The sequence below is a fragment of the Mastacembelus armatus genome, chromosome 2 (assembly GCF_900324485.2).
Source record: "Mastacembelus armatus chromosome 2, fMasArm1.2, whole genome shotgun sequence".
Taxonomy (NCBI): Eukaryota; Metazoa; Chordata; class Actinopteri; order Synbranchiformes; family Mastacembelidae; genus Mastacembelus; species Mastacembelus armatus.
The window spans coordinates 8,819,314-8,891,024 of NC_046634.1; the positions used below are offsets into that span (position 1 = coordinate 8,819,314).

General features: G+C 41.8%; 3 protein-coding genes across 6 annotated transcripts; all 3 read right to left on the reverse strand.

The window, feature by feature from the left end:
- Positions 1–895: 895 nt before the first annotated feature.
- LOC113127457 (inactive dipeptidyl peptidase 10-like) lies at positions 896–24,295 on the reverse strand. Its single transcript, XM_026302055.1, has 26 exons — positions 24,256–24,295; positions 23,770–23,865; positions 16,457–16,551; positions 14,788–14,862; positions 13,390–13,442; positions 13,174–13,255; positions 12,490–12,610; positions 11,840–11,994; positions 11,546–11,643; positions 11,337–11,460; positions 10,409–10,447; positions 10,101–10,208; positions 9,869–9,960; positions 9,746–9,793; positions 9,527–9,645; positions 9,266–9,313; positions 8,073–8,171; positions 7,760–7,829; positions 6,447–6,585; positions 6,236–6,288; positions 5,003–5,057; positions 4,688–4,787; positions 4,095–4,153; positions 2,212–2,284; positions 1,881–1,954; positions 896–1,609 (listed from the first exon to the last, which is right to left on the reverse strand). Exons 1-26 carry the CDS (start codon positions 24,278–24,280, stop codon positions 1,478–1,480), a joined length of 2,232 nt encoding a protein of 743 aa, XP_026157840.1. The 5' UTR covers positions 24,281–24,295; the 3' UTR covers positions 896–1,477.
- Positions 24,296–35,830: 11,535 nt separating this feature from the next.
- On the reverse strand, positions 35,831–62,717 carry LOC113127452 (plakophilin-4-like). The gene is made up of 21 exons (XM_026302048.1): positions 62,589–62,717; positions 53,779–53,891; positions 52,826–52,860; positions 52,054–52,161; positions 50,779–50,933; positions 48,695–49,160; positions 45,274–45,444; positions 44,243–44,444; positions 43,507–43,639; positions 41,904–42,117; positions 40,603–40,786; positions 39,280–39,397; positions 38,633–38,827; positions 38,366–38,539; positions 38,138–38,288; positions 37,427–37,619; positions 37,173–37,257; positions 36,872–36,989; positions 36,607–36,738; positions 36,415–36,488; positions 35,831–36,088 (listed from the first exon to the last, which is right to left on the reverse strand). Exons 1-21 carry the CDS (start codon positions 62,715–62,717, stop codon positions 35,831–35,833), a joined length of 3,408 nt encoding a protein of 1,135 aa, XP_026157833.1.
- Positions 62,718–64,694: 1,977 nt separating this feature from the next.
- On the reverse strand, positions 64,695–71,469 carry c2h7orf57 (chromosome 2 C7orf57 homolog). Of its 4 annotated transcripts, none has more exons than XM_026302069.1 (9): positions 71,348–71,469; positions 70,841–70,864; positions 70,679–70,739; positions 70,183–70,356; positions 69,369–69,456; positions 68,755–68,884; positions 67,965–68,029; positions 67,623–67,723; positions 64,695–66,959 (listed from the first exon to the last, which is right to left on the reverse strand). In XM_026302069.1, exons 3-9 carry the CDS (start codon positions 70,719–70,721, stop codon positions 66,901–66,903), a joined length of 660 nt encoding a protein of 219 aa, XP_026157854.1. In that variant the 5' UTR covers positions 70,722–70,739; positions 70,841–70,864; positions 71,348–71,469; the 3' UTR covers positions 64,695–66,900. The 4 variants fall into 4 exon arrangements, with proteins under 4 accessions (XP_026157854.1, XP_026157855.1, XP_026157856.1 ...); XM_026302070.1 differs by having other exon boundaries at positions 71,422–71,461; XM_026302071.1 differs by having other exon boundaries at positions 71,405–71,439.
- Positions 71,470–71,711: the final 242 nt, after the last annotated feature.

Here is a 71,711-nt window from a genome sequence, read left to right on the forward strand (position 1 = left end):
CCCAGACAAACCAGATTGGTGTCATTTGCATCAAAAGAAAAACTTTCAATATTCACACAAAGAGATTTTAATTGATAAAAAATCCTTTCCCCACTGACAAGCAGTTACAGCCCATCAGTGAAATATCTGCTATTTGCAACACTAAGGCCAGTGTGTTGTCCATGGCAGAGTAACACATGGAACTAACAGAGGCAGTCTGGTCTCACAATGCTTTGTTAAGTAAAATGTACCATGCTACACTCAAGACAAGAAACATTTTCTGGCACAGTAAAGATTACACACTTTCAGCAGCTCTTCTTTACCTATTTTTCCAATTAGCTTCTAACCTGAAGCACTAGGGTCCTGCATGAACACTGTCTGTCTGTCAGAGTTAAAACACTTTTGGTTATTATTTCTCACACTAATCACTTTACAAATCCACAGACTAGTGAGAAATACAACAACAACCTTTCTTAAAGCAGCAGCACACACGTGGTCTACATGTTGAAATATCCTTGTGGTTTGGTCCATATCAAGATAAACAGAAAGGTCTATCTGACCACAACAACATATATACAGATTCAACATATGGAAAATGCTATTGCACAACACTATTAATTTAACAGGTGAACTACAGCCCTGCAGCCTCGTTGCAGCTCTGAGAAATTGAAAAAATGTCGGCCTCTCCTGGTGATACACCGATCCCACTGCCTTGCAGAGCAGTATATTAAATTCATATTCTCAACACGGTGGGACCCTTTGCCCTTAATAAACAGCTGAATCTGTCAGCCTTCTTGCAATTTATGGTATTTGCTGCAGTACCATCTATTCTGATTCCCTGTCATTTTCAATACATGTGTATTTATATTTATATTACTGGGAAAAACTTCAGATTTTAAACAGATTCAGATTTTTTTTTGGGTTACAATGCTAACTAAGACGAGAATTAATTAACTAACCCACCTTTAACACGGTATACAGACGAAACAATGACACATGTAAATGCTACTGTTGCACAGTTCTTTCCTGGTCGAGGGACAATATCGGTCATGTTTGCTGTCATATGAATCTCTCCTTCACTAAATTTTGTGGAGACAAGCTAAAAGCAGTGTGGTTTCCCAGTTCTTTTAAAAAAGAAAAACCTTCTCCCCCAAACCTCCTTCATATTTTGTACGCCTTAAATATGGTGCAGCATTTCCTCTGTCCTGTCCTGTCATGACTGACCTCTACCACACTGCTCGCTGTCTCGTGCCCCTCTCCAGCTGAAAGTTACGTCACAATACTTGCTATTAGAGCCGAGTGTGTTAACTTACTTCTACTGAGCAATAGAAAGTACTCGGATATGTTAAGAAGAAGCTTATTTTGCCCATCAAACACTGTTACAGGTATAAACCACAAACACACACACACACACCCTCAGTCTACCAGGGGCACATACGCTCAAAAACACACAGACAAACTGACACACGTTTGTTTATATGGTCCATTAAAAACAATCTCACTCGTCATCCCGCTGCTGGTCCAGTAATGATGACACTTCCAGCAAACATCCTCTAAAATATCCAATTAGGGAGTGAGTCAGCTGAATCTGGCTGCGTCTTGACAGGAAGTGTCCCTCATCAGGATAGATCTGTCCCAAAGCACACCAGAGACACATCAGTAAAGAGGAAACAAAACAACCAAAACGCAACAGCTGGAAAATGTACTTTCTGGCACATTTTGTTGTTTTAAGAAAAGATTATCATCACATTTTTCTCTGATTAACAGACACACACACACACACACACACACACACACACAGATATTTCCGAGAGAGGCTGTATTGAAACACGAAATGTGTTTGTGTCCAGCTGTGGGTGAAGTCGCCCTTTAAGAAGGACTAAGGAGAGTATAGTGTTTACCTGCATAGTGTAGTTGGCTCCAATCTTTATCAAGTGTTTGATGAGCTCTGCTGTGTGCTGGAAGTGGATATTAGCTGAAGAGAAAAACACCACATGTAAATAAATGTCATGGGGGGTTAATTTCACTGCTGGATAAAAGCTCAGGCTCCTCAGCCCGGTCAAGTCTTAAGGCTGAGCAGCACAGAGGCTATTACCAAGAGCACACAACCACTGGCTGATAAGACTCACATCGCATTTTCTTTTAAACAGACACTGGGGTTACTGCGAAAATCACAGCTTATTAAACGGTTTGCAATGAAAGCTGTTGGGAAAACTGCGTAGATGTGCGTACCGTCAGCAGTTCCATGAGCTAAAAACAGAGCTCCTCCCTGCAGACCTTTCATGTCGGACAAAACCTTTGAGGCCTGCACACACAGATAAAGACACATTATTTAAAGAAATTATTCACATCACAAATGCTAATCTGGATTTTTCTGCAGCTGGAGAGTCAGTTTATAAACCTCAAAACAGGCCTAAGAAGGTATTAAAGTCTTCTGTTTAATTAATTCACAGAACTGAATGAATGAACTGCTGACTGGGATAATTAACCATCAAATATAAGATGCCAGAAACATGTTTGTTTATTCATATACAAAACAAACAAACAAAAAAAACCCCAATGATTTGAATTGTCATTATTTTTGATTGATTGATTTTTCTGTTGACTGCGCTGATTCAGGCCCATTTGCATATACTGGCAATCATCATGTTTGTATGCAAAAGGAAAAATACCATCAAGCTCACTTAAGCGGTGTATTATATTTCTTTCTGAAACAAAAAGAGTTATCGCTCAGGGGAGTGTAGCTGTTATATTAGACAGTCTCTAGATCTGTCACTCCTATCATTCTGATTTTCCCAACCGGAGGAGGTTTTGTGGCCACAGTGAGTTGCCATATATCAAAACCCTCCCATTTTATATCCCATTACTTTCTCTGTGTCTGTGTCCCAGAGGACCCAGTGACTGATGATGTCCTGCTGATAATTGTCTGATCAGATTGTGCCACATTTTCCTTCTTGGGTGTCACTGAAAGCCGACATCCCTTCGTTCTGTGACAGCCTCAGAAATATTGTCCTCTGGCCCAGTTGCAGGTAACCCACTTAGCAGCAAAAACATACCGACTGCAACCTTCACTTAGAGGACAATTGTATAATTTTATACTTTTTAGCCTGCACCCCTGGCATTGTCCTGTTTTCACGTTTGTGTGATTTTTCTTGTCCTCATTTGTGTAAAGGACATGATTTGGATTTGGAGCGCTGATGCTTTATTTTTTAACAGAGGGGCTTTGTTTTGTTCATTTCATTACAACATCTGTAGCCTCCTTCAGAAAGCCGCATGACCTCCATCAACACAAAAAGAGATTTGTGAAGAAAACACATTTTTAAAGGAAGCATAAGTGAGATGCTGAGTCTGAACATTTGCAGTGTTGTATTTTAGCTTAAAAGCTGCAGCCTCTGAGATGTGCCTCCATTAAAATCAGTGAATGTCTGGAAGCAAAATTGATTTCACAGCTCAATTTTTAAAACGTTACTGATTTAGTGGTTTATGCTGCACTGACAGGAGAGTGGCCTCACATTTCCAAGCTGGCTCCACAGTCAGACATTGGTAAAGACGTCTATAACTAAGTAATAACAATAACTAAGTCCATTAAGGATACAGATGGAGAAATCTGAAGTAGATGCCCTTTTTACTCCACCGGCAGCTGTAGTTAGTCTCTCTACAAATTAAGATCTTTGTACACGGGCGAGAAAATAGTGTGAAGAAAACTAGGTTTTTAAATTTAATTAGGATGACAGCAGATAACAAGGGTGCAAGGGACTGACATCACTGTTGTGACTGAGATCAGACAATAATTCAACTGGGTGACAATCTGGCTGCTTTGGTGAAAGAAATGTGTGTATCTACAGACAATCCACTGACTGTATTAATGTCTGTAATGGTGTATTATTAATTGTATTGTCAGCCTATTTAATATCAAAGGTCAGAGTAGATTTGTTAAGATCCAATAATCTGGTGTGATTTTTGAAACACAGAGGATTTTAAGCTTTTGACTGAGAAACTATTTTGTTCTTTTGATTGGTTTATCAACTGACTGAATCTACACTGAATTTTTTGCACTTGGCTGTTGGATCAAAACATAAAACCCCAGCAACAGATGGCTGGACTGGTAAGCTCACTTGGTATCTGTTCTCCTCAGTCGAAGGCAAGCCAAAGTATCTCTCTGAAAATGCAGAGGCTGCAAGTGAGAAAGAGCAGAAAACAAAGAGCTTATTTAAGCGGCGTAAGAAAAAAGACCTGGAGCTTTGCAAAAAAGAAATCGAAGGATTCTTCTTTAAACTCTTCATTTCTAACAGAAACGCAGAGAATTTGCAAATGTGTCCTACACAGTGTGCACGGTGTGGTCAAAATACTGAAAACCCACCGTACATTTTACTGGATAGACAAGAACCGGAAGGTCTACAGACATACTTCAGTGTATTAAACCATAATCACATCCAGCAGTAGCTCCTCAGCTGTACAGTAGCTGTAACACTGGGTCAGTGCTCGCAGAAATGAATAAAACTTTTCATCCTGAAATCCAATAAGCCTGAATTCACCAAAAGCAGAAGCTAAGGAAAATTAAAGTCACATTACCCAGGCAGTGTATATGAAAAAGATCATGTAGGATAAATGTGAATAAGGAAATAACGAGAGCGGCTTTGCAGCAGCAGAAGTAATAAATATTTCTGTGTGTATTAAAGAAGTTCAGGGTGATTTTCATTCGACTCACCGTACATGGTCCAGTCAATGACAGGAGCCTGAGCTGCAGCACATCTGATCAGCCTCTCTGTCGACTTCAGCATCATCAGTGTGAGGAAGCCGCCATAGTCCTGACGGAGAAGAGACGTGAAACCTGTTTCGTCTGAATTCTGAAACATTTGCTCACATTTATTTACCAGATATTAAAGAACAGAGTATAGATACTTCCTGGAAAATAACAATGGCCCCAGCACAAACAGAGTTTTCTCACTATCATTATATGTTGTTTCAGAAACTATCTAATCAGGGGGGAGGGTCTGATGAATTCACAGGCTGACAGACAAACCTCTCCAAAGACCCCGACACGAGTGTGATCAATGAACGGCAGCTTCATCAGGTATCTGAAAAACACAGGAGAAAACACCTTAACTCTGGACTTTGTATTTCAAAGGATCAGAGGAAGTTACACTTTCACGTTTTCATACAATCACCTGCATTTCACACGCTCGGCTGACGCTCTAATCCAAAGCAAATGAGAAGCTTCAATTCACAGTGACCACAGGTAAAAGGTCAAAGCCCAAATCTGCAGGGATTTACTGAGAATACTCCTGTGGTGCCTCCAATGATCGTGTGTGTGTGTGTGTGAGAGAGAGAGGGGGTTGCTGGGAAAAACCTTAAGAAAAGCTTACTTTTGAAGCAGGGCGTTCTGCACCATCTGTTTCACAATGACTGTGTTTTATATGCAAAAACAGTAAATGACATGTGTCTTTTGCAGCTAAACTGCTGTGATGCCAACCCAGTGCAGACAGTCTGTTCGCTGGGAGAGAGAAGATGATTGTAAGTCTCAGGTAAAACCTGGTCTCCTTGAACGAACCTAACAATCAGGTAGACCTGTCTCTTCTGTCTGTGTTGACTAAATTCATTCCCAACACTCTCTACAACTTGGCAAACTCCAAAGGCAGAGACTGTCTCTATTTGAAACAGATCTTCTGTTTTAATTTTTTTATTCTAAAAAAATGTGTGATGGGTTTTAAATGACATGAAATGCGTTTCAGAGGTTACATCTTTTTAGCAGCTATGACCCACCAGCCCAGAGAAAACCTCCAGATAGCACCAGCAGCATTAGTCCAATCCTTATTCTAATTACTCCAGATTAGCTCCTACACAAACAATATCAGCTTTAAGGCTGAAACTAAGAATTCTTCATTTTTTCTATGAAATAAAACATTGGACATTACCAGACACCAAGTTGACATCTCCAGATGTGTTGTTTTGTCATCAGTCAACAGCATGTATTTAGTTTAAGAAAATAAAACTGGCAAAGCTGCAATTATTCCTAAAGACTCCAGGTTCTCGGTGTTTCAAGCTTTTTATCCTTGCGTCATGTTGCACGGTGCATTGATAGAACCCTCCTTTAAACACGACTCTGTCTGGGCTGCACCGTTTCTCCTCAAAACAATTCAAATGCAACATCTGTGAAACTCCAAGCCGCTTCACAGACAGTCACAGATCTTAGTGCAGACCAGACAGAAAGTAAGTCCCTTAACTAAATTATTCACAGATGTGTTTCTGTACGTACTCCAGAGCAGCTATCTGGTCTTCTGCATCCACTGTGCCGAGCCTCTGGTGGACCTGATGCAAAACCCTGTGAAGGGGCAAAGATATGAGAGGCCATGGGGACAGACGCTATTTATAGTGAGCTAAACATTAAACACTGGTCACCTCACTATCTGTGTTGGTTCATATAAAACAAAAAAATCAATCCAAAAAAAGTTGAATATACTTCTGACTGGACAGTACCTTTGACCTCGGAGCCCAGACCCTCTTCCATCGAGTCGCGCCACAATGACCTGCTCCGATCCCACCAGCACCCAGTCCCAGTCCAACCTGAACTCTTCTGTCACCGCCTGATCTCCTGGAGAACTGCCGCTGTCAGCAAAGAACCAAAATCAAACATGTACTAACACATGGTTTTATTTGTGTTTCCTCACCTCAATTTCTCCAAATGTTCTACCCCCTTTGCTCTAAATCAAATGTTTTTTTATGTGAAGCACTTTGGAACCATTTTTAAAAAAAAAAAAAACTCTAAAAATGAAGTTTGATTTAAACAATAAAAAGCGACTGTCTGCATACAGTGAGGCTAAGCACTGATGGGATGTTTTCGCTTAATGGTTGGGTGAAAGCTTTTTACTCCTGGCTCAGGGAATACTGCCAGAGAAGCTGCTGGAGGCATTTTAAAATTCCTGCTCTGTATTACAGTACTGAACATATTATATGGACAGTAATCTGCTGTGTAACAGCTTCCACTGCTCTGGTTTCAGGCTTTCCACCTGATGTTGGAACCTGGCTGCCAGGATTTGCTCCCCTTCAGCCAAAGGAGCTTTACTGTGGTCCAAAACTGCAGATAAAACCGGGCGCACAGTCCGTCCCAAAGGTGTTGGACATGGTTGAGATCAGGGTCTGTGCAGGCCAGTCAAGTTTTTCCACACCTAAATGGGAAAACCAATTCTTGGCTGAGCTTGTGGAGCTGGCTCTCCTTAAGGAGGCTTTGTCATGTTGAAACAGGAAAGGGACAAACACAAACTGCTGCCACAAAGTCTGGAGCACAAATCTGCTCCTTAAACACTTCCCCTCACTGGATCCACAACAAACCATGAAAAACAGCTCAAGAATACAAACAGGGTTGGTCACAGACATTTGGCTTTGAATGTATTTTGAGAACTAAGAATAATATATTCTGACCTTTGCAATAAATTAACTCGAAGCAAAAATAGGGTATACAGGTTCTACTGTGTACTTTAATAAAAAATACCACGGTGCTAATATGCTAATTCTGTCATGGTCCTGGATTGCGTGACACTAGTGAAACTAATATGTATGCAAAGGGAGTCACAGAACATTAAAACAATTTGACATTTTATGCTAAACCTAGCAGACTTTACTTTCCTTCATTAGTACTGCTGAGTTGTAAAACGTATCTGACAGCCTGCAGGTAGAGGAGTGAAGTGTTTCACTTTCAGATGTCTGCAGTGAATTTGAAGCTCGGTGCTGCAGTAAGGCTAAGTGAGAAAAATGTTAATGTAATCAAATAGAATAGGCTTACACAACAAGGAGAAGGCCATAGAGGTAGGACTCAGAGAAGTCAGGAGGATAGATGAGCTTCAGAGGCAGCTCTGTGAGAGATCAGGCACAAACATTAGCAGGAGGGAAGGTGACAGAGAGAGAGAGAGAGAGAGAGTGGGGAAGAAAGGAACTCAGGACTGCAGCCAAGCAGACAGAGGACGGACATACACAAACTATAAGACAGGTGCAAACACACACACACACACACACACACACACAAAGATACATATAATTTGCTCTCTAACTTGCTTATTTTGCAAAATCCACACAGTAAAACAGCTGATAATTCGTACCAAAGTTGTCATTAGTGATCATCCGTAATTCAGTCTGGATCGTCTTTCTAGTCTCCAGCGCAGAGCGCAGAGCTAGGTTGTTCTCCAAGATGAAATACGCTGTGAAATAAGAGATAACATTAATAGAAGAAAGTCTGCAAAATGTACAGTGGCTACAAAACATTTGGTTATTCATTTTATTAAGCTTTGTTTTATTGTTTCTTGCAGTAGAATAAAACAATTACCTATTAGCCTTAAAACCAGGTAAAATCAACAGACAGGACTTCTTTGCATTATATTCTGTCCTCCATCAGTCCAATTCAGGAACACTCGTTTTCTACTGTACATTGCTTTCTCAATTAATCAATTAGCCGTTTGGTATAGGAAACGCTTGTGTTGTGAGGCTTTTACTGTGACACATTCACTCGCAAACTGGTGAAAAGACATGCAGGTGCATTTACATGTTGGTGAAGCTGTGACTGAACTCCTCTGGTGTCTATTGATGTAAACACGTCATATACTGCAGGATTCAATTAGCATGTGCACATATTGACTCTACTGTCTTCTTTTTTTTTTTTTTTTAGAGAAATCTTTAACATAAGCTTCTCCATAGAATATACAGTAGTTGTAAATTTAACACAAAGTATTTTAAAATTCAATTTAATTCATTTTTAAAAATTCACGTGGTCACAGAAGCGAAGGTGAACCAGCAGGTCATGCAGAAATAACGACAATATAGACAGAAGTTCACATTAAATATTCATTCTGCAGTTCACCCATGGTAGAGCATCTTTATTTTATTATCTCTCCTGCATATGTACTATTAACAGTACTTTTTAATATCTTAGGTTCTTGCTCCATCAAGTTGTCGCTCAGAAATATTCAGCATGTCAGTAAATGTGACATATAACCAGTATATAAGCAAAACATGCTAATTTTACTTCTTTTCAGGTATTTTCCAGTTTCTATACAGTTAGAAAGTCAGGACTGTGCACAGGAGCTCTCTTATGGAGATGAATAGTGGCCATTTATAATAATAAATGCATCTTGAGTCTGGCATGGTATGAAATCCAACAGCTGCTCGTGTTTTCATACAAATGAGATTTGATTTAATTGCAGCAAAATAGTTTCCATTTCAAAGCAGATGTGAGTAAATGTGAACGTTATATCGACACAAAATGAATTTACACGTTAAATATAACAAGAATACTCACAGTCCACGTCATCGAAACTAAGAAGCAGCACAGCTGGAACTCCGGGACCTTCAACGGAAGAAAATATCAAGTCAAAGGGGGATTCTGACAAATTTCCTGCATAATGATAAACAAAAGGAGACATCTGAGGATGGTAACTTGGGTATTTTAGGCTGTTCTTTCAAACGAATAGAACAAATTCTAAACCATATCCAACAAAATAATCTGCAGATGCATCAATAATGAACATAACTTAAGTGGAGCCCACTGAGTTGCCCTGACCTTTGCAGTGCAGGATGGCGTGCTGTGCATCAGGACTGATGTCGGCGTCGAAAAACGTGCACTCCTCCTTTAGTCCGCAGGTGAGACATCGTCGTGGAAACAGGCCGAGGGCTGACACGCTGTCGGAGCAAAGAGACGACACATTTACTGAGCACACAAAAAAAAAAAAGACTTAGGTAGAAGAAGAAATAAACACTTAAACTGGCTGATGTATTTCACCTGAATAAATGTCTCTGCTGTGCAGACTCCTCTGTGCTTAGGAAGTATCTGTGGAGAAAAACTAAAGTAGGACACAGCCTCACTCATATAACATTTCACATGCAAAACAAAACTAAAACTTACATGAGCTGATTGTTTTCGTCATAAGCTACGATTCTTGTCACCTCCCAGTCTCCTGACGTCAGGTGGCGAACCTCATCCTGGTCACTACGTAACTGAAGGACAGTTTCCGTTTAGGACACGCAAACAAATACACCACGAGTCTATGGTAGATTTTGATTTAGGATATATTTTAACAGCATGAAAAGAAAGATTCTGAGTGAGGATGAGAAAGACAGAGTGTTTTTGGAGTCACCTTTTTGGTGAACATCGCGATGTGGTGAAAATCTCCCTGACCTCCTTGTTTCACAGGCAGAGTGAGGAAAAACCTGCTCCTGTCCTTGGAGAACAGCGGCACCTGTCTCTGCAGAGCACAGCAGACTTCACAGGTGACATACTTTCTACATGAATGGGTTTGGGTGTATTCTACTCCAGGAGTGGCTCATGTATTGCTTTTAGAATATAAAGTATAGTGTTTATTGGTGAGAACGTTTTATGTCACACTCATATTAGAAAGTGTGTTAGCAGAGGTCAGTGCATTATTAATATACGAGTCAGGTTTACCTGTCTGGAGAGCCAGGTTTCTGAAGACTCCTCATGTCTCTGAATGAAAGGGAAGACGTTTTAATCCACTTCGCAACATGTTGATAGACATTAATAATGAACAGCAAATGAAATGTGAAAGTAAGCTGCAGAGATTTTAGAGAAGTGCTGTACTTCCATCTGATTTGTGTTGTTCGTAACAGGCGATGACAGCTGTAGTACTGCTTTTGTCTTGATGTAAGCTGGAACTCTGCTAAAACACACAGCACTGCGCAGAGGTTTTAGGCATCTCAGATGTTAAGGTTCTCACACATCACACGATGCTATCAGGCAGGCGTCTGATCGGTTCTAAATTGACTCTCCAGCATGACAACAAGTCCAAACACAGAGGAACAAGGAGGAAGAGGAACTGTCTAAAGCCACTGAAGAACTGTGGCAAATTCTCCAAGATGCCTGGAAACACATTCCTGCCAAAAGCTTGAAAAAATGTCTGCAAACATACCGAGGAGAACTGGTGCTGTTTCAAAGGGTCGTCACAGATGATATATCGATTTGATTTAGCTTTTTCCTGTTTACTGCACTTTGAGTGAGGTTTACTGATAATACTAACTGTTCAAGGCTTTGTTTTTGGGGAGCACCCTCCCTTTGCCTACAGCTCTTCCACAGTACTTTAGGCTGGGTGTTCTGGGTAAACCTGCAGAGGCTCAGAGAGGAGCTAAAGCACTCACCTAGCAAATCGCAACTGTGCATGATGTGGATTTGCATATCAAGCAAGGCTGGCTTTAAAACTAAGACAAAAACAAACACAAACCGACTCCACATGAATAAAAAGGCAACACGCAGGCCCAGCACACCACAAGTTTCAGGACTTTTCTCTAATCACAGCTGAGGCTGCAGACGAACTCTAAAGCTTTCACCCCAAACCTGCTCATAAATCAGAAACGCTCACCCGAAGACAGACTCCTATGGTGACCTCACACACTGTCAGCAGTGAAGCATTCTGGGGCCTGTTGAGCCACCGCACAGCGAGGTGAGTATTACTGATCCACTTCACCATGGTAATGTAGAAATCCCTGCAGAGAAGATGTGGACAGGACCATCAGCACTACAGTATTGTGTTGATGTTTATTTATGTGTGTGTGTGTGTGTGTGTCTTACCTGAGTCTGAGCTGATCTGGAGGCTCCAGTTCCTGAGTGTGGGTCGCTCCGAACAGGTTGACCACAGACAACTTGACGGTCGGGTTTGTTTGACCAGGCTGAAGGAGTAAACCAGAGGCGTCAGACATGTTTATGGTACTAGGGGGTTGATCTGGCTGTAAACCTGACAGAACAAATGGTCTAAAGAGCATTGCGATGATTTACCAAATACAAATGTTATAAATATAAACCGATAAGATGACTTGAGGCCTTTATTTCCCACAATCCAACAGCCTCTGGAGACCCCTGACTCACCATAGGATATGGGTACTGTATTCCTCGGGGGTAGGCGCTGCCAGTAAACTGGGGCAGGGCCATGTTGGGCACCAGGGTGTCGTTGATAGCGAGGAAAGCCAGTCGCTCTCCGTCAGGTGACCACCAGTGAGCCAAGTGTGAACGCAGAATCTCTTCTGACAAGAAACACAGAAAGATGAGACCCATTTCTGTCTGAATACTACAGCCAGAGTCAGGACCGCCTTCGTGATAAGGTCCGTTATTTTATTTTTATCTCTTTTATTAATTCTAACACATGTGCTTTCATGTTCCTCATCTTTAGTCTGATTATGCTTCTTTGTAGATGATATGATCATATGTCAATTCTGGTCAAAAACTGATTAAAAAACAGACAATTTAAGAGGGAAAGTTGCTGAAATTTGTAAGATTGTAAGAGGACAACATCTGTATTCAGGTCTTTCCTTCACTGTAAAAACATCAGCCAAAACATCCAATTTACAAACACAAATCCTTCAGTAAAGTTTCCCATCTAGCCCGTCTATTCTTACAGTGAGCTGCCCTAAATCTGGACAGTCAAGGGTTGGTGCTGATTGTGTGTTACCAGTACCCACCCTCATACAACCAGTCAGTAAGGTACCCACCCTCATACAACCAGTCAGTAAGGTACCCACCCTCATACAACCAGTCGGCAAGCCCGTTGAAGATGACTCCCTCCATCCCAGAGGAGGTGATCCTCAGGGAGTTACTCCTCACATCTGACTGGTAGTAGATGTTATTCTCAAAGATGTAGATCTAAAGAAAAGTACAGAGGGTGAAGGTGCTGATTGCATGATCCCTTATTCTCTTTCAGGCTTTTCATTGGTCATGTTTCTTGCTGTTTCTGTCTTTGAGGGTTTTTTTTCTTGCTGTCAGTTTGTGCTTGTCCATTCAATGTTTTTTTCCTTTTTGATTTCCTCTTTGATGTTTGTTGTTTTTTTCATTTTAAAGTCCCTGGTTTATCTGCCACCACAGCAAACATGTGTGTTTACTCTTCTCCATCCATCAGTGTTTTAATATTTGCATTTGCAAATACAAACAGGATCAGTCCTGGATGCTCACCAATATCCTGAGACTGCCTGAACTCATTTTTCTCCCAATGAGCATTTCTCCTTTTTTTGGATTTATTTTTCCCATGTTTGTTCTCAGTGGTTATTAGTCACACTTATTAGTCACACAACAGCCATTTAAAAACATTCATGTCACAGCAGCCCGTCATTGGAGTGAATCCCCCCCAAAGCAGCAAGACAGTATGAATTTCTAAAAAACCTGTGAAGGGAAAAAGAAGCAACAGAGCGATGGGACACACTCGGTCGTACCAGCTGTTGTCCTTGTTTCCCCCACGCTGCATGTTGGAGCACTGCGTTCTGAACCTCCGGAGGGTTTAACTCCCAGACCTCCCTGATGCACGCACACAAACACACACATATAGATTAACCATCATCATCTGTTCCTGAATGCCGCTGTGCATCAGAGAGCATCGCTGCATGTAAAAGCGTGAAGGAAAAACAGGCAGCTAAGGCAAACTTGCTTACCTTGTGTAGATGTTGTAAATGATGTAAGATGCCGTGTATGAATATCTGTACATCTGGAATGAGAGTTCAAACCGTCATGAAAAGCAAATATAGATCCATCAGAGCAATATCAGGCTCTCTAACTAAAAAATATAAAAGAATCAAAGTCAGTGCAGCAGCTGAACAACTAACAGGACAGAAACTGGACTGTTATATTTTACTCAAAACCCCTTTACATCCAGTTTCCTCTTCTTACTGGCCCCAGAAACGGCTTTAAAGTCAGAAGAGTCATCGTATTGTACACTGTCTGACAACATCATATTTATTCTGTATCAACCCGCTCCAGTGCTCTATGAAATCTATATGATGTTTACACTGAATTAAATATTTAAAGCCAGGACCCCTGTGTTGTTAGCTGCACCATCCCTTCAAATTGACTTTTTCTCTGCTTGCTTAGTATTTGTAGAAAAACTCCATTTGAATTTCAATTCTGGCCTAAACTCAGAGAAACTTGCTCCGTAGCTCCGACCTATTTTCCTCACGGGCAGATGGACTGTGCTACATGCATCCTGCACAGCTCATTTCCCTTCATGCATGGGCAGGGAACTAACTGAAGCAAATTCAATTAAGAACAACTAAAACTCGCAGTCAATGATGTTACTTGTAATGAAAAAGATGTTATGTTGCCCTGGCAACAAATACAACTGGAGTGCAACCAATTATGCTTTAATATGCAAAAAAGAAGTGGGTTTAAAACCACAGCTTTTCAGCTGCTTCAGGATTTCTAAACCTGAGCCAGGATCCATGTGTTTGCAGACAAATCCTAAAATCAATGTAAAAACCTTGAGTGTGAGGAGGAAAGAATACTAACAAAAACACAACTTATACTGCATATACAACAACATACACTGGGAAATGAAAGGTAAAAACGCAGAGACGAAGGCTAACAAAACAGAAACACCACAAATACACCCACACCTGTTTCAGTGCAGGTGGTGCAATTTGTTTTTAGAAAGAAACACTGTCTGTTTATCGGCAGCACAGTGCAATCAAAGCGCTTGTGCTTCCCCCATCAGCTGCTGCATGATTGGTTCAGCCTCCGACCGAAATTATCCAAAGCATCAAAGTTAATCTCTTTAATTCAAGTCAATTCCAATGTTGTTGCTTTAAAGAAAGAAAAGTAGCAAAGTACTTTTAGCAAACAAATGCACAAACAACTAGATAGAAACACCACAAACTTGAAGGTGCAGGGCCAAAGCCTGTGACAGCACCCTTGGGCCCCAGAGCACAGTGTAAATGATACCGGCTGGTGTGTGGAAGAGCTTGTATGGGCGGGAGACGGACAACGCTCAGAAAGACACAGACATGTGTTTTGATTTATCACAAAGAGCTGAGGATGCATTTGAATCTGAAACTCACCGGTTTGACATCGTAAGCAAAGAGCACATACTTCAGATCTGCAGAGAGGGAGTACTTCGCCACCTTGAACGCCACCTGACACAGAAGAGAAAAACCATTTGACTTTTCTGACCACAACAAGGTAAACCGACAACTACTCATGAACAAAAACAACAGAAACTGATACTGCAGGTGGGAGGCAACACAGCAACACAAAAATAAATAGAAAACAATAAAGAGGTAAATGGTTAGTAGATAAAACTGAAAAATTAAATACACAAGTGAGCAAACAGGTAGACAAATATTTAATAGCTAAATAGATATAACCATCATATTTTTTTTCCTCTGATCATGAAAATACTAAAATAAAAATCTAATAATGGAGCAAATCTATGTTTTCTTCTATTCAGAAAACATGGGTAAAAAATGATTGCTCCTTCTATGTCAGCTAACATTGCAGTAATTCTTGCTTTCATCTCATGACAATGAAAAATAATGCAGCTGGCAAAAACTAATCTAGCAGCTAAAGGGCGCAAAACCACAAGGGAGCCACAGCAGGGTCTGACATTTCTGGGAAAGGACGTATTGGGCAGAAGTTTCAGACCATATTTAAAAAACACATATCTGGAGTCTTTTTCAGCTGTGAATTAGTCAGACCTGAAAAAGATTTTCATTTATTTGTTTTTGGTTTTTTTTGTGTGTGTCTTCTGTCCATATTTGATGTTATATTTTCTATGTGTGGAGCTCACTGCTGGAAACAGTGCAGGGTGAAGTTCGGATGCTGCAGCTGCTGTTTTTTTGTAATTTTGACTAATCAATGCTCTGAGGTCCTGACCTCTGCCTTTTGACTTCACTCATATAGTTTGACAAACCTTAAATCCTCATAAATCCCCTTGTGCAACCATCCAAACTAAAACTACAACACTGTGCAACATTAATGTTTAGAGACATGAAGAAAGCAGAGAGTAGCATCAAAGGAACATGTTTGTCTGAAAATAAGCTTCACTAAGAAAGCGAGAAAATGGTTTAGGATTGTTTACGCTTCATGGTGGTTATGGAATAGCAGCCTACAGCAGGATTATAATGATGCAATTACAACTAAACAGCTAAATAAAAACATCCTGGTCGGATAATCAGATTACAAATGCTGACATAACTCACATTCTTTAATACTCCTATTAATATCATTTGCTTTTAGAGGTAAAGTGATCCAGAAGGAGTTTAAAAGCAAATCTGACTATTCAGTAATTTGACTGCCTTACATAACAGGCGAGCACTAATCACAAATGATATTTCAAACGAGCCAAAGACTCTCTTCCAGGTGAGTTAAGGTCAGGTGAGCAGATTTAGAGGCATTAAAGCCCCAGCTCGCTCACAGTGCAGCAGCTGAGTACACAAGCCCTTCAGCAGCATGTTATCATATTGTGATCCTGCAGGTAGCGGTGATGAGGTGCCGCCGGCAGCGCTGACATGCTTCCTGCCGTCTCTGGGGATCTGATGCTTTTTTAGGAATAATGTTGAGAACCAGGCAGCAGAAAGGTTAGGAAGCCTCACCCCACATATAAACCAGAAGTGCTGAAAGATACCTGCCTCAACATGTGCACGAAAGAAGATAACAATAAGGGATATATTATATATTATATGACCAAATGTTAAGCACAGACGGCAGGAAAAAGCAAACGAAACGTACAAATGTGCTGTTGCTCAGAACGACTTCCGTCTCATTCAAGGCGAAATTAAATTTGATGACATGTCCGTCCCGGTTCCTGTAGACCACCTCTGAATCTGAGAGAGAGAAGCAGAAAAACGTAATTAGCAGAAGAATAAAAGAACAAGCAGCAGATATTAGTCCCTGTACTGCACAAAGCAGAGCAGCATGGTGGGATAGGCTTTACAGTTGGAAATCCAACGAATAAACATTTGGCTGAAACAGAAACAAAATTTGAGATGGAAATGTCTGATTTTCCTAAATCAGGTGCAGCTACAGTCACAGCTCATGTTAAAGTGACCGGCTGGCAATTTCTGATTCCACTGCAGCCTTTTCATCCCATAATGCTCTGCATCTTAACCAGACAGTTATGTGGTTATGGTTCCAATAAAGAACACGTGGTTAAAGTTGTTCAGCAGAACGAATAAAGAACATTTCAGACAGAAACTACTGAGACAGTCCTGTTTGTTCTGACCCCACTACCTGACTGGCTCCTAACATGATGGACACATGATCACAGCTGGGGAATGTGTGTATAAATGCAGCATTAATAGTATGGAGTTGTCTGAACTTAAAGATTAACAAGTACAGCAACAAACAGGGCAAAGACATGATCATTATTTCTGCACCTTCTGCAGAAGAAGAAGAAAAAGTAGCACAGACTCCCCCATCTCCCTGATTTGGGCTTCAGAGCCCTTCAGTCCATTAGCCACTGCTCTGAGTGTGGCCGTTTGCACTGGGAACATCTGTAACTCGCAGCAGCACACAAATACCCACACTAGCTACACACAAACACACACACAAACTCTACTGGATCTCTCGTATCACACTCGTAGCTGCACCTTCCACACCTGCTGTCACATTAATTCACCTTATTCATGAGAAGTGAAATCCTGCAACACATTTCAAACTGAAGCAGCTCCTCCTGCAGTACTTCAAAGGCAATCATGTAATTGGATGGATTTTACTCCCGTGGACATATCAATTTAAAAAAGGGCCAAAGATTTAAAATGTTAATCGGTCAGTCAATTGACAGAAATGTCTGTTTCCAATTCGAAGCATCTTTGTCAAAGTGAGCCAGAAGCAGCTGCACCTCGCTCCCTCTCCTCCTGATGGACTCCTGGAACTCATTTGGAGTGAATTTGCGGCTGATTGTAGGGGAGGCAATCACTCGCTACAAGTCTGAGAACAGACAGCTTTCAGGCTAAATGTGCATTATTAAAGAAGCAGGGGAAAAAAAGAAATCAGAGTCTAACGGTCGAGTCCATGTAGAGGCGTGAATTTAAAACACATTACTGAAAAACAGTAGCAACATTCGTTTTTAAAACGGCTGCTGCTTTAGAGATTCGCAGGCTTTTTGCTGCTACAGGGAGACAGCAACAATTTTTGTGTTTAAGTCTCAAAATCTCATCTGGAAAATTTACTATAAATATTTAGTAGCACTGACCCAGTATTAAAGTCACCTGTTCTCAATGCTGCTGTGTGGTCATCTGCACTTATTTAGTCTCATACGTAAGGCCCATAAACACCTGGTTTACTCAGCCAGATGTGGTAAAACTTCACTGGCCTGCACAGATTCCTGGTCTCAAGCACATGCACCACCTCTGGATGAGCCAGACCTCACCACCCAGACCTTATCACCAGCATCCGGACTGGACCTCACTAACATTTTACTAAAGAGAGGACTCTGATCTTGCTCTTAGGTTTCATGTCTGCAGAATATCTGCATAAATGATGTATTATTCATGCTGCTTTACTCGTATGGGTCACTGCTGAAGATGTAGCTTATTGTTTGTACAAACCCTATTAGCAATCATGTATGACGAGCCAAGCATCATGAAGCACTCATCCATAACACACTGATTGCCCACACACTAAAACACACACACACACACACACACACACAAGAACCAAGACAGTTTCTTCATCCTCAGCTGAATCTGCTATGAACAAACACCACATCAAGAACACACAGCGTAAACAACTACCTCATAAATAATTCACTCATATACATTTCAACAATGACCCTATAAACTCACAGCATATAGGAATATCGAGGCCACTGAAAGGTGATTATATAGTTCCCCTGATACCAACAAAAATCAGTGTAGCATTCACAACGCTGACGCCAGAAAATCCTTCATGAGCAGAGAGAGCACTATAGAAACGGAGACATGCAGTATTAATACTAGTACTTTGTTCATTTTAAGGTTGTGTTTATCGATTTGATGTAACGTACAACAGCCTCGACATCTGACTTTTGGATTCATTTTGTTATTTCGTCAGGACTTATTACTTTCCAACTGCTGCGTTTTACTTTTGTTTGAATTATGAAATAAACTACACCGAGTCACGATATAAAAATGTTAAATTGTTCTTTAAACGAAATACAACACTCACAGAATCAGGTATTCAAGCAAATACTGTTTACCTGTACGTGTAGTACAATGTTTATCTTCACTCCCAATACTGAGGCTCTGATCTATCTAAAACAAAAGGAGGCGACCAACACTCATCTGTCCTGTGTTTTGTGCTGCACTTCACTGCGAACGTACATGGTCTGTGTGGCCAGACAGAAGATTTGGACACTGATATGTTTGATTGTTTTGATCTGTTTTATTCAGCTCTTGTTTAGCCACCACTGAATTCATGGAGATGCAACCTCACATCTTATGTTTTTGTATTATTTAGTTTTTTTTTGACATGTTTGGACATGATTTCTTCATCCTGAGAGTGTGAGGAGCTCATCGTGATTTCCCCTGCCTCTCGCTTTGTTTCACTTGATTTATCAACAGTCTGGTGCTTCTTGAAGTAGTGTTATAAGAGATCTCATGTAAGTGTCCCTGTGCTATTAAATTAGGGTGAGAAGCTATTGAAGCCTGACTCTGATGTTAGAAGAGAGAAGAGGAAATGAGTTGGGGACTGTCAAAGAAGTAATTTCCATTACAGACATGTTTGAATTATACCTGCAACACCTCCAGGAGGCCCAGCAGTAAATTCATGCCCAGACCTTGCTCGTCCACCCAGGCTCTCAGCTCTCACACACCAGGTCTACGTTTGACTTACACCACACAACGTGTCAGACTGTAATTTCCCAGCTTCATCATAAATCTCAGCCGAACAGCTAATGTGATGCCTGACCCTGCTGGGTTGAAAAATTCATTATTGTGCGGCTGCAACATAACATACTTCTCACTTTCGAAGGCAATGCAGTGCAGCATCTGTCAGAGCTATGTGTGTTTCTAAATGGAAAACTAACTACATTCACTCAGTCCATCATTTCATTATTGATACACACTATTCAGCAAGTTACTTGAACAGGTTGAATCAATTACTCATCATGCATTACTGACTGAAAAGCTACATTATGTTACAAAACGCAGGAAAAGCAGATTTACTGTAGATGTAGATGACACAGCCTGTCGCAGAAAAACTAAACTGAACTACAAGAAGAGCAAAAATCAACGTCACATAAATGCTGCTGTTTTGGAAAATACGATCATTTGTAAAAACTGCCACTAAATGATGAACGTGTGTAGAAGGATCCCAGACAAATCTGAATCAGGGATGTTGTGATTACACGGCATCTTGAACCCAGTGACCTCTGAGACTCCCTTTGCTAAAAGAATGTAAAGCCTTGCCCCAGGCAGCACAAGCACCTGGCAGTATAAAAAGCATCTTTATTCATCAGTTCAAGGCTTCAGAGCAGTGTTTCTATGCCATATGTTTTCAGTAACAGGTACTACTAAAACTACTTTGTGTGCTTTCAGTTCTGACGAGATCAACAGGGGGAAAAGAGTAATTCCTAGAAGATGCTGCAGAAAAATGTTGTATAAAACACCCTGAGCTGTTGGTGGTAAAAACGTTAGTCCTCATGCTTTGATTTAAGCTGAGACTGAGCAGCAGAAACAAGCAGTAAATACAACACGTTTTAACTGACACTCCACTAAATCAGCAAGAGAAAAACTAAATGAATGCATGTTTCCATCTACCACTGTAAATATTAACATTTGGCCTGTGGAGCTGTGGTGCTAATGCTCAATACGCTCATTTTTTTTCCAGCAGCCTGAAACGAAGCAGTGAGCTGAAAGACACCATAAAGCCCCTGAAAGCTGAGGGGAACTGGGTGATAACTCACTACGCGTTTATCGCCCTTCACATACAAATAATCATGTGATCATTTGTTCACGTAAAAACACTGATAGTAGGAGTTTTAATCACCTCAAACCGAACAGGTTTATTTGCAGCTCCAGACAGAGCTGAAGCTGATTGGATCAGATCGGTCGTACGGCCCAAATGATATTCAGATCAAATGTGTGTCACTACCTTGAGGGAGTGAAACAAGGTCCTCACACTCACACATACTTCAGTGTGAGTGTGTGTTACAGGTCATGCCAACCGAAGCCCATAATGAGACGCCACAGGCCACAGAACAAGTCATTAGTATTATCGTCTCTCTGTGGAAGGGAAGGACACAGCAGGCAGCGAACATATCCAGAGCAGAAAGGCCGCCTCTCCTCGTCTCCCTCCACCTCTGTCCCTACGTCTCTTCCTTCCTCTTATACCTCCTGTCACTCCGAGCACGATATATTTAGTCATCTAATCTCCTGAGTTTACCATTAAAGGGACAATTTAGCTGTCACGCTGTCAACAAACCTCTGATTTTTATTTATTCATTCAGCTCTTCCAGCTATAGCTGCTATTTACTTTCTCTCCCTTTCTTCCTCAGCTGGAAACAAAAACTGTCAGGCTTTTGAGAAGCCAGTGAAACAACGGAGACATTGTGCTGGTGACAACAAAGCCCTCAGTCAAAGATCAAGGTGGTGCTGTAACACCTCCTGCAGGGACAATCTTATGTAACAAAGGGGAGAAACGTGGTAAGCAGGTGTTGGAGATGTGGCCTAGAGAAAGACTGGGGAGGAGAAAGGTCAGTGAACTCAAATGGAGGGACATAATGAAAACAGCACTGGTTGTGAGCAACACTATGGTTGGAGAGCCCTGGATTTACTGCATTTTACTGCAAAGCACCTCACATTTCTCAGATATGTACTGGGAGATATGCAGGTTGCTCTGCACAGGGGCACACTGCCACAAACTCTACAATTAAAAAACAAACCCCTCTGCCCCCTGGGCTGCAGCTCATACTATAAAAACATCTGTCTAACCTCTGGCCATTCAACATTCTGCTGCTTTTCCGCTCGGTTGTTGTGCTGATGTCCACTGAATGTGGATGGATGTTGACTCATTTTTACCAGAGCTACTGACATCTTTGAAGCACTGAATTAGCTCACGGGTGTGTAAAAGTGTCTGTTTGCAAAGAGGGGGGGAGTGGAGAAGAACGAATATACCTTTTCCTGCTGCTATTAGGAAAATCGTCCCTGAAGGAAATGTTGGATGTTGGAAATTTGCATGGTGCAAACAAGTTTGCATCATCACCTGATAGCACAAACAAGTGGAAAGACAGAGCTAAAGCCTTTTATTCGTTAGTTTATTTGACAAGCACAACAAAGGAAAGTGTCCATGAGGCAGCGTGAGCTGAAGAGGCTGATGTTCAGTGGTTCTTCCACGTGATGGGAAGCTGTTACCCAACTAAAAAAACATGCACGGACAACAAGTCTGCTATTACAAAGAGCATAATGAAACCAGCAGTGACACCTCTGTATACCTTACTCCCCTCCACGAGCTCTCAAACTAAGATCGATTAGTGAGAGATCTCAGTATCATCAAAGATTTACTTTTATAGATTTGCTTTTATTAGCTGAAATTAAAGAAAAATGCTGTCGGAGACTTTTCTGTGACAATCTGAGTAAATAAAACTGGATACACTTGATGGTTCTTGAGGACTGAATGTGCATCGCCCATTAATTACTATTATCTTTATAATATATGTTGTCTGGGTGCGGTGGATGCAGGAGAAATCAATGAGTTCAATAGGTTTAGAGCCAGCTGCAGAAGCTGCTAAGTCACAGTGCTGATTCAACATGACACTGTTTGAACGCACAGGCCAGCAGGGGTCGCTGTATTCACTTTCTCTAATGGAGAAATTTACATTTGCTGATCTTGGTATTTAGTTTAAATTTGTCTTTTCTATTAAACTACTTGTAATTTCATGCATTTTGTCCTTCAGTAGTAAATTTCATGAAATGTGTTACTGCCAAGACTGTTCCTGAGGTTTTTTGGGAGTTGGTTTTCAGATGGATGGAGTTCTGCTGAGGGAATATGGATTAATGACCTCAGTATTTCTAAAAACCTACTGTGCCTGTGGCCCTGAATGCATTGTGGATTCCCCAAAAGAATTCCAGTTGATGAACTGCTCTGCCAGAAGTCAAATGAAGACATTCATTTATGGAAAGTGAATATGTCAGGAATACAGATGGCTGTGTACTGTATTTCACATTTTCTTCTCACACTTAACCTTCTCTGAGTTTGTTGATCAGCCTGGAAACTTCTTCTTAATGAGATTATCGGGATTGGAAGTCTGCATACAACTCCTTCAGGACATGATAATGTGGAGAAACAAATGGTTTTAATATAGAGTGAATTATCACTGGCCACCTCTCTCCACTGACAAATGTTTGGAGTCTGTAATGAAACCTCGGGTGGAGAGATTCTCATTTTCTGCTAATGCGCTGCCACGACGCTCTGAACGTTTTTTTCCACAGGTCTTTGAACTTGGTTTCTTTCATGTCCTCATTGTGATTAGATGAATTTATCTGGACAGTACCAGTTATTTTTTATTAGCCTCCTAAATTACACCGGTCAGCTTTGTTTGACAACGTGCTTTGTTTGTTTTCTGTACAATAATACGAATGTGGCAGCAACAGAATTATGAAACTTCATGCGTATGTGTAGACACAGGCAGCATGTCCTCTAATAACCCGTCTAACTGTAAGCTGTACTAATCAAAGCTTTGGTTTGTGCATTGTTAAATCGTATATTGTGAAGCCTCAGCTGACTGTGTGGAGTTTTACAGCTTCTCTTCTGGTCCCACAACTTTCATGCTATTGTTTCCGGCCACAGCAGGCAGACCGTTTTCAGTGAAAAGCTGGAGAAACCCCCTGTACTGGACCGATTCAGCACAGCTACCAGCCAGCACGTCAACATATCATTAAACAGGTGCACACACACAAACACAGTCAGACTTGTAACACACAGCTGAAAGCAAACATTTCACACTGCGCCTGTTTCAGTGGAAAGTAAAAATATGCAAAGTATAAAACCAACAGGCCAAGAGTCTTAAATGCATTTATCCCCGAACATAAAACCTCTGTGAGCAGTGATCATGCAGCACTAACCGCTGATCCACGTGGCCTCTGGATCATGAACACTGAACTCCGGTTTGTACAGATCTGCCACAGTCAGCCTGGATTTGCTGCTGCCGGGGGCCTCCACTGGGAGAAGAGAGAACACAAGTCAAATCCTGTTGATTTTTACAGCTTTAACTATTTCACCCAAGTCTAACCAGGTCAAAATAAGGTGCTCGAAGAACCACGTTAAGTTCTGAGCTCAAGACCAACTGGAACAACAAACAGCAATGAAAACCAAAAAGACAAATCAGAGATACAGTGATTATACATATTCATCTGTTTACCCATGAGTCAGTGCACACACACTTAAACACAGTATATTTTATGATTTAACATTTCATTACAAAGGACGTTTCTAGTAGAAATACAATCAAGTAGAATAGTAATTATTTATTTGGTTTATAGGATTTTTTCAGAGTATTCAATCTTGTGATATCCCATATCTCTATGATATATGATCATGCATTAACATACTGGGTGTGAGGACGACCACGGACATGGTGATGAGCGAGCACACCACTACGATCACCAGCAGAGAGATGGCGATGCCCTTCCAGTTCCTCTGAGGGGGGCTGACGTCCACAAACTCCTGCAAACACACAGAAACTAGGTGAGGCGCACTGTGCAGGCCAGACGGGTCAAACTCTGGACCTGGCTCTGTGCACGGGGACACAAAGAAAGAAAATAAGGCACTCTGCAACTGCTTGTGTGATCCTGGGATAAATAGATGATGGTTGACTCAAATAAGTACCTAAAGCTTCGGTGTGTGTATTCTTTCTCTGGTTTCTTATCGCATTGAACAGAAAAGTGTCTTTGTTGCTAAATTGCTATAATCTTGTATTTTTCTCTGTGACTTCACACCTGTTGTCTGGCATACACAGTCCTGTCCGCATTAACCGACAGGAAAGAAAGAAAAATCGATTCATTTGGTGTGTGGCACAAGTAATGAAATGGAAAGTCAAATCAGAAAAACTCAGAAAATACAGAACATGTGTCTTGCTGATGAGTGGAGCAGCTTGTCAGCATTCGTCTTGAGTATCTAACTAGCGGATAAATTCAATTTCAATTTTGCAGCCTGTCTCCTCTTCTTCCTGGAGAGAAAGAGGAGACTCGTGCAGCTAACGCTCATCCAGTCTAGACAGAAGTGATTACCCACCAAAAACAGCCAACAGAGTAAAAAAAAACACTTGGGCTTGACTTGGAAAATGTCATCTCAGCTTTTGACTTTGAATTTTCTACTTTTCAGATGATACTCCCATCTGAAGCAAAGGTAGAAACACTACAACTCTTCTTGTTTTTTTTGTTTTTTTTCTTGTGAGATGACACTTCTCTGCCCTGGCAATCGAGAAGCTCCCGGGTTACATCACGTCTCCAGACTGATCTTTTCACTCTCACTTCAGGCTCGGATGATGAAAGTTACCTGTATCCAAGAGAAAAGAGGAAAATGATGCAAGGAGAGCTCTTACTTCAACCTCCGATTTGGCCAGAAAATGGACACGGACGCGTGCTCACAAGTTTCCAGCAGTGACACTGCAGGAAAGTGTAATATGTAGCTGTCGTACGGTGTTCAATTCACCTTTCTGCAGAGCTTGAGGTAGAGACAGTAAGAGAAATCAAGGACGACAGCGTGGAGCCTTTTTCACACATCAAACGTGTCAGCCTGAATGCGAACTTTCTCCAGCAGCACTACTTGTTTCCTGTGTGAGACTTACACATAGAAAGTGTCCCCATATAACACCAGAGAGGTGAGCTAAGACACACGGAGCTTTCAAGATACGACTTCTTACTGCTGCAGAGAAGTGGCTGAAAGGAAACAGAATAATACTGATCTCTGGGGATTGACAAACTACATGTGAGGGTACTGAATTACAGCTAATGTGTTCTCCTCTTCTGTTTGATATTCAAATTAACCAACAAAAACTACAAGTTCACACATTTTAGAAGCAGAGAGCAAAGCATTCTGGGCATTTTGCTTGGAAATAAAGGTTATACTTTGATTGAATTCAGTTATCAAAATATTTGACCATAATTCCAGTTTAAGGGTATTTTAAGGATTATATTGATAATCATTTTGATAACATGGATCAGACACTAAGGAGGAACAAATGCCAGAATAATCTGTATCACATGTACTGTTGGTGAGGTGGAAACAGCTTCATTAATGAAGCAGGAAAAACTGATTCTCACACACACACACACGCACGCACACACACACACACACACACACACAGAGCAGCAGATAGAGCATTTTTTGCACAACACTGGTGCCATCGACTTCTCTCTGAGTATTAGTTCAACATCTCACAGCTAATTCTCTGCATGCACCATGTGACTGTGTGTGTGTGTGAGAGAAGCAGACAGTTCTCTGCAAGACTGTATTGATCAGACTCAGTTCAGTGGAAAGAAAAGCGATGAGGAGTTCAAGTGTATGTGTCTGTGTCTACAAGCGTGTTTCTGTTTAAGAGCAAGAAACAGTTCAAAGAACAGAAAGGCAGAAATACGACTCCACCGTGACATTTACAAACAGTTTCAACTTGGCTGTCAACTGCATAGAAACACAAATGAAAGTTGTTCTTTTCTTGAAGCCACAAAACCATGACCTGCCCACAACAGGGCAAAGCTGGGGAAGTTCATTTGTCCAAAAAAACTGCAAACTGAGACAGAGTAATGGATAAACTCTCAACTACCCAACTGAAACTGAAAAATTATAAACAAAAAAACTCCTTTCAATCCACAAACACACAACAACGTCTCACTACAGGTGGTGCAGAGTCACAGCTGCAACAATTAAACAACAGCTGCAGACAATGAAGTTGTCGTTTGTTCTACTGTTTTTACCTTTATCTTTAGGAAACCGACAGAAAAAACTAGTCCAGCAGAAAAAACACGATTCTACCTTTGTTTCATTTCAGAAGAAGAAATTTAAAGTAAACAATTAAAGTCAACTTTTATGCAGCTGTTTGATAAAACATACTGAATTTACATTTACACATCCGGGACACAGTTTACAATGTTAAATTATATTTAACCCGTTAATAAAAAACACACTTACCTGTACGGTAAAGGCCTGGAAACAGCACCTGTAATGTGGAGGCCACTGCGCATGCTCGGTACTAAAATTCAGAAACGCGTTATTTATTTATTTATTTTTTACATTATTTAAAGTTAAAATTGTACAAGTTGAAAAGGGTAAAACAAAAAATTGTACTTTATGATACCAACAATCATGAGCATGCGCAGTGACCTCCAAAGTCTTCGCAGCAGTTTTTTTTTTAGATAAACCTGAACGTCCATTTATTTCCCAGTGTGACAGCGAAATAACATCATAAACTAAATCAGGTTCTGGAGGCACAAACATTAACCCACAAACTTTGCACTGGATCAGACTCAGACTTTGCGTGGATCCAGTCCGGGGAAAAAAACTGAGACTGAACTTATTCCCGAGAAAATGCAGTTTGCATGAGCTGCATAGATAATAAAACCTTCTTCACTGCAAAGATCAGCCTATATGGTCAATTTCTAGGTTTGACTAAGAGGACGCAGTTTTAATCACTTCCACTCGCTGTTTTCTGTCTGAGGAAGGCGAAGAGACTTAAATATACCGAGTTTGTAAATACAAGGATAAGGCTAAATCTTAAATCTGCCCAAAATCAGCAAAGCAGAGAATATTGATTTTATGTGCACTAAAATTTTCGCCGTGGTCTCTGAGTTGTAGCCTTGACCTTCATGTACCTCACTGTATTTTAGTCTTTGAAGAATTTCCCTATAATATACTTCTCAGTGCCAGGGACAGTACTAACGCATCTGAGGAACCACAGTGTCCTTCCAAAATCTATCATCATACAGTGCCAGATTTCTGTCTTCGCAGCTGACTGAAGAAAAAGAAATGGGATTTTCGCATGTACCTCATCCTGCTGCGAGTCTTTCTGTTTCTTTCTGGTTGGCTCTCTGGACGCTGTCATTGTACCGGAGCCACAATCCTGGTTCTCAGCCTGGATCCAGCGCCTCTCCCCGTAATAACATCCAAAACTGTCGGCGCATCAATTTAACAGCAGGAGCGCTAAGCTGGTCTGCAGCAGCACAGGGACGACTTACCGGTCTGATTTTCAAAATAAAGGCCAATTTGACAAGACATTCAGAGCTAAGGGCTGATTTAATTTCCTATTTATTTCTTCTATGTGTCTCACACACCGTTAGTGCCCAATATTTATTTATTGTGTAACTCGCCATCCTTCTTCTTTATGATTCTACTTTTTGTATTTACTCGCACTTGCTTTTTATTTATTAGTTATTTGCTTTGTATTATTACGTCTTTGTAGTTTGGATGAATGGTGCTATAAAAGTCAATGGGATTATTATAATAGTCTCTTCTGTGGCAGTGCAGAGAAGGTTATAAATATGGACATTCAATACACTGCAGCTATTGATTACTTCTCAGACTGTGGCCCATTACACATTTCCAAAAACAAAAACGATGTCAGATGTTTTGTTTTGTGCAGCCAGCTGCTTAGTACATTAGTATAGTTGTCAATTAACATCAGCTGTATAATCAATAGAATCAATAGGTTTAATATTACCAATGTTAAATCTGTTTTAAGGAGAATAAAGTTGCAGCAACCCTATTTTGGATTCACTTTTGATGCAGTTTTTTACATAGGCTTTTAATTTTGTAAGTCATACTAACATCCGGTGTTATTTCATGTGTTTGTGGCTAACTTTAAAAAATCCAGCGTCTCCATTGAACAAAAGGACTAGTGGTATCTGTAGTGCTGCCCATGGTGCTGAAACCCTGCGGTTGTATCACTATACTAGAGAGCAGTTTTTATTTTGGGGCGTTAGGAGAAAATCAGCTTTTATCCGGGGGGCAAAGTTTAGTCATTACTTCCAGTAATTACATTAAAAATCACTGAATCCTCCTGTGTTTTTCATAACAGAACTTTTAAGTATCTTCATTATAGTAACAGCAAAAGCAACATGAGCTTCACTGCTGGTTTCAGGTACTGGTATTTATAGTTTTCTTGTGGATTAGTATTTCAAATGCAGTGTAATATTCCCACAGGGACCTAGAGTACAGTCTGTTAGTAGTACTTTGTGATATTTTTTTTTACCTCTGATGTCAAGCTATGATTCTTACAATATCACTTCGGGGACTAAAAGTTCTTTTGTAATATCTAGTATTAAAATATCTCTCAGAAATGAATTATGGGCTGATAGCTCTGCACGTCATCTGAGATAGAACCAAACTGAGGCTTCATCCGAAATCCCTTCCGAGGAGAATGAAGCGAGACAGTCGAGCAGATCAGTAACCAGCTGGCCTTTCCTGCTGCCAAGTGACTGAACGCAAACTGATAGGTGTCACAGAGAAAACCCTGAAGACACAAACCCTGCCAACACACACACACACACACACACACACACTGTGCCCACTATCCCATCTAAAAATAATGAAGATAACAGGAGGGAGGGAATTGGAAAAAAAAAACACAAATAAAGACAGACGAGTTGATGGTAAAAGACAAACCAGCCTGCAGATATTTGTCTCCTTTGTGTGTGTGTGTGTGTGTGTTTGTGTGTGTGTGAGAGAGTGTGTGTGTGTGTCTTTATGTCTAAAGACCAAATGCTCACACAAAGAAATCAAAATCAGTTTCTCACTCGTGTATTTGGTGTTCGAGAATGACTGTTAGTTAAGACCTGCCTCTCTGAGCTGCTGCTGCTGCTGCTGCTGCTGCTGCTGCTGCTGCTGCTGGGCAGCTTTCAGACCTGCTTTTTGCTGGTGCATGTCCAGCTGACTTGCTGATGATTTGTTTTAACACAGAGTAACCTGGTGTCAAATATTTAATATGTTATTGGTCCAGATCTAAAAGGCAACACAAAGGAACATTTTAACGTAAAAATCCCGCCCTCAGATCAGCCTGAATTACAACCTGATGTTGCATAATTGTGCGACTATGTTTTCAAAGACTGACAGCTTTAAGTCTCAATCCAGATACACAAATTAACATTGGCAGTCAACACATGAGATCGAAATTTAGCAGCAGCCAAAGAAAACTGCTCACACAAGATGTTCTTCTCCTTTAACTTCATCTTATGGTGAGTAAAAAGACATGCACAAACATCAGTGTGTGTGTGTGTGTGTGTGTGTGTGTGTGCTTGATGGAAACTGAATGAGCAGTGTCAGTGCTTACATGAGAGGAAGTTCAACAAGCAGGGGACAAAAGGAAGAAAATGGCAGCAGATTGGAAATTCAGAGGAAAGCAGGGAGGAAGCAATAAGAGCTGAATCAAAGGGCACAGAGAAAACTGTTGAAGATGATGGAAGTTGTGGAGGAGGGGAAGAAAGGGAGGGTGGTAGAAGAAAGAAAAATGTCAGGAACAGATGAAAAGGGAAGAAAAGATCATCAAAGCGTGGACTCTCTTCCTTTCCATTAAATATTTAACAGGTGGAATCAGAGACCACATGGAAACGATCTCTGTCTGTCTCTGACCTCTGCTGGTGTTTGGGAAGTTCACTAACGTCCCCACGGAGGAAATCTTCTCCACTGATTTCACACCATCAGCCGGTGTTCACATGTATTACTAGCTGTGCATGTTTGCCTTCTCTTTGCGTGTATACTGTGTACCCATCAACCATCACTGTTTCGATAGGTCTTGAGCCAAAACAGCTGTGATTCCTCCTCCCCCCTCATCTCCAAACCCTTCTGGGGTTCAGGCCTGCTGTCAAATCAGGGACTGATTCAAACCTGGGACGCCAGGTGAATGTAATTAACCTGCAGCCAGGATAGAAACCTGCAGGGCTCCAGTTGGGAACCACTGAGCTTTGGTGGGAAAAGGTTTTTTGATAAGGAAGGTTCCTAAGTGGGTTAATTGACCCAGAAGGATCCGAAGTGAAGTCCTGATAAGAGCAGGTTAAAGTCTCGACATACTGCATCGCTGCTTTTCTTTCTCTCTCCTTCAGGCTACACCAAACTGTGCTTACTAAAGGAAGGCACATGCTGCTGCCCCCTCCAGTCCGTGTTCATTTAAAGACACATCATTTTTGATTACGTGGCCCAGTGTTACTTTAATTGAATGCAGTTGACTATGTCTGCAGTAAGTCCTTAAGATTCTTCTTTCTATCGTTCATCGTACTCTGACGAACGTGTGCAGACTAAGAAGAAAATATTATTTCCTCTGCTGTGTATTTCAAATACTTGTGTCCTTCAGAAGTACCTATCTTCACCCTGGCTTTTCAAAATGAAAGGATATGTAAAAAGGCAAAAGTTTAACCTTTTGCATATTATTATTTACTGTATTTAAATTTTTTTTTTTATATTTACGGTCGGACCAACCTGTAAATAATCACAATAAAATAATGCTCCAGTCTGTGCTCCAGTCTCCCTGCATGTTAATTTATGCTTCAGTGTGCTCAGCAGCAGAAAGGGAACTTAAACACTGAACTGTCTGAATGCCTTAAATCTCCTCAAGGTCTGAATATCCATTTATAGACATGTAAAACTGCAAACAGCACTGGCATGAAGACAAAAAGCTGTGAGGGGGAGTGTAATGCTGCTGGCAGATGAAAGCCATGTACCTGCAAACATATTAGTCATCTCCATGATGCTGCACATGGACATTTTAATCTATTCGCGCTGATTTTGAAAGGTTTCCAGTATAAACTGCATTTAAATGAGAGGAGGCTTCTGACACAGGGAATAAATAAGTGTTGTTTTTTCACAGCAGCTATGAAAAGCTTACATAAAGAGTTACAAAAACTGGGCTGGCTGCTGGAGGAATCAAGGCCATGAAAAACAGCCAACATGAAGACACTGTCACACACAACAAAGAGTGACACACACATTTTCAGCTTCATTTCCATAGTTTCACATTTCTCTATGTGACAGTTCTGCTTGAAGTGCATTGTTGCAATTAGCATATAGCCGATGTGGAAATAACATCTAATCATCTTTATATTATCTCCTCAAATATTTCTAGAAAGGAAACAGAAAGAAGCCAAGGATGTGGAAGAAAAACAGAATCCATTACCTTGACCTAGAAAAAAGCGGGTCAAGGTTTACTGACTGACCAAGTGTGCAGGGCTCGTTAAACATCCCCAGGCTCCAGCTGGGCTTCAGGCAGCCGAGCAGCCAAAGAAACTGCACATTGTACATGTTGGGTTTAACTGCATGTCTTGACCTGGACAGTCCTGAGTCAACCAGGACCAGACATATCATCAGTAAATGCTAATCGATAATCAATTAAAGCCATTTCCAGGCAGAAATACAAAACAGTGCTTAGTTCCTGTTTGCTGCCTTTGTCTTATGTGACAATAAACTGTTTTTTTAATGTTGTTGCTTGGATACAACAAGAAATTTGAAGTTGTCCTCTTCCTAATTATATTGTGATGCATATGTTTCCACTGTTTTCTAACAAAATAATATCAAAATATTTGTAAAACTCCAGATTTTGACCATCAGTGTAGATGTAATCTTTACTCCCTGCTGCTCTTGTTTCTCTTTGCTTCGTTATTGACGGGACACTATGTGATACCGTCTTCAATAAAAGCTAAAAACACAGGCTAGTTGAGACCTCTGTACCATACAGCCCTAACAGGCAGTGTTCAGATCTCACAGAAACTCTACAGCAACAGTCATGCCACACTTTGAGTCCCTGAGGACGTGTCTCTGTTTCTCAGAGCCTCAACAGCAGCAGACCCTCCTGGGACTGTACGATAAAGCGCACGTCAGTCTTACTGAAGGAGGTCTGTCACCCTGTCTCCAACAGCCTTATGTCAGGCTGTACATACTGGAAACTTTCACTTTTATCTCTTCACTCCATGAACATCAAAATATTGATTCTCCAGCTATGAAAGAAACTTCCAGATGTTTTTGTTTGAAATATTCAGGCATCACACGAGACCGTCTGGAAGAGCCGCGGTGTTGTGGTTTCTATAAAGAACAGATACCTCACCTCCAGGAACCTGAGCTCTGGGTCCATCATATTGACGTCTCTCCGGTCAGCAACAAGACGCTCCGTCCTTCTCAACTATTACACAAACAAAAAATGGGCAGTGTTGACCAAAAATAATAAGAACTGTGTTCGTTCTGCAAAGGAATGGAGGAAAAAAAACAGCAATAGGCAGGGAAGAAATGGCCTCCTCTCCTACTCCTGCTGCTAACAGCCTGCCTGTCTGGTTTTTTAGAGTAAACACACCTCTTGCAGACACTTGCAGACACACACACACACACACAAAACCCCACTGTTCTGATTCTACTACTTAAAAAATGGTGTCATTCAAAGAGAAATCAGTCAACCCAGTTTCACTTGGCATCGTTAGTCTGATAGTCTAATTCTGTGTCTGGGGGAATTTGCCTGGTGGTGACTCTGAGGCCCGATGAGCCGAACTGATTCAGTTCCTGCTTTAAAAGGACAATCAGAAGAAAAACGGTAGAAATAAAAAGCTTTTTACTAGTCTTTTCTTTACCGTTCTTTGCTCAGACAAAGCTGCAGTCACATCAGACCTCACCATTCATTCATATTCATTCACACATTTCATCACGTAGGTGCAGACGTGGTAGATTCACATTGAAACGTGCAGATTCAGTATCTGCAAACAGTTTTAAAATATGCTATAAATAAAAAGACTCTGGTTTAAGGAAACCTGAGAAATCTGCACGCTGACAAGTACAGCAGCAAAGAGCTGTAGCAGGAGGTCGATCCATAATCTGTCACACTTCACAAACTTATTTCCTAATTGATGACGTTCCCCTTTTAAAAGCTCTTCGTCTTCTCAAGTTTCTTGCCACATCCGACATCCTTTTACTACTCGCTAAGTCATAATTGATATGAAATAATGAGCAAGGTTCAGCATCGAAAATAAGTCCCGAGTTGTAATAAAGTGTAATTAATTGACACAGTAGCTCTTTAATTTAGTCCCTCTCTGCCTTCTTTTACTTTACTTCACTTAGTGATTTTCAGAAGGCTGTTAGAAAACCTCCCCAGTGGGTGTTTCTGTGCAGGATATGTGCAATTGATGAAAGCCTGAGCGCCGTGAATGTGTTCTGTTCCACTGAGTCCACTGTGGAGGATGAAAAACAGCTGCCCTCTCTGCCCAGAACCTGAAGCTTCCTGTGGATATTTTAAACTCCTGCTATGAAACTCAACTATAGTGGCTCCAAACACCTGGAGCTGATGTCTACTTATCACTGCGTTGCTGCAGGGACTCGGTCTCAACATCTATGTGCATGTTCTGAATAAACATCATGATCTCTGGATGGTTCCTTTGATACTTTAGCAGCTGAGATATACAAACAGCTTTGAGGCAGCGAAACATCACAACAGTTGTTGTTGTTGTTGTTCCAGAAGCTGCCAAGTATCACAACTCTGGGTCTGATAAGAAACAGATTTAATTGATTTTTTAATATTCCATCGTTCTCGTTTTATCCGTACGTCACAAAAGTGTTTGTGTTGAGCTCACGTTCAGGACAAACAGGCAGTTTCTACTCACGATGTTTACACCCCATGGACCCTGAGCTTCTGACTGTTTCAGGTCCTTTAGTTTCTATTGGCTGTGGCTTTAGAGTTTGAAATCTACCTACCAACAGATGTGATTAGAGCTAATAAAGATAAAAATCTATTTATCTTGTTTTTGGTCATTTTTTCCAAAATAGGATGAAAGCCACAACTTGCATATATCTTGTCATGATATAATCTTTAATCCCTATACATATAATTCCCTCTGTAACATTACACATCATCATCAGGTTTGGACAGAACAGACAGACGGGGTATTTTGGTCAGGTCACAAGTAAATTAATAAAAATAATAAATAATAGAAAAATCTTCTCCACACAATCACATATAAAGTTCTACATATTGAATACAACAATGTAACTGGACAGTTAAACCATTGCATCTGTACAAATAGATTTTCACATTTTTCCACATATTTCACATACTTTATAATATACTGCACTTTTGGGCAACATTACAGAAAAGCAAAGGGTTACAGACATAACCCTTGTTTCTCTGAGTCTTAAGAGGTTGATTAAAGTGAGAATTAACATCGATAAGTTTCTCTTCACCAAACCTGGGTCAAATAAAATTCAGTGAATTGTTTGGCGTATCATAGTAGTTTACATACGGCAGCAATTGCACAAAAAAAAAACCAAAAAAAAACTCCTCGTAAACGGTATTTGCTCCAGGTTTGGTCTTTGTTACAGGATCCTCAGCTCCATTAAGTTCATTTTCTTTTGCATTCAAGATGGCAGACAATATTTATGTTATAAAGCCAACACACTGCACACTTTTACGGCAGAGAAAAATGAAATCGGTTGACGTTAAACACTCCGGTAAACAACAAATTTAGGGCTGGGTTTGTTTTTGTTTTTTTTTAAAAAGCACCTTTTGATCACGGTCGTTCTTGTGCTGTTGGATGTCCAGAACAATGCAGATAGAGCTGAAATAAATGCTGCTGATGTTTGGAGAGCAAAATGTCTCCTGGTGATTTTTTTTCCTCTTTTAAACATTTTCTACATCAAACGTTAACTGCACTTACACCAGATTCTCGAAGACTTTTCCACTCTCATGCAAACAACTGCTTCACTCCTGACTGACTGGTAAGGACTCTCACCCCGGTCACCTCGGTCAGGTCATACACATGAGAATCGTTAAAGTTGCATGTGGTTTGTGAATTGTCATTAAATTTCAAGTCATGTTCATCAGCAAGGGTGGAAATAAGGAAGTGGTGCAACTTCTTCTCCAGTTCCAATGGAAGAGGGCACAACTACATGACAATTAAAAAGGTTGTTTTAGTTTGTAAGAAGGTCACAATAAAGAAAGTTCATATTTATCTGCATCATTGTGCACAAGGTCCAACTTAGTCAAAAGCTGCACACAGCAACCAGAGCCCTGGTCATTCAGTACAGTGTCAACACAGATGCACACACATTCACATGCACCCTCAGCCTTTCATACAACCACACACACACACACACACGCACACACACACACACACACACCCCGCAACAAACACCCACAGAAACAAAAGCTCAACATACATGGTGTCCGTGTTTTTACACCCAGGAGTCGGGGGAGCCGGTGAACTTGTTCGCCCTGTTTGAAGGCCTCCGTGTCGTGGAGTAGAAGTCCACGTAGTTGGTGTTGGCTTTGAATCGAAGCGACTGGCTGGCGTAGCCGTTGGGGGAGGACGGGGTCAGGTGGACCGGTTCGTCCTCGTAGCGCTCCTCCCCGTAACCTTGTGGGGATGACAGGTACATTCCATAGCTGTTGTAGTTCTTCCTGTCGGGCTCATCGTAGAATGGCTCTGGGTGCTGCGAGAGGAACAATAAGGTGATTTATTGATCAACTATCAGGTTAGCTTTGGTCATCAATAAACATAAACATCACTTCATTATTAACTAAACACTTGCCACTATTTTGTCAATTAACTAAAATTAATTGGATAATTCAATATTAATAATTAATGAAATGAAAAATTAACATTATACTTTCGAATGAGCATTAGACACAACCGACTTGTTGGACAATATCCATCAATAATAACACACATGGTTTCATATACTTTTTAGTAACATCATCATTAAACCAATATTGTACAGATTCAGCTGTGTTCTAGTTTCTGGCTGAGACTTCCCACCTGGGACCTTCTCAAATCCTCTCCTGACTGGGAAGAATAAGTCCCAATGAAATACGGGGTTTTCTTCTCAGACCCTGAAGTGGAAAATTCAATGACAGAGAAAAACGTTGAGTGTAAACGTAGATGAACTGATGACTTTTCAGCAGCTATAATCACCGAGGCATGCCTCAATACGAGCTAGTCGATACAAACCTGTGTACTGCCGTTTGTGTAAACTGTTGTCTCCATAATATGTGTCAAGTTGCATAGATGACTGTGCCCTCTGATAGTTCGAACTGTGTCTTCTTATCCCGAGCATCGCCGGCGAAGATGTTGCACTACCACCTGAGGAAGAAAAAAAAACAACAGGTTATTTCTACAATTACACTCAAACATCACCCTCACAGACTGTATCTTCTGTGCTCACAAGGCCGTTCACATCATGACCTTGTCACCTAGTCTGACCTCACTGGCCCACCTGATTGGATGACGGGTGACATCTGCAGAGGGCTGGTGGGCAGGGTCGGCTGTGAACGGTAACGGTCTCGCTCCAGAGTGGAGATGGGAGTGACGAAGTGGGTGTAGTTCCACCCATCCTGCACAAGGTTTCCATCAAGTTAGTCAGAAATATGGAGATATGAACTTAAACAGTGACACTTATGTTTAATATTCTGTCACTGGGTGTGCAGGTGTGTCATTACAAGGTTGTTCTGATGAGGCATTTTCAGTCACATGACGCGTGTTATGTCAAACAAACAGTCGTGATAAATGTAACTGACCTGTTTGTAGAGGCTCCTCAGCTCTCTGTACTGCCACAGTGTGTTTAACACCTGAGCTGCTGCCTTCACAACCTTCATGGAATAGCTGTGAACATCACGTCACAAACTGTAGCACCAGCAAACTAACTACAAACCCACTGAAAATTATTTCAATTTTTTAACGTAAGTTAAGTTTTCATCACAGGTAAAATACGACTGCTGTTTCATTAAAAAAAACAAAACATGATCTATAAAAAGCCTTAAATGTTTCATACCCCTTCCCTCGTCCCTTGCTGATGTCCACCAGCTTCTCGATGCCTCCACTGTCAGCTAAAGCTTTGGCGTTCTCCATGTTACGGCTGGTGACCTCATGCAGCGTGCAGCAGACCGATGCCACCGTATCATCCGACAGCACTGACGGACTGCTGCCAGGCAGCCGGTTCACCAGATCCCGCATGGCGTACTTTCCTGCAGGAGGAGGCATGAATTATAAACTTCAGTGGACTGACAAAGAAAGAAACTTATAAACATATGATTCTTTTGTGAACATAGATCCTAGATCAATCTTCTTTATTTGGGTACATCCCTTCTGAGATTCAAAACCTAGTTAATAGGCTCACATGGATTGTGTGTGAAAGCCTGCAGGCTGCGCCCACATTTAAGGCTCTTTGGTCATAATGGGTCTATCTGTAAAGCTCTGTATTGATTATAGACTCTTTAATTAATAGCTGGTTAACCTGCACTGGCTTGACTGGCCTTTTTCCTCAGACCCCTGTTGCTTAAAACTTGTCTGCAGAAAAATAATGCTGGATTACATCACCTTTAACATACCAGTTACCAGTTGTCCACAAGGGGGCGGTGTCTTCTCATTTTGTCAAAATTCAGACTGACTGGAACAAATGGCCTTGTGTCTAAATATAAAAACCTACTTTGCCAAGCAGATGATGACCCTGACTGGAGTGTATTTGTTTGGTGTATGTTTGGACCTATCAGCTCTTTGTTGCGGCTGTCCAGCGCCATGTTGCGGAGGGCCGTGGCGACAGAACAGACAACCCGGTCGTTGTCCATCCTCAGCAGCTCCACCAGTATGGGCAGACCTTTCTCCTTACGCACTGCCGCTCGGATGTAGGCTGAGAACTGGACACAGATGCATTATTTTATTGTTTACATCAGTTACATAGTGTACATAAAGAAACTCTTGCACCCAGCCCAACCTTCCAGTTTCCAGCAGAGAGGTTTTGCAGCGACCCGGCGGCACCCTCCAGCGTGGCAGGATTGGAGCTTTCAGCCAGCAGGTTGAGGTACGGCTTCACCACCATTGGGTGCCACAGCAGCTCCGCTCCTCTCAGAGACTGGGAGAAACCTGGGATTGGGCTGACGCCATCCCACTGCACAAAATGGATCAATCACAATATATGAACAGACGTTCATAAGTCACCAGATATTTTCCAGGCCCTCAGCACCTCTTGGGAAACCCCCACCTTGTCATCAGGCCAGCCGCCCCTCTTCCTGCTGCGCCTCCTCTTGCCCCAGCAGAGGTAGTCCAGCTCCTTAGCTGGGGAGGAGAAACCCAGCAGGGTGTCCAGCTCCTGGTTGCCAAGGAGACGAGAGGAGGGCATCTCTACCTCCAGCCGGTAGGAGAGGTTCCTCAGGGTGCAGACGCTGTTCTCCACAATCTGAGATGGGAGACATGAACCCACAAATCTTAGCACCTCTGCAGTCAAACCATGACATTAAGCAGGTAGACGTGAACTCTAGTGTTTTTACTATATTTCATAGCAACTTTAACATTTGTTACATACAAATTTAAGTTTTGACCTGATGGTGGCACTGGAGGACAGGCAACAGTGCAGACATAAGATATACTGTAGCATGATGGGCACAAACACTTTTTAGCCTGTGGGTGGTGCTGGAGTAAAACACATGGATTTCACAAATTACAGAGCAATTATCCTCTGTGAAGATCCAGGGCGCTCTAGAGATGCTGTTGTCTGCAGGGACTGATGTTTTTGTGTGCACAAAATGTGGATAAAGGTGTAAAATCTCAAAGGAATCAAAAAGTGACAAAAAAACAAGTGTGTGTGCGAGTGTGTGTGTGTGTAGGTGTGTGAGTGTGCTTTTGCAGCACCTTGCTGTCATAGTCGGAGGTGTTGACACAGGCTTTGAGAATGTGAAGCAATGAGTCGATCAGACCTTCACAGCAACGCAGCTGACTCCTTGCCTCCTCCCCTGCTGAGCTCAGGTTCCTCACATACACACACACACACACACACACACACACGCACATTATTTCAAACTTGAGGTGCAGTGTATGGATTCCCCCACAGGGTGGCTTAAAACCTGCCTGGATACAGCAAAGGACAGAGCTGATCCTCCAATCCTGATCCTGCTTCAGCTGCTGGTAATAGAGAGCTAATATAAGAAGACTGCACAACAGCACCGAAATCCCACAATGCATTTCTATACCATCAATCTACAGACTCAGACTGTGTGAGTGCAGAGAAACACTGGGAGCTTCACCTGCAGCTCAGACTCACAGCTGCTGCACTGGAGGACACAGATCATCAGCCATTTATGATCAGAGATATTTAACAAAGCCATTAAAATTTAATTTCTTTGAGTAGTTCAAATTAATTAACATCGTCAAGAGCCCGTTCTTTTCACTTTCAGACCTTTGTGTGGGGAAACACTCTGAACCTGGTCCTGGTTTGCAGCATCTAACCAGGGAGTCTCCACTCAGCAGGTTGAACTCACTTGATTTTGATGAGTTGTCGGCCAATCAGGGCCCAGTGCTGCAAAGCTTATCCATCCAATCTACTCCAGAGAAGCTCTCTTCAAGCTCCACTTGAAAGTTTTTTTATTACCTGTTTGTTTACTCGCTAAACATCATGCAGCTCTGCTTTCTCACAGTGAAGTAAATTACATGAGCTAAAATGAGGCTGTATTTCAAATTCCAACTGTCACAAGTCCAAACTTCGAAACATTAAGTTTAACTTTTGTCCTATCAATTATATTTTGGTAAAAGTGAGCTCCCTGCATGACTCCACAGGCCAATATGGTCAATTGCATACTTGAGACTTCACACTTGCATAAAAGCTCCATTATGGAACAGCTTATTGATGGATTATACGACCTGATTATGTGCTGTGGTTTTACAGAATCATTAAGATGAACAGCAGGCAGAGAAATAGGAGCGCAAATGCCCAATAAATCCAAAAGTCATCTTCCATTTCAAAACGAGAATCGATTTAATGAGCCGGCGGCATGTCTGGTAACTCAAAAGGCTAAGGAGGTGAGGCACTTTGGTAAATCTATTTTCATTAAGAAGTGCAAATGGATTTTGGTGACTGTAAAGAGTTTAAATGCGAAAAGGCACAAACATCTTCATCACTCGCTTCAATAAATAAAAGGGAATAACGGCAGTAAATGGTGTGTGTGACTCGTCCCTCACCTCAGACAACCTGTGGTGTTGCGGAGCAGGAGGGACGACTGGAACTTGACTTTGTGTTCTTCGCGGTGTGAGACGCTGCTCCAGCCCGAGTGAGGGATGACGACCGTGTTGGTCAGCGTGGTCAGAGCGTCACGGATGATGGTCATCTTCACCGCGTCACATGACGAGAGGTTCCACAGGACACCTGTGGGTGCAGGGAGCCAATGAGGGAGATTTCAGTGTTTAGGTTCTACACGTGTTTTCTTTTTAATTTGATAAATCTTGCTCTTTCATCTCTTTTCTTCTTCCTATGAAGCACAATGTAAAGTCTATTTTGTAAAGAAGTGTAAGAATATGGTTTGATTTTTTCTGTCTACATTTTAAACATTAAATATTTTGGCAATGAGGCCAAAATAAAACACCAGACATCAAATTTGATAAAATCTTTCTAAAATCACAGATGCATAATTTTAGCTATGAATCAACACTAGCAGCTTCAGTAACCCACGAATACAAAAACACATCCATGTTATCAGTTTAAAGTACAAAGTGGTAGTGTAAAACACAGGAGGGATAATTATGGGACGTTTGCAGTGATGTGGGAAAGAGGGAAGTTTCTCTGCCATAAATTGCAGCTTTATTAATCAGGTTTTATAACAGAGTGGGGCCTCTCTGCTGTGCTTTTCTCAAGAATCTGGGCCGTCTAGCAGCTTCATATCTCCTGGTATTAAACAGTATGTGTGGTGCGGCTGCAGAGCTGTCAGTGGCATCCTGTTTTCAACGCACATTATCTTAGCATCTGTCCTGAGGACTGTGCCGAGATCTGTTCCGCCAACAGTGTGCACTGAGTGTTTAAGCTGCTGCCGCTCTCACCTCCCCCAGAACAGCCGATATTCAGATTAATACACTGCCAGCCAGTCAGCCGACGGCACAGGCCGACGCTCAGCCAGCAAGCTGCTGGCTGGATAGGCAGCCAATCAACCTCGCTAGCAGGCGAACACCCACACACATCACGGCCGGATAATCATGTGTCACGTTTTGCATCTGAAAACACTTTTTGTCAACAGACCCCAACAGTGGGCACTTTTAGAAGCTCCCGTTCTTTATCTGACCCGCTGGATTTCTCGTTCTGGGTTATTACTGCCATGGAGGTTACGTCTCTTTGTGTGACTGTTGGAAGGATTTCACAAAACCTGTCAACAATTTCCAGTAAGATTTGCTGGGAGGTTTGACAATCCAGGACATGTGTAGGGAAAAGTTTCCCCACACGTCCGATCATCATCTCTAACTATGTGTATTTTTATTGCAGGGTACTGACGTACCAGTGACCAGCTCACGAACTTCATTGTCAGTTGTTTTTCTGAGGAGGCGCAGGAGGGCGGGCACGCCGCCGCAGTTCCTCAGCGCCACCTTGTTGTTGTCGGTGGCCTTGCTGTAAACCAGGTTCCTCAGGGCCCCGCAGGCGCTCTTCTGCACCTCGGACACTTTGTTGTCCAGCAGGTCCACCAGGTGCTGGATACCTCCCAGGTGACACACCTGCAGACCAGGGACCAAATCGCAGAGTTGGATGAACTTCACATGCACCGACTAAACAACAACTTTATCAAACCTATTATTTCTGCAGTTCCTGCGTAAAACGATGCAAAGTTGTGTCCAATCATTAAAAACTTTTCAGCATCAGCTGCCTCCAAATTACTGAAGCGTTTATTGCTTAAGATCCAATCAAAGGAGCTTTTGTTTGTCCTTTGAAATCAGCTGCTACTGTCTGAAGACAAAAAGCCGTCTAATCACCAGAGAGCCTTCCGCCTCCAATTTTATATCACAGAAAAAGAATTTAATCTCAGAGAAATGAAAAAATGCATTTTCTGTGCAGTTTGAGGGAGTTTTGGATTTATGCCTGTCAAATTTGAAAGGATAAGTGTCACTGTCACAAATTCTATTTTGCCTTTAATGCTTTAAACTCACAGGTCACCTTCACCTTCAGTGCAACATGATCCATGTCAAATTGAAAAATAAAAGTTTCAATGGGAAACATATAGGAAAACATCGGTTAAATACAATTTGAGATAAATTGAACAGTAGTATTTAGATTTTTACCACTTTTGACACGTTTCTTCACAAAAAAAGGTAAAAACTAAATCAATTCAAACCACTGAAACGTTTGTGTGTCAACTCAAAATAAACCCGTCTCAGGAGAGGAGAAGACACTGCCTGTTTCTCTCAGATTCTGCCTTCAAACCGTCACTGAAATCGTTTGTTTGCGGCGAATCGAGCAGGCGTGTGTCCAGGCTAACTGAAAGCTCATCACCAAATAAACCAGAAGTGAGAAGACGGCTTTCATGACAAACGCCATCATTGTGTTGGAGTTATTTATTGCACAAGGAGCAGAGCAAAGAAAGACTGTGCTGTGTTCCAGCTTATCAGAGCGTTGGCACATTTGGCAACGACCTTACTTAAAGTTTTGTTGGAGCAGATGGTGCCTTGGCTCAGAGTCTCTAAAAAACGTTCAATTTCAAACCCTGTAAGCGCAGAACACACAGCAGAGAGATACAAGAGGAAATATCGGAGGCAACGTGAAGAAGAAAAAACACTTTGCCAGTTCATTTAATCTGTTACGACTCCAGTCAAATGTTTCTGGACAAGTCCTGTGGAAATTACATCTGATACACATCCTTGTTTTCCTTAGTTCAGACCGAGAATAGTGTTGGTTGGTGTTGGTGAAGCTTCAGTCCAGTTCAAATAATAACACGGTGACATAAAACAGCAGCAAAGACTCATGGACAGAAATTATTAACTGATTAGAAAATATTTGTTTTGTTTTTTTTAAATCAAATAACTAATGACCCAGTCTGCTAACAGAATAAAGTCAGAGCTGCCACGTTTGTTGATTTTCAGACAGGTGCTCAGCGTGTGGCGTCACCTTACCTCCACCTTGACTCTGTTGTCACCGTAGCACAGGTGCTGCAGGTAGGCGGCGGCGTTGGCCTGGACGGAGGGGAAGTGGTGCTGCAGCATGTGGATGACCTCTGGCAGCTCGGGGTCACGCCAAGCAAACTCTCTAAAACAAAGAGAGAAAACTGGAAAAGGTTTATTTTAGTTTTTACTTTAACCCTCAGCAAGATCTGAAAGGTTTTCTCTTTTAGGAGCAGATACAGTTTGAAATGTGTCTGCTGCCAAAACCATATCTGAGTTTTGGTACAGATATTTTCTGCAATGATAACGTCCGTGGAGACATACTGCTAACGTCTGTCGATGCACCACTTTGGGCAAAGTGACACGTCTCAACACCCACTGGATGGTAACTACCATGAATATTCATGGATCTGTGAGGATCAATTCTAATGAACTTGATCCTCTGCCATGACACGGACTTTTGTTTTTACCGAAATATTTTGACAACTATTTCGTGGATTGCCATGAAATTTGTCTATGCTCATTTGTGGAATACAGAAACTATTTTATCTATTAGCAAAATAAACTTCAATAATAGAGAAATCAACTTGGAGTTAATTTTCCAGACTCTAGTTCCCCCAAAGAGAAATCCTACAACATACAGAGACATTTTATTTCCAGTTTTGTGGCAAATGCTTGGGCAAAGCCTTTTCCTGTTGTAACCTCAGCCTTTAGGATTAACTGGAACACCACCTGTGTGTATGAGTACCTGGGGTCCTTATGGATGCTCTCGATGGATGGGGTGCGTGTAGCAACCCGGTCCACCAGACCCGAGTGCCGGTGGGAGTAAACGGGCTCACCAGAAACCCTGTAGGAGTCGACATACAGAGCGGCAGAGCTCAGCCCATAGCTGTTTCTTTGGTACGGCAGTGTGCCGCAATGGCTTGTGGTCCGAGGGAGGGTCGCCATACCTAAGGAAATAAAATCACAACAGGATTTTGCAAATATTTAATCAGGTGTTACTTCCTGGGGGATCAATGATGTGTTCATGTCATCCAAAGCATAAAGACTAGAGGGAGTTTACATGTGTCTACGAGTTTAAAACACATCCTACGCCACAAAAAGAGCATAAGTTCAATAAGTGCTTAAACTGGCAGCAGTTAGTCCAAGAGCAGCGAGCTGTGTCTCTGGCCAAACTTGTTTAAATCTTGACTAAACAAAACTAAAATGGCTCCTTAGATCCTCCACTATCTAACTCCGCAGAGCTTTTAGCTTTAAATCATTCTGCAAGGGCTTCAATTAAGAAGCAGCAGAGTACATGAAAGGTTTCAGCCTAATTAAGTTCTGACCTCAGGGAGCAATAATGACAATAACAGTTCCTGTGCCTGTAAACCATGATTTCCGCCACAGATTTTAGAGAAATAATCTTCTGAGCAGATGAGAAAACGAACTTCTCAACCTGGGGACTGGGCTCCTGAGGGGGGACACCACTGTGGAAAACTGGGCCGGCTCAGTAATTCTCTGTGATGATAATACAGCAGCTTAAACTCATGAGAGAGAATCTGCACAGTCATTTAAAATGCTTTAGTCCAAAACCACAAGTCCTACTTTACCACTAGTACTTCTTAGTATTTATCCTGGTTTGTCTACTATTACTGTCTAATTCACATTTTTTAAAGTTATCTTTTGGTTTTTTTCCCCCCCAAACCAGGCATAATTGGTGTTTTCCAGCCACTTTAATGCTAAAAGGGAAGGATGGGAGGTGTGTGGTTATAAAATCAGAACATTGTGGCGCAGTACCTGTACTCGTCCTGTAGAGGGAGGCCTGGGGGTCGTGAGTGGGGCTGTGGTACAGGGGGCTGTGGAAGGAGCGATCGTCAAAAACCGGCGTCATGTGGCAGTCTGGGGACAAGGCGGCCCTCAGCTCTGGATCTATCTGCCCGACGTGACCCGCGTACGAGCTGTGAAGCCCTGCAGCCAAACAAGTGAGTAAACAAATGTTTACACAGCCTTTTCCCAACAGAATAGAAAGGAAACAGACATTAACATAGAAAATGAGGTAGAGGTTTGTTTTGGAATCGCATGGTAGGTAACATATTGATATTGATATAACATATTGAGCAGAGGTGATGATGAGCCTGGTCACTGGTGTGATGAACCTTAATTCACTAAGCGCAGAATAAAAAGGAGGCTGCACAACATCAGTAACCACAGAGTGGAGCCTCTTTCTGCTCGTCATGGATATACATAAATCACATTTACATCCCATTATTTGGCCCACATGTTTGTCATCTCTAGGTGAGGCCATGCAAATCAGCACCATATTTCATAACGCCAACTCATCCCGACTCTAGTTCCACTTACAAAACGCATGAAGATTGGTCATTCAAAAATCAGCTGCAGGCGCCATCATCAGCAACTCAAACAAGCAGATCAGAGGCTTCCTCCCTCCTCCAATCTCAGAGCAGATCAGTTCAGAGAGCGCACCAATTATAAAGAGGCTTTAGGGCACGAGGGGGCAGCCTTGGTGGATCAGTCCAACAGCTGAAGCAGCTCATGAAGCAGCTCTTTGCTTCTGCGGTTCTCTCTCTTAATTTACATAGATTTCTTTGTGAATGAGACGGAAGCTCTGGTTTATTATTGCGCAGAACGTTCCTGTAGAAAAACAACGCGCACTTATTGTGACAGTCTCGTTAAATCGGATCTCTGGCTTTCTTAAGAGCTCTTCAGCACGAAGGACACAAATCAAAGCTGTGACCTTGCTTGAAATACTTGAAATGTGCCAGAATCAAACAGAACCATTACTATGTGTGCAAGAGGTTTGACCCACTGCTGAGTGGATGGTTTTCAGCCTATTTTCTAAACTAACCACAACTTCTGACTCTCTTTATTAACCATTAATCCAGTTGAAGGATTTCAAATGTTTCTTCTGATTCATCACCTTTAGGAAAACTCACCGTGTCGTGTTCATGACCTGTGGTTTGTTATTTACTGCTTTCAGCTGACTATTCAACAGTTTATTCATTAGCTTTAAGCCAGAACCTGTTTCAGCTGTTACCTTGCCATTCGTTCTTCCTCAACTCTTTACATTTCTCAGCTAACTAGTTTTCAATTGCAACATATCCCAATGTTCGGGTGCTGATATTTTAAAGCAACTGGTAATTCTCTCCACAGCCTCAGTATCCCTCTGTGACTGTCACACAAACACAGCAGGATCTGATGCTAAGTGCAGCTCTTTCCTGTCATCGAGACGAAGCAGTCGACTCCATCAGTTCCACGAAAAAACAAACATGTCACATCTTATGTTCATGTTTTGGCCACTCACCAGGTTTCACTACCTAAGCTACAAGCACCAGTGATCAGTAATAGCCTAATCTTGTATGTCCATCTAATGCTTATCTCCCTCACGTAATCTGGGATTATGATGGATCTGCAGGATAACTGGGAATAAGGACTTAGGCGGCATATTAGGCCACTTAGCAGCAGCGCAGGATGAAAATCACTCAGCTAGAGAATAGAAGGCAAACACACAACCCACCAACCCTTATATTTCCACACACGCATAAACAAGACAACACTAAAGGTGCAGAACACAAATACACATCACTGACATCCACACAAACACTCGGTGCACACACACTGTGCCAAAAACAAACATGGAGCCTTGGCTAAATGTAAGCAGGGACACTGATCACAGCATAATAAACACTTCCTGTGCTGTCAGCTGATAATCACATGCTGATGCTCCAGAGGTTTTGTGATAGAAACACCCTTATATGGGTCAGTGAAAATGGCTTAGCAAAGTGACAGAGGGCAGGACGGAGGAATAAATCTGTGTCGCTGCAGCAGTCTGACAGTAAATCCTCCAGCAGCTACAGAGCAGGGTGCACAGTGAAAGCTGTCAATGACCGTTTAAGAAGAGAACGAGCTGAGGGAGACAACTCTAATCTTTATTTCCCATAAGTTTAGCGTCGTTACGAAGTTTTTTAGGTCTTCGATGTAGTATTCAGCAGCTCCTACTGTGAAAAGTACTGCATGTGTGCACTTTCCTGTATTTAATCAATTAACTCAAACTCATTTCTGAGTAACATCGTTACGAACTAATGACTCAGCTGCATGAAACACTACTCATGCTGTCTAACTGGACTCCTGCTTACTGGTCTCACACTCACACCAGTAGATACTTAATGTGGTTTGTTCTCCCAGCCATCAGTTTGCTGAGAGAGAAATTCTAGTGAAGGCACTTTAAACCAGGCAACTGTGATTCCCTGTTCTGTGCTCATACACACTGTAGATGTATTTTTCTGGCCCGCTTCTTTTCAATAGTGCTGCACATTAATCACAACCAGCCACCAGATTAAAATAAAGTCTGAGATCAAAACACCTGTTACAAGTGAAATCCTCCCTCTCGAAGATTACGTTCCTTATTTTTCTTACTGGCATGCATCAAATAACATTTTATCAAAGCCAGCAGCATTATCTGTAAGTGCTGTAAGATAATTCAACTAAAAACACCATGAAATGAGCTGCCTAAGCCTGAACACCAGATAAAATCACCTGCAGAGCTTGCAGTTTGCCTCAAAGTTATTTCGTTCAACATGCAGCTTTATTTAATGATTCTCACTGCGTCAGAGAGATACAGGAAACTCTGCAGACTATCAGCTCAGTAAAAGTGTTGCATGCTACAGTATTAAATCAGCACTGCTCAGTCAACTTTCCCTGGACAAGGGAAGCTTATTAAATCAACACAGGCTGTGGAGCGTGGCTTTGTTTATTTACAGGGAGACCGTTTGCTGAAAACATCTCACACACACTTGGTTACACACAGTCAGTTCTTCCTTTACCGCAGCACTGCAGGTTGCTCACCCAGCAGGGCTGCAGAATGCACCGCTATGCCTTTCATGTCCGTGTGCAGTATAATGTCAAACCACCATTACAAAACAAAAGGCAGGCCAGGATGTTTCCAGTGACACGGTGAGCTAACCAGCTGCTGGTAGTACCTGCATGTAGTGTACTAACAATGGGGGTATCCTCGTCCTGGTCTAACTCTTGTAGTTCCAAAAAGTGTTTCCCAAAGTGTCAAACTTTTCTCCAAGGCGCAGACACACTAGCACCAGTGCCACATTTTGTACTGTAACCACATCCTTTTTCTGTGAGCCTTCCAGCTAATGTGACCACACCTGAGCCAACAGACAGATTTCTAATTAGAAGTCGTACTGACCTATGAGGCTGTCAGGGCGGGGCAGGGCGCTCCTCTGGTACAGGCCGTATGGATCAGCCCCGTAGGCCAGCGGCTGGCTCTGCCTGGGCAGAGTGGAGCCGTAGTGCTGCGGCACCGCCGTCATCCCCGAACGCAGCGGTGACCCCGTCAGACCCCTTCCTTCGACCAGAGAGAGGGTGGAGCCCAGCCGCCCACCTCCTCCTCCGAGCACCCCACCTCCTCCACCACCCAAGGCCTGTGTGCCGTCGGTCGGGGAGGTCGGGGATGGGCAGGAAGGTGGCATGGTGGTGCCGGGGAAGACAGCAGCCAGAGGTTTGGGCTCAGAGAGGATGGGTGAGTCGTAGGTGCTGCCTTGGGATGTTCTCAGGGAGATGCGGGAGGGTGAGACGGGGCCGGCAGTGCCACAGCCAGGAGACTGGCTCCTGGAGGGGAGGGAGGCCATCCGCCGCAGCACCCGGCTGGATGCCTGGGAAGAGCATGGGAGAAACATCGCAGCTAGAAGTTTTCATTAAAGCTGCTTAAAATGCCCTTTTTCCTACAGCTCTAAATTTTTAATGAACACAAACGTGTGTATAATGTCTAGAAAAATATAATTGGAAGCAAACTCTCATGACGATGTAGTGTATATATATATATATATATATATATAAATAAAGCTAACATCTTTAAAATATATTATTTAGAAATAGAAATTCTTACACTTATTTTGTGACATGACAGCCGAACAGTTTCCGCTCCAAACTTTGCAAAAATAAATTTTAAATATCTCAAGGGTCTTTTAAGGCTATTATTAGAGTAAGTGACATTTACTAACATTTGCCTCATTTTTAATTAGTATTCACTAGATTCCTGGCGTCAATGTGCTCTCCAGGCTCTAAACAACAAAAATGTCAAGCATAATATCCATAACTGTTTAATTAATCACTTCAACACTGGAAAAAATATCTGAAAATGAACATTACACGCTGCACATCTGCAAATATCCTCACCAATTACCAGTAACACAGCACTCTGAGGCACAGTGAAGTATCATGTCTCATGAGGGGCATCATTATATTTTTTATTTGTCCAAGTAACTGAGCATGCACGCCTTTGAATTAACGTCCAAGTGAATATATTCCATTTCAGGGGAAGACTTGAGAAAATATTTCATATTTTTGGTGACAAATATATACTTTTCCTCCTTATTACCAAATGTCTCTCAATTACAGAGTCAGCCAAGTGCATGTGTGCTGCCTTAATCCATCAAAGCTTCAAATGCCTTGAAGGAAAATTAAGAGCCCAGACATGTAAACCCATCCAGTGAGGCTGATGGGTTTGGAATAAATCGGGAGAAAATTCAAATGGGCTCACCATTATCTGTCTTTCCTGCATTTACTGTCCTGGAAGGAGGGTGAGATTATTAGCCACAATGAAAGCAGCTGATCAGCCTCCGAGTCTGAGTTTAAGGTAAGACTCGATTTGATTGGAAGCGTTTAGTTGATGTTTTTCATCACCCGCTGATTATTCAGCCACTGTCATTACTCTCAGGGTGAAGATTATTGTGCACAGCAAAAAAAAAAAAAAAAAAAAAAACAAATTCAGGCAACAGAGTCTGAAAAATAGTCACGTGTGGGGAGTAAATTGTGATTTATTTCAGAAAACAGTTAAGGCTCATTTACATGGCTATGCTGGAGCTTCTGCTAATGCTATATGGGCTTCATCAGCCTCTGCAGTTTGCCCAGTCATCTTCAGCCTATAGGTGTTTACCATTTGAGTCCCTCAGTAATTTAAGGCACTTCTAATCTATTTTAAATATAATTTCATAAAGACAGCTACTAATTTGACCTTGTGGTAAAATCATCATTTCAGGGTTAGGAATGATCTTTGAACCTCGTCTTTTGAACCAGCATGGATCAGAAATCCCTAAAACTCTCAAAGCTAATGTTACATTGTTCAATAATATAATCTGTGATTGGATAATTGCTATTTAGGGAGGTTGAGCAGCCATCTTCATATAGACACAACATGCCTCTGACCAAAACAAGCCAGAAAAATAAATAAAAGAAATTCCACTGAGCTCTGTTTAGTTGAGATCAGTCTACCTGGCCTGAGGCCTGACCCTCAGCTCTGGGGCTTCTTGAAATCGATGGCCGGGGCTCTGAACGCACCACGTTCTGGTTGCTGTAATAACTAACGCTGCTGTCCTGGTAGCCGCTGTCTGAATACGAGGTCATCTGGGCCGAGTGGCCTCCCGAGCCTGAGAAGAGAGAGAGAGAGAGAGAGAGAGAGATCAGAGGGAGCAGAAACACTGCACACTCATTATTAAGGCCACTCAGGGCTTCTTCTGAAACAGCCTGAGGTGTGATCGAACTCATCAATGCAACCGTCATCACATCTGCTGTCACTGCAGGTAAAATCTGCATATCATGTCACTTAACTCTCATCGTGCGTATAAATACATATGGATATTAAGCCTCCATGCTGCACTGCTTCAATAACACTGGCCTACTTTCTCCTGCAGGAGGAGGAAGGGGGAATTATGTGGGTGATATTTTTATACTATCAGACCACTCCAACTGTTTGCAACATAAACTGTACCAAAGGCAAGTTGGTTTTTAACATTTCAAACAGCGACTTAGTTGCGAGATAGTTGAAAAGTGTTGGAAAAAACTCAGCTCGGGCTTTTAGGTGTAATGCAGAGCTCAGACAATCAGATTTAAGCATTTTAGAAGCTGTTACATCTTTAATATGTTCAAAGAAGTGTCCATAAAGATGAACTCTCCTGCACACACTGTTCTGTGCAGTCTGACACGAGCTTCGAGGAGGCTAATGTACTGAAACGTCAACCGCTCCAGTGACGGCGCACTGCAGAGCTCCCAGGTGTGAATGTGTGTGAAACTCGTCAGGTAAAAATAAGAACAAAGTAGAGACAGACGTTAGAGTCTTGGGTGATTTAAACTGATCTGAGCACATAATTAAGAGATTTTTATATTTTGGCTTTAGCGTTTAACATAAATCAGACGTGCAGTTAAGAATCGATGATGACGGTGGCATGAAGACGTAAAGTACTGACAGGGGGAGAGTTATAGTTCCTCAGTTGCTGGTCTGGTTCTTTTTCTGACATTCATTGTTCTGTCATAAAAAAGAGTATTTTTCTCAGTTTAAATGTTTTAGACGTGAGACCTGAGGACAAGTCTAAAGTTCAGATTTCACACCTTGTTTGTGTTGGATCTAAACATGGCAGGAAGTCCAGCAGATAAGGAAGCAGCGTGTTTGTAAGGCTGCTTTCTTTTTCTCCAGACTCTGCTTTGCACATTTTAATCTTGCAGGTGCTGAAAAGGTTTGTTCTGACCACGTGCTGTGTACATTTAACAGACCCTCACTGTCATGCAGGGAGACACGGTCCGGTTCAGGCAGGTAGAGCCCGTCCTCTGCCTCCAGGTGACGACCAGACGCCTCCATGGCTCCGCCCTGTGACTCCCCACCTGCCGAAGCATCTGTCATACAGTTAGAAATGTACTGCAGCTCCTGCAGAGACTGTTAATCCCACGTTTATTGGCACATTCAGATATTGGAGGGCCTGAAAAACAATACATTTCCCTACAAGTGTGAATTTCAAAACAAAGCACAGGGTGCCGGGGTCTATGAAAACAATTTAAAAGCATCACTTCTGTAGGCAGGAGCCTCTTAATGGAAGGAATGAAAGGTATCGATTCTTTGACACACAAGAATGCAGCATTTTATGACATTACTTTTGTTTTATTAGAAATCAGACAGTGAAGACGAAGTCAGGAAACAGAGGAGATGGATCTATGACAGAACAGTAAATGGATCCAATTCAAAGCCCATATATATATATATATATATATATATATATATATTTATTTATTTACTGGTAGAAACACTGTTTTGCTTTGTTTGACCAGTCAGTGCTGCATTCTGTCAATTTTCTAGTGTTCACCATTTCAAACATATGAGAAAAAAAAAAAACTACAGGCCTTGAATGAATATATTTGCTTTTCAAGCTGCTTTTGTTTACACTTCAAATTTTTGCTTTTGAAATTTGAAGCAGCCCTTCATTAACCTTGTCTTTTCAAAAAGAGATTTTTATAATTAAACATGGAAAGTTAAAAGAAAAAAACATCATACCTGCAGATCTCCACGCAAATGACTTCTCAGATGAGCTTCAGCAAAAGGAGAAAGAAAGAAAGAGACGAATCAAATCAAAATTCAATCACACCAGGGGGAGGAAATGAAAATGTGTTTCCATTGAAATAAATAATATAAACATTCCTTCACTTTCAGTCTATGAGAAACTTCTGGGACATGAAGCTTCTGTTATTTCAGTTTACAGATTAAATAATGAATCTCTTGACCCGAGCCGGGGATCCGACATGTTACATAACCTGAACCGCAGCACTGCTCCGTGTTATCGGAGCAAAGAAAACACCTGCAGCTGCAAACAAATCCTTTCTGCTGATAACACACACCCCGACGGCAGCAAGTATTCGGACAGTTACACATTATTTTTCTTCAGGCTCAGCACATTTAATCTGAAATCAAATAATGGATACTAGATTAAAGTGTCAGGTCTCAGATTAATTTGAGCAGATTTACATTAATATGGAGAGAACTGTGTGAGAGATACAGCCCTTCTAACGTTAACGGTCCAAAAGTAAAAGGACACTATTACATTTATTTCATCTGCAGCTGTGTGTCGGTCCGACATCAGGTTATACTCACACTGAATGTTTATTTGACCACTGATATTCAACACGTCTGGCGTTTTGAGCAGCAGCCTCATTACATCTCTCCTCATGCACACAGTCTGTGGCTCAGCACTAAATTCTCTGGTTTTCTTATGGTTGCTGTTTGTGTTCGGTGATGAATTCAGGTTGTGACGGCACAATGAGACTGTAAACTAGCTGAACATCATTCCTCATGATGACAAATATCAGCAATATGTGGTTTGACAGAGGAGTCTGCTGTAATCCAAAGAGCAATTATGTTTTTAGGGCATTTCAAGAGTTACTTTTTTTTTTTTTTTTTTGAAGAGTTAACTAAATCCTACACAGAGTTGGGGATTACAACGTCAGGTCTACCTGCTACTGTCTCCCGCAGGTGACTCCGCTCCCAGCATGCACCTCTCTAGTTGGCTCGCCACAATCTGCCGCTCCTCCTCCAGTTCCCGAGTCAGCCGCTCAAACTGGAGCTCCTACAGAAAAACATTTACAATTATCCACCAAGCCACAGCAGTTTAAGCCTCCTTTTAAGACCTATTTGATGCCAGTTAGAATTAAACCTAAAACCCTATTTGTATTCTGTCTGCATGACTTGACTCATTTCTCACCGGCTGCGACTACAGACTGCAGCTTTTTTTAATAAACCTGTTACTGGGGATCCAAGACAAAATAATAAAACTGTGCCCTGGACCTTTTAATTGCCTTCACTTCAAGTACTGTGATTACACACGTTTTAAGGATGTCAGTACAAAGCAAAGAAGACTGAGCAATGATACACGACTAGTTTTCCAGACCGCAACTTACCACAGAGAGCAAGCAGCTATGACCCCAACACTTGTTTTGATTTTTCTGTGCACGCTAAGTCATGTCTTCATGAGACTATTTAAAACACATTTAAAGCTGGATAGCTACTGGTTTTACATAACTGAAACCAAATCTTCACATTAATACGTCTAAGGTCTAAATATTTAAAACGCAATAGAAGCTTTGGGTCTATCTATGTGGTGAAATATTTATAATATATATATTTATTTATAGGACTACTCGTGGCAGTTTAAATCAAATGCTGTATCAGACACATTGCACCTTCTGTCTGCATGACTAACCTCATTTTCTCTGGAAATTTAAGAGCATCACAAAATTCAAAACCTTTTAAGGCCTTGAGCTAAGATAATCAGATTTTATGCAGTGTAAGTGTTTAAAGCCTGCCTGCTCCTCTGGGCTTGGTTTCTCTGTTCAGGTGGAACCACAGAATAAACAAAGGGCAAACGATTGTGCAGGTTAATAAGAATGAGATGCTTTTTATTTTTTTTTTTTGTTTTTTTGGCTTAGTTCTCTAGGATTTAAAAGAATCACTGGTAACAGGTCAAATGTCTTCTCAGGGCATAACGTAATTACACATCACTCCACCAAAATGTGATTAGAGACAGAAATGATATGTGCCTCAACACACACTGAGCCATCAGAGCATACTCTTGGCAAACGTCTTATTAAAAACCCAAAGAGCTGGTAGTGACCCAATGCCTTGCCCAAGGGTGTGAAAGTGGAGCAGATGTTGGCCGACTGTGGCTGGATGGCTGGTGGTTTTGGCGCGCCCTCTTTTGTATTTTGTTACATAACACAGAGGCTTCGCAGCTGCTTCATAAACCTTCTAGGAAGCACAGCTACTGTCAGCACAGGGGTTCACTGGAGAATTAGCTGTCTGCAAATAACATCTAAATATAAAACAACCTGGCATCTTCCAAGAAAACCTTGCTGTGATTCAGGAAACCTGAGCACAGAGAGGGGTCTGACGACGTTAGTCAGCTTGATGTGCTTTAACAGGTTGTAGTTCAGTGTCACTGCAGTTTCCCTCCAATTACCTTCACTGAATTTGAACATTTGTATTTTTTTTTTGACATCTTTCCAAACAGACAGAGTGTGTGTATTAAAATGACACACACACACAAACCGGAGAAATATTTTAAGCCCTTTCTGCAGAAGCTGATTCAACATAACTCATATAACTTTTCATATAGACATCGTAGAGCCATGGTCAGTTACATGTAGAAGCAAACGTTACTAAATTACTATTATTAAACATAAACTGTCAAACAGCTTAAAGTGCTAGAAAACAGCTTTGAACAGCATTTATTTAGAAATCCTGACGGACCCAACCAGGAACAGACTACAATGAGTGTCTATGGTCTAAAAGAAGAGATTAATTAATTGGGTTTCAGTTTAATTAAAGTTTATTATCACTGGCTTAGCATGACATAATTGCTAATTGGTTTCTGTAGCAGTTCCTGACCCGGCCCGGACTCTGGATGAAAAAGAAAACCTGAGGAAAGGCAATTCAAAGAGAGATCCCCTGTCCTCGGGCAGCTGGGCTTAGTGCACGAACTGCAGGTGAGGAAGGAGCCAGTACTGACAAAGCAGCATTAGGATTTACAGGACACCTGTATGGCAGGAGGTATGGAATTAAAGTGTGTGTGGGTCAGGGCTGCTCAAAGGGAGGCTGTTGCAAGGGGATTTTGGTCAAACTCATTTTCAAGAAATACCTGGCAATGTGGAGAGAAAGGAGGCAGAGAAAGATGAAGGTGGCAGCTACAAAGATCCATCAGGACGTGCGGTGTCAGCGACTGTGCCACACCACAGGGACGTGGAGAAGCTGAGTTTAAATTCACAGACTAATGAATCAGTGACGAGCAGGAGTAAAAGCCAGACATCTTACTGGAGCGTGGACGGCAAAATGATCCATTTTTGACAAAGCAGCTCAGTCTAAGTCAATGAGGTGAACAGGTAGGGCCATCTAGGACACCTTCAACCTTGAGGTCCTGATGAAAAATACACTTATCCTGAAGATCTATAGCTGCGTCAGCCAGCTGCCTCAGGGTGATCTCACAGAGTCAGAGAGAGCGATGAGGGACCCACTCTGGAGGTGATTGGACATTTTTCATGGGTGTGACTCAAAGGTGATGACATTAACGTCACTGTTTCAGCTCATTTCATACCTGATTCTGACAATGTCAACTATCATCTCAGCCTCTTGACGACACCTGGACTGAAAAGCTCAGACCAGTTTATCCAGGATGTCGAGTCAGACAGTGTGAGCCTGAGGTCATGGGAGTGGGACTGGTCCCCCCCTGGCACCAGGATCAGCTCCTGGCCCAGGTCATACCAGTACTGATCCAGCTGTTTCAGCCAGATGTTAAAACTGGGATAGAGTGATTAACGTTACTAACACTGATAATGCCTATACTAACAAACACAGCCTGTTTCTGTCCATTTCCATTTTTACAGCAGGGTGAGAGTCCTTCACATGATAATCCTTCAAAAACGACAAAAGACACTTAAAGCCACACTCACAGCTTTTCATCTGTTTATGTCTGTGGATAAAAGCTGCTCTGTATTTGGGTCAGCTCTCGCCATGTTACGCACTGAGCTTTGACACGTCTCTTTAGTGAGATGCCTTAAGTTAATGGGCTCTTAATGTTGGTTATTTGCTTGTGTCTCATGCACTACAGAGCAAAAACGTCTGCACGCTACAGCAGCAGCTGACGGCAAAAACACAGTAAACTGACCCGATTTCAGAGGCAACGACTGCGTCCTAAAAACAAAATGAACTTTTTTTTTTTTTTTTTTTTTTAAATAGCACATTACTTCAGACATAACCTGACAACTAGAGAAGATCAAACAACAAAGTGTCTATACATTAGCACTTTAGCTTACACTCCATGAAACTTTAATGGTTCCCATCAGGAAACTGCATACACACACAGCTAATTTTTCTGTGCTAATAAGTGTTGATTTTTCTGCAGCAATTATTCTGAGTTAATTGGAGAGATGTTTGTCCGCCTATAGGGCTGACAGGGCTCCAAGGCATCTGCCCAAACTATCGTAAAACGTTGAATTAATTGTGCAACTGCAGAAAAAGACTCATTCTGAGACAAGAGTTACATAATTCAAACAGCAAGTTTTCGTTTAACGTATATTATGGCTTTGACATGTTTCCAGTGTGATGTCAAGATATTTTCTAAGTGTCTTGAAGCACTTCACTCACTTTAAAAGCTGAATGACACAGGAAACTTGGTGCAACACAAAAGCCTGTGAGAAACTACAAACATCCCAATGAAAAACAAGACAACTGTTTTGCAGAATCATGGATGTGAAACACACAAGCGTCCACACTCAGCATTAAAGGTGATTTAGTGAATTAGTGTTTAAGGTGATGAGAAGTACCAGTGAATAAAATAAAACTGCATGTAAGAAGATACTAGTAAATGTACTACTGAGATAAAAAAAATACATGAAAGAAAACACAATTGCATAAAATACAAAAAATGAACAACGGTGACGGATGTATTACTGGAATATTCACCACTTAAGGGAACAAAACAATGCAGAATTTAGACACCATGGTGCTTCAACATGCTGCAAGCTGTCACTGTGTCAGTGCTGACTCCACCGTCCTCCGCTCCTGCTTCTCCTTACATCACTTCAGAGCAGCACAGAGACAGGACGGCAACATACAGCCCTCCTTGTTTCAGCCTGACCACGTTACGGCACGCCTCGAGGGACAAACGGAGCCACGTCGGTGCCCCGCGCTCGTCACCTCATGATGTCTGGAAACGCGCCTTGCCCTGCCAGGCCGATGCGAAGCCATGCCAGCGATGTCTCGTACCAGCTGGGGGCTACCAGACGATTCTGCACAGCTTATTGTGCACTGTCACAAAGTGTTTTTCTCTCTCTGCTCAAGTGACACCAACCACAGACCTCTGTGTCTCATTCCTTCTTGCCGTGTCCAATCCTAGCCTGGCAGTCTGGTTTATCCAGACTGCATCTGATTCCCGTGAAATGTTCGGCCTAGTTCTGCTGCTGCAGTCCTTGCTGCTGAGGCTGTAACTCACCAGTTTAAAGTGAGAATTCACCCTTAAACACCGTTAAAAAAAAGGAGCTTAACATTTTCAGGCCTATTTTGCTACTCAGGGAATCATTTCTCTTGTCCTGTCAGTGACAAAATGACTTTTTTTAATGACTTTTTCTCAAGGCAGCATTTTCCAATGACTCTCAACAGCCATACAGGGAGAAATCATCTGAGAGAAAACAGAGACACTGGTTGCTACACCCACAGCAGCCTTAATAAACCAGAATGATGCATATGCTGCTTTTGTTTTACCATTGCACTCGCTCTCTCCACCTACACGTGACCCATAGATGGATTAAAACACTTTCATTCTCTTTATACGCCCAAACACCCACCTTGGATGAAAAGCAACAAGTTCTCTGAAGGCTGTCAAGAGGTATTCTGGGAAATGCTGGAGGTCACTAAGTAGATGAGGCAGGTGCAGGCAAAGTAGGTTAACTAAGAGTAAATAACAGCTGGAAATGCAACTCATCACAGATGAGTAGCTCTGAAACCGTATCCGAGGGTGGTTCCTCTTTGATTTCGGGACAATCCACCGCAGCTGTGAATGAAGAGGAATCAGTTTCCTCCTCTGCTACAGTCACTGTGCTGCAGACTACTAACATGACACACAACCTCAGGCATCTGTGATCTGCAGTCAACAAGGCAGGCCATCATAAGCTCTGCCTTTCTAAAGCTATGACAGAGAGCACGCATTCACATCCAGGGGGACGTCAAGCTGCACCGGTCCTGTGCTGAGATCTCATCAGGGGCAGGGCAGCGCCATACAGTGACATAACTGGATTGACAGAGCTGGTTTAACCCACAGACTCAGACCGTGACCCTGCAGCTCAGAGAAGGCAAACCTTTTGCAGGAAAAACATCCACACAGCTCCATCACTCAGACACATTAAGATCGACTGTTTGGAAAATACGCTCTGACAACGAACATTGCATTTCTGGCTCTAAGTCACTGAAATCAATCCGAGCGTGGAGAGCACGGACGTGGCCCAGTTGTTGTTGTTTTATTGCATTTGTGCCCTCCCCCTCCATCCAGGGTCGGGTTTTGCTGAGCATGCATGTTCTTCTGCAGCAGCACCATGCGTCACAGCGGGACCCTGCCTTTACACCTGGGAGCTACGCTGCACAACAACACGCTGCCACTCTTGGCCAGTGGGAACAAACTAACCATCCAGGGGAATATCTGATAACATTCTGGCAGACAAGATCTCCTATATTTTATACACATTAGCGATAAAGTTGCTTTGTTACCCCTGACTGCACAAAAATGACCTATGAGAAAAGTGTTGTTACTGTGAGATGCTATTGTTGCTTATTGACAAAAACCACTGTTGGGACAGTCACTACAAACATGAAGAAAAAAAGATATCAAATGTTTCAATACATGCAATGAATGACAAACAGCATAAAAAAGTCACATTTTGTGCCATATTTCTCCAAACAAACACAAAGGAATATGTTTTCCAACTAGGAAAAAACTGGACTGATATCAGCTTTACTGCTTCTTTAATGAGGCGTTCCAGATACTTCAGACCACAGTGTCTGAGGAGTCTGTGCACTTAAAGAACTTTTTTTTTGGGGGGGGGGGATCATTGATGACCAAAGCTACTGAGCAAGAATGTTGATGTGCAGCTGGAGGTCACGTTCAATGTCAATTCAAACTCTTTTAACGCAGCACTTCGACTTGATAGACACTGATATTATGACAGCCCAGTAAACTAACCAGCTCTGATATCAGACACATCTCAGTCTTGAGCTCACAGAACAACGGTGATAACATCTACAGACGTCTCATCTTTCATTTTGAAGCAAAGTTGCTACAGGCGGTTGTCTCAACATCTGATCAATCTCTCCAGAGTTTGCTAAGGAGGTGACTAAATTAAAGTCTGCAGCGACACCCAGTTGGGTTTAGGTTTCCAAGTTGCCACATCTTAAGCTCTGGCATTTCGCTGCCCACGTCTATCACTCTCCTACTTTTAATGGGCTAAATGAGAGCAAAGTGGAAAAGCATCAGGCCCTGAACACAATGGAAGGCAATAACTGATGTGCTCCATTTAGCACGTCTAATTTGACATTTCTGTGGAGGAACTGTAGGCGGTAGATTTGACGCTTCAGCAGAGCAGCTGCCTGCATTCCAGCACAGAAAGGTAAAGCAACTTGATTATATTTTCTGGTCACAGCCTGTTTGACAGTTTGAGACGAGCTTCACGATAAAAGGTTTGCTCTCTAGCAACTTTAGAATTTAGTATTGCTGATTGTTGGAGGGTGTTTTTTTTTTGTACTTTGTTATCTGCTAATCATCCACCCCTCGTCATCCTCTTATCAACATGCACCACATGATTAATGGGATCAAAATAAAAAAAATTAAAAAAAAATCAGCCCTCTGAAGCAGACACATTACGGCTCACTGGCTTCATAACTAAACCACATATCAGATCATTCATCATTTACAAAACAACACCTATAAATGTTTTCTGGTCCTGCGGTTTGTTAGTAATATGTGACATTTGACCTCGACAACTCTCCAAATATGAGCAGCCCCACAGAGGTCAAAACCATGGAAACAGATGCCCTTTTTAGACTGAAGCATACGGACACGGCTGCACGATGCAAACCAGCATTTTTGACATTATTTCATTCCCTCACTCACTGGTTCACTCTTTGTGGACAGTTTCTGACACAACAATAACATCACAGACAACTTTACCGTTACTACAAACTAAGTTCACTGAACGTCCAATGGAAAAACATTAACTCCAAACTGATCTAGTGTCCATTACTATAGCTCTCTCTGTGTTCTGCTCATTAGACTCACATTAGTTTTGGCACAAAAAGATAAAAGAACGCAGCATCAATTTTCACTGCGAATGTGAACGTTTTCATGAAGGCAACACAAACAGCAGAAACAACACATGCGACTCGTGTACAGCAAGAGAAAACATCTGCAGGAAAATGATGCAGCAGTCAGTCTCTCGTGTGAAACGAATGAGCTTCCAGCCTCAAGCGGCGCTTTTGAGGCACTAAATATGATCGAGTTGTGACAAAGCTGCTCGTGCTGTGTTTAACAAAAACCAAGGCAACATCAAGAACGACGAAACTGCCTTTTCCTCAACTTCACTTCACTGGGGATTTAAGAGCAGCCAGCAGCACACATTTTTATCTGCCATCGCCAAAGAAATTGCAGATTAGAAGGAAAAAGGCTGATTCCCTTTTCTTGGACATCATAAGCCCTCAGGCAGACTAATAGCAGTGTGGCTGATTCAGAGTCTCACACCAGGGGACTAAGTTGAGAACATGGCCACTGCCCAGGCATAATTAAGAGCAGGGAAACAGACTGACACCCTGGTTGACGGGATAGAGAGCAGTATAAAAATAACTGTGGGTAAGGGAGACAGATGGAGAGACAGAGGCTGCGATCACACTGCAGCTGCAACTGTTGTGGTTTTTCCCCTATGTAACATAGAGCTCACATTTTTTAGTGTCAGCAGCAACTTTAGCGACAGGAAAAACTGAGTGTCTGAGTGTTGATGCGTATCACCGTTTAACACTCAAATCAAAACGTGTCGGTGCTTCCTGTGACATTAATTGAATTTCATTACAACCAGAGACAAGTGGCAAAACCCGTCACGAGCAGCAAAATGAGCAGCATTAGAGGGGACGGCAACAAGGAAATGATACGAACGAAAATGAAATATTGAAGCTGAGTTTATAAAGAGTCACTTCAACTCCGACACAGCCATGAAGACAAGAACTGTAGGTGAAAGGTGTGATAAACAAGCTAAAAACACCTATAAGTTTATATACAAACTCATCTCACGTAAGCCCTGTAGTCATTTAGTTTGGATGTTGGAAGATAGGGAAGCCTGGTCTTATCTATGTCTATTCATGGCTGTGGGCTATTTAGGGAGACAAACAGCAGCTATTTATTAATAGCATTCTTCATAATCTGTGCCCAAACCTGACCCACCCATTTAAACATTTCTAAATCCACCTCTCTCTGGAGGAACTTCATCTCTTTAAATCTGATGCATTTGTATGCAAAGAGGTCCTCGGACTATTTTAGCCCAGTGTGACCGGAACACATGGGTTATATCCAGTCAAAGCTTCAGATAAAAGCTTGTGATGCTTGTGAGCGTGACTGCAGTCAAAGAAGAAGTAGGCCAGAGAAAAGGTGAATGAGTTTGTGCAAAAATGCCCAAAAGGTGGGAAAAGAAGCAGAGACACGGCAACAAGGGTGTGACTGCAGCATCTTCTGCCTCCTTACCTGTTCTTTGACAGACGCCAGGAGGTTAGTGGTGGTGGTGGTGGTGCTGGCGTCTGGTGTGTGGCTGTGACCGCTCGGCCCCTCTCTGACCACCATGGGCCCTTCCCCCTCTGCATCCCCCTCCTCCATTGCCTCCACCTCCCCGCTATGGTCCAGAGCTGGCTGGCTGCTGAAGCGCCCTCTCTGACCCTGCACAAGGACTACAAGCCGGTCAGGATGTGGACAAGCGGGAGACACAATGAGCAGAAAATCACTGTCACATTCCCCAGGGGTGTCCGAGCGTGTCAGAGAGTGTTTACAGGAACCATATTGTGTTTTACCTGCTACAATAATCCTGAGGGGATTCACTTTGACCTTAGACTTTGTGCTATTTTGTTTTTTTTAAACCCTTTTTAATCCCTGCAGGGATTCATAGTGAATTTCTAATGACCTGACATATCACTATAATGTTCCCTCTATGGAGGCTTAGAGTGTGACTGTGGCTTTTTATGCCCCTATAGGATCAATTGCTTCATAAAGAGGATCAATACTAACATCATTATGTTTCCAATGAGGCTAACGTGTAGGATTTAACCCCTCACTGACGTTTAATTGAAAATGTAGCTTAGACAGTTTTACCTTAAAGGTTACATGCATTGCGTTTGCAGGTGTGCATGCACGCTGCACAGAAAGATCCGTGTCACGTTCATGAGTCTGAGCTTTCGGCGCTGAGCCTACAGCTGACGTTACGGGCAGCCTGTCTGTCAAACGTGCACATCAATCATTTAAAACACCATCAGGTAACCAAGGACGAGGTCACACCGACTCACCGGACCGGAGACCGGGGATCCTCCCACCCTGTTCCCGTGCCTAGTTCACAGAAGCCGAGCTGCCTGCCCGCCCACCCGGCAAGCGGCTGCGGCTGTCAGAGCGACTCACCGGCCAGATGTTGCTGTTAGAAGCAGGCCACAGCTGGCTAGATCCGTCCTGTTACGCATCCATCCTCCTCCTGCAGGCGGCCTGACAGCTACTACATTTCTCACGCGCCTTCACGACAAATAAACAAAACAAACAGCAAACACTCCCGTGCGCGTCCACACGTCCCAGCTTGTTCAACGTTGTGTTTTTTTTTGTTTGTTTGTTTTTGTCCAGTGTGGGGTTTCAGTGCACGCGTCTACCCCAGAGTCCGCGCGGTGCCCAGAAACCCATCCACCAACCAACCCGCCCAGCCAATATTACCGATCAGCGGCGTGACGTCACCATGCGGCTATGGATCATTTTCCGATACAGGAATCGATCAACCGCCGATGCATGGGTTGCGGTTGCAGCTCCGTGCAGACTGGCTGCAACCCTCCTCCAGCAGCGGCCAGTGTGTGTGTGTGTGTGTGTGTTTCTGTGTGTTTATGAGCGTGCGCGTGTGCGCGTGCTTTCTCCTCTACACACTGCTGCAGGCCACACTGGTCCTAACGAGACTCCCACAGGAAAATATAATAGTAAACGTTCATTAAGCCCTTCACTATAAATTATTGAAGTCCATTTCCCCACGATTTTCAAATTAGAGCAACTAACACGCTGACTGGAAACTACCAAAATATCTAACACCTGAACTACAGCTGAATATTACAAGGTGACTATTCTGATCATTGATTAAACTTTTGATTTATTTGAAAAGTACAAAACCGACCTTTGGCTTGTTCCTGCTCCGCTGTTGTAAGAATTTTCCAGAAAATACAAATGTCAAGTGACTATTTTGGACAAGATAAAGGAAGAAGAGTCCAGGAAAATGGACATCTTCAGCAGACTAATGTGTAAGAAAAACAATCCTCTAATTGCAAATATATAAATATAACTCGTATTAAAACTATTAATTTATTATTTATCAATTTTTTAATTTAAAAAAAGAAAAGCACAACTTGTATGATCCTTTAAATGTCCACAGATTAAAGGATTAGTTCACCCAAATTTCAACAATGTCCCAATTACTCAGGCTTAGGCTGTGGGCAGTTTTCGTTTTGGTGGTTTCTTTGGTAGAGTAGTTCCAGTGTTTCCTGTTGTGGATGGATTATTCGCTGAAACTGGGACACTGTTTTACTATTTTGTTATTTTCACTGTCGTGAACAACACAAATTCTTTTTACTTTTATTGTAGTAGGGTAATGACAGGCAGGGGAAGGGGGGGGATTAACACGAGTATGACATGCACGTAATTTCAACCTGCTGAGTCTATAACCTCCTTTCCACAGCAGTTATGAGGTTAAATAAAAACAGTACATGTGTACATGCACATGCCCATTTATTCATTCGTTTAAATGAGAATTAAATTCTGTTTGCAGTCTTCAAGAAAAGCAGGATCTTACACTGAGTTGTGTCACATGGATTTCTCCTCACCACAAACACTCGAGGGATCTTCAGTTTAAAAAGCTGCCTTCTTCGGCCTCCTCTAGTACATTTGAAATTTAAAATCAACCATAACTGCCTGCAGATAAAAAGCAAAACAGGAACATACACGTAACAAGATGCCGAGTACTTCACAAGTGAAGCCACTGAAAGTTCCCACCACTGGTTTGTAAACTGATACAGCACCAACTGACAGGAAGAAACTTGGACCTTTTAACTGTAAATACAGTTTGTAAAAAAAATAAACCTGTTCTTCAAAGCAAACTATATCAAAAGATGGTACATTCGCCAAATTCAGTGTCACTACACAAAGTGTCTAGTTTTGGAACAACACTTTAAACTTTTTAATACCACATACATTTAAATGATCCATCACTGGCTTTAATACATTGTGTTGAGAAAACCAAGACCCCTAATCCGGACAGTTTGTGTTGAACATGACGTGTTCATAAGAGATTTTATTCTTTTCAAATGAGAGTCACGTGTTACTGTTGCATCATGAATGTGACCAAACCTCAAGCTTAAATCTAAATGTTACACCCAAACACATCCTTCCTATCTCTTTCATTTAATTTGCCAAACAAATGCCCCTGTAGGATTTTATATTTTGAATTTGTTTTTGTATGGACAAATGTTGCATCAGTAACCAGATGTCTCACCTGAGCAGAACAACCTGCCATCAGATTGTGCAGATAAACACACGTCATGAGACGGAGGGTTTGGTGTGACCAGGCTGTGCACTAATACTAAGTTCTCCTAGTTAAATCTACAAAGTCAAAACACTGCATGAGCAGGGAAAACCGCTTGGTTGGCATGTTCATAACTCACTTCTTAAAAACTCATCTGTCTTAGTCTTCACAGGGACTAACACTGGACTGGACTTTCAGTCTGTCAGGCTGCAGAAGGCAGCTGCCTTTTTCCTAAAATGTCCTGTTGCATTTGTTCTGGGCTGAGGGAGAACCCAATAGCACAACACTGTAGAGGTTTAACATGCACAATAAGCCAATTTAATATTATTATTATTTTTTTAAATCATTAGCAAGCTTCTGGTGTATTTAGACTTGGCACTGTTACTAATCTACTGATGAGCTTCTTAATAATAAGCTGTGAAGATTTAATTTGCAGCACCTTCAAGTTCTCCCGATTTTGTGGTAACTAGTAAACATCATTTAGGTTCATTGACCACCTTATTGTGTTTCAAGATCTCAAATGAAGCATTTTTCTTCTCAATGGGCTCAATTTTAGAAACTCGAACACAAGTGAACTGTGTGCAGCAGCCTAAAATCATTTTTGGTCCTTTTTAACCCAACAAAGCACAGCAGCTGTGGCCATCATTATGCACTTTGGCATGTGGTCACAGCTGCAGGGTTCCTGTCGCAACAAATGATCATATCTGCTCCCAGAGCTGAAACCACACAAACCTCACATCCCAGAAAAGCAGGAGCCCTTGACCAAAACAAATATTTCACGTCACTTGAACCACATTTCATTATCACAAACACTGTTTAAATTCACCATCTCCATCTTCATACAACCAGGAAAGGAAACTAACATCAGCCAACAGCCAAATGCACGTAAAGTTGAAATTTTGTTGAGCGATGTTTTTCTTCTTCAGTTCTAAAACTCAAACCAGCTGGAAAAACTAACAGAACCCAAATGTTAGTTTCCTGCCCTGCACACACTTAGTCTTTCAAATGGAGGACTGACAATACAGTAACAATAAAACACCACAAGCACAGACACATCTACTCAACAAAATCTGCAGGAATCCTTCTTACAAATTAAAGCAAATAAATAGAGAGGACAGAACGTTTTGCATAAACATAAGTACAAAACCTAACAGTCAGTGGCTGTACAAGAGAAGTGAGTGAATCTGAGAAGAGTGACTTTGTGACACCAAGAACCAGTGTTTCCCAAGAGATGACAACCTGTTCACACTACTCCAGGTCGTCCACATCCTCCATCGCGATGGTGCTGGTCTGTTCTGAGGTCACACCTGGAAAACAAAACAAAGCAAACGTGAACTTGTAAAGCAAACAAAATGCCTGAGATGTCCACTGAAACCTGTCACAGCAGTTAACCAGCAGGGCTCTGCACCAGTAAAACGCAAAAACAAAATCAATCACTAGAAATTTCAGTTATGAATTATTCAGATTTCATTTGACACAAATGACAAATCTTTACTGGGTCCACGTTTTTATATTTGAAGACTTGTGACTACTAGCTTGAAACACAATGATTTTACAAAGGAAAAAGGATTCAGGAGAAAAAGCCAGGGAAGCCAGACTGAGATGGTTTGGACATGTTCAGAGGAGGGACAGTGAATACATTGGTAAAAGGATGCTGAGGTTAGAGCTGCCAGGAAGGAGGCCTAGAGGAAGACCAAAGAGGAGGTTCTTGGATGTAGTGAAGGAGGACATGAGGATAGTTGGTGTGGGTGAGGAGGATACAGAGGATAGGGTTAAATGGAGGCAGATGATTCGCTGTGGCGACCCCTGAAGGGAGCAGCCCAAAGGAAAAGAAGAAAAAGGATTCAGGAAAAACAAGGTTTTATGTGTGCAGCAAAGAAGAAACTCAGACTAAGATATTCCTGCAGTTTTCCAACACCACAGGGGTGAAACCTACTGTTCATAAAGATGAAAAAAAGCTAATATCATACTTGAGGCATCGTCATCATTAGGAGACTTTTTGGGGTCCTCCACATAACCATGGCTCAGCAGCTTGGACATGCTGACTGGAGGAGCCTTCTTATCATAAGACCTGAAGAGGAAACAGCAGCATTGATATGACTTCACTCACACTGCAAATTCTCACAAGATGCTTCACAGCAGAGTCAATATCTGAACTGTGTTTTGCTCCAATTGTCTCTGCAACACCAAATTTAAAGTGCTCCATTTGATATCACATATAGAAAGTGCTGAAATTAAAAAAAGAAAACAAAGAAGGCACTCTAAATATTTTTCTCTATATCCACCCACGGTCCTTTAAGAGCTTTACGTACGTTCTCTTGTATTTGTTGGTTAGGGAAAGGCCCTCCATCTGACCGGCAACACCATCAGGAGACAGCTGCAGGATGGAAAATTGTACCCATGGACATTAACAATCTGACTTGGACTTTGTTCCACAATATTATAATAAAATAAAAATGTGCATAAACACGACGTTTACTCTGCAGAACCACAGCGACATTGATTCGCTCTGACAAAACGATGAATGAGATAGTATGAAGTAGATTTAGGAAACAGGGTGAAATGGAATAAAAGAAAAAACTTCACTCATGCAATGAAAAAAAATTCAAGAAACTGGCAGGAAAAGAAAACAGCACAAACCAAAGTAGATACAGCAAACATGTATATGCAAACATGCTCAAAACTGTGAAAATATAAATTCTCCTACTAAAACCATTTAAATGCTGCTTGTCCTCAACACATTATTATTATAGTACATTAGAAAAATGTATAAACTAGAATTTACCTAGTAAAATATGAACAATAAAGAATAATAATATATTAATGATACATCTTTTTCTTGGAAACTACACTACATCTCTGTATTATTTTGACTTTGTGACATCTTCTTTCAAATGAATACACAGAAGTTTTTATGACTATTTCCACACATCAGCAAAGTAAAAGCAGCAACAAAAAATAAACCAAAACGAACCATAACCAAAATGCAAATATAACAATGGATGAAAATTAGGGGAAAAAATGTAAAGTGATGAAAAAAATAAAAGATGGCAGATACACGAATGGCACCAGTGTTTGGGGTGACTAGTTTGGTCCATTCACCTTCTCTTTATCATGGGAAAATCTATCAGTGTCTCCTTCCCAGGGAGAAACGTTATCAGTGCCAAACGGTGCAGCCAGAGGCTGCCTGCCCCCCTTCATTTGGCCGTTGGGAGACGTTGCTTTGCTTCCGCTGTAAGCACAAAACCACGGTGACATACCATGTGAAATTACTACTCCCCACTTATCATTTCCTGGGACATTTTGGCTGTGGTCCCTACATTTTCCAGTGTCTTATCTGGCCCTAAGGGGCATCAACAACCACTTATCTTTAAAATCTAGTTTGCTGAGAAAATGCTGGAAGTGACTGATCAGGCTTCTATTTTTTTTTCTTCACATTATTCAAGTTAAACACAGATTCATGAGCTTCATTTGTGTTTGACAATTATAGCTTTTAAACAGCTAATCTACTTTATTGATGCAATAAATGAGACTTTTTCACCAGAAAACATCAATAAAATGAAAAAATGGCTCCAGGTTGAAGAACATGTGGCGACCAACCGCAATAAAACTGGTTTAAAATCTCACAAAAACCATCATCTCAGCAAGCAGTGATTCACCTTTATCATGCTACGTGTATTTTCCTACATTTCTTTCCTTCTAACAAACGTTCTTACCTCTTTGACTCATCACCTGCAAACCAGTTAGGAGCATTGTAGGCCTTCTTTGGTTTGTCATCATCATCAACATCATGACTCAGCAGTCCTGCAGGTTGACAACACAACAGACAAAACGAGACAAAAACTCTCTTATTAACAGTGCAGCTCACCTCTGAATGCACCATGGGACATTTAACACGCTGTCTGTTCAGGTCTATTTAAGAGCTTCCACGTCATTATCTGAAAATATGCCTTGGCAATGAATCTTTCAGCACAGGAAACCTAACTATGCACAAAAAATGAGTTTTCCCTTGATACCTTAAGTCAGCAGTGTTGCCATTTCAAACAAAAGACACTTACGTTACCTCAAAATGCTTTAAAACCACAATAGGAACAGGATTCTCTCTTTGATGTTGTTATCTGCTAGGGCACTTCCTCAACATTTGCATATCAAAGACTCAAGCCACATGTGTCAACATCAAAAAACATCAGCAGGGATGTGTTTTTGATTCTTAAAATCTGATGACTTCTACTGTTGCAAATCGTCTAGTTAGGATAAACTTCAGTCTGAGGGCAGATGAGATTTCCTCATCTAGATCTGTTAAAGAACAGTGTGTGGTTGTATCAAATGGATAATGATAACAGAGCTGCTGCTCAAATTTAAAACACATCTACAGACCAGTAAAACATCCTGTATACTGTAGTTTACGAGTATGTGACGGCATCAGTCTCTTCAGGCATCACACAAGCATTTCAGTGCATTCTTCACCAAAACAAAATATTAGTCCGAATGACTTTAGTATAAATGAACTTAGGACAACAGTACATTTACCTTTGTGACCCCCTTGCTTTGCGAGCTTGACGTAGTCCGAGTCTGTCTCAAATATCCCAACTCGTCGTCCGCTGATCCTCTCCACTGGACTGGTTTCGTCAGCGCTCTGGGACAGACCAGGTATCTGGGAGGTCGGTCCAGTCGCACCTCCGGTCACAGCCCCGGGCTTTATACCTGCAATGACCTGAGAATTATGTCCACTTGCTTTGCTTTGAGGATCCATTTGTCAAAATATGCCCAGCATGTTTAGCTTGTGAGCTGGGAACTCCCACACCTTAAGCTTTCTGAATTTACTGCTGCGGCTTGAGGTTAAAATGTATTTCTCAGAGAAATATCTGCATCTGGTTTTAGAGATGTTAAATATATTGCAGCTTGTGTTTTTCAAGCACATTAGAGGAGATGGAGCCAGTGAATGCATGAAAATACATGTAATTTCTTATTATCTCTAAATGACCATTAAATTCTTAGCAAGACACCATCTGGACCCAAGTCCTACCTCCAGGCTTGGTCCTTCGATGGTTGGGGACAGCGGCACTCATTTCAGCTGCAGATACAATCTGATGATCAAACAGGACAAGTGAATAATGTTTATGTCAAAGATATGACATGCACACCCAAATCTACAAATGTCAAAATGTCATGTGTGCCAAATCATTACCTGTAATCAGGTGAGTCTTCAGATCTGCCCCCAGGAGACAACCCCACAGCATCATTGTGTGTCATCATAGGGACACACAACCACACATAAAGAAAAAAAAATAGACATGTCACACAAATAAAACCTAACACATTATAAATACACTTTATTTTACTGCTTAGAAAATCCCTTTTGCTGGATTCTCCCCATTTCGCCTGCGCTTTTCCATCAACATATAATAATTACCACAAATAAAACAAGGTGACCTTAACGTTATATTATGAACAAACTGTAGAGACCATCTGTTAAACAAAGCATCACGTTAACAGGCGACATTTGTTGGTTTACGAAGGCAGAATCTTTATTTAGCAATTAGCCACTTGCTAACAAAGCCTTGCTAATTGATTTAGCCACCTAGCTAGCTATCGGCCGTAGCCGCAATCAAACGGTAACTTATTTTGAAACAATGCTAGTTTCCTGGTGAACTGCTAACAATAATACTCGTTTTAATTCAGGCGCATGTCTGACCTTACACGCTGTTTTTCTTTTGTTGGAAGTATACAATGGGTTGTTTTAATTAAATACCGCTAGCGTCTTCTTACCCTGCAGGCAGAACAGGACGAACACACTTCCTGTGGCACCTGCTGCCGACATCCGGTACGTCAACCAAAGATCGTGTATTTTCGACAACTAGCGCAAAATCGTCGTTTTGAAATCGAACGGAGTGGAGCGCTGTTTGGAAATACAGGCTGTTACTAGATGAGGAGACGATCTTTGGCTCCGCTTAGAAGATCAATCTGTTGGTGCAAAGACCAGAGGTGTAATGTAACTAAGCGTGTTTACTTTTTAAGACTATTTCCACTTTCTGCCACTTTATATTTCTGCTCCAGTG

Excerpts from the sequence above, each read along its gene's own strand:
- LOC113127457 (XM_026302055.1), bottom strand. The coding sequence starts at position 24,280 with ATGTCCGTGGTCGTCCTCACACCCA. Across the intron at positions 23,866-24,255 it reads CGTGGTCGTCCTCACACCCA|TGGAGGCCCCCGGCAGCAGC; the intron begins GTATGTTAATGC and ends CTCTTCTCCCAG. Across the intron at positions 9,794-9,868 it reads GACGAAAACAATCAGCTCAT|ATACTTCCTAAGCACAGAGG; the intron begins GTAAGTTTTAGT and ends TTTTCTCCACAG.
- LOC113127452 (XM_026302048.1), bottom strand. The coding sequence starts at position 62,717 with ATGGAGGAGGGGGATGCAGAGGGGGAAGGGCCCATGGTGGTCAGAGAG. Across the intron at positions 37,620-38,137 it reads CCGCAACAAAGAGCTGATAG|GAAAGTACGCCATGCGGGAT; the intron begins GTCCAAACATAC and ends CTCCTCCTGCAG. Across the intron at positions 36,089-36,414 it reads AGGATTTGAGAAGGTCCCAG|CACCCAGAGCCATTCTACGA; the intron begins GTGGGAAGTCTC and ends TTCCTCTCGCAG.
- c2h7orf57 (XM_026302069.1), bottom strand. The coding sequence starts at position 70,721 with ATGAGTGCCGCTGTCCCCAACCATCGAAGGACCAAGCCTGGAG. Across the intron at positions 70,357-70,678 it reads TCGAAGGACCAAGCCTGGAG|GTATAAAGCCCGGGGCTGTG; the intron begins GTAGGACTTGGG and ends AGGTCATTGCAG. Across the intron at positions 68,030-68,754 it reads TTTCCCATGATAAAGAGAAG|CTGTCTCCTGATGGTGTTGC; the intron begins GTGAATGGACCA and ends TCCATCCTGCAG.